The 72,089-nt window shown below is 45.4% G+C and overlaps 2 pseudogenes; both read left to right on the plus strand.

Annotated features, from left to right (window-relative positions):
- Positions 1-17,674: 17,674 nt before the first annotated feature.
- Positions 17,675-20,750, plus strand: LOC141410079 (ubiquitin-conjugating enzyme E2 variant 1-like; annotated as a pseudogene).
- A 2,225-nt stretch (positions 20,751-22,975) lies between these two features.
- LOC135968794 (serine/threonine-protein phosphatase 2A catalytic subunit alpha isoform-like) lies at positions 22,976-25,681 on the plus strand (annotated as a pseudogene).
- Positions 25,682-72,089: the final 46,408 nt, after the last annotated feature.

Genomic DNA, 72,089 nt, shown 5'->3' on the forward strand with positions numbered 1-72,089 from the left:
CCCTTTAACTTTAGCTTATATGTTTACACACAGAATTTTTTAAATTAATGTTTTAAAACTTGTTTAAACCTTCAAAACAAAATTTTTTTAACCTTTTAATGTAGGTAAAAATTTACATTCTTTTGCCTCCTTATAATCCTTTTACCAAAGGTATATTTTGCTTTCCTTATACACCTTGCACATAAACTGTTTTTTTTTTTTTTTTCAATAGTTTTACATTCAGGAGGCCTAGTTACTTTTAAATTATACAACATTTCTTGCATAAATTTTTTTATAACTTTTTTCATGACTTTCGCAGACATTCTTCGACATGCCTCAACTTTCTGACTTACTACAAACATTTCTGTCTTTAAACAACCAGTTAATTTATTTCAGGACAAGAATTTACCATATAACACTCTTTTTACATAAATTCTGCCCTGCCTTTTTTTCCCCCTTTTTTTTTCAAAGATGATAACCATTTTTTTCCAAAGCAAACTTCTTTTGTGTCTGTGGACTAGACTGTCTAAGGCCACAAGATTAGAAATTACTATAATACATGTTACGCTGTTAACTTTTAGCAAATTTTACTTTTGTTGAAAACCTTGTAAGTTTGGGATTTTAATTATCCTTTTCTATTAATAAGACCTTGTTTTGTCCAAATTAACTTAGAATTGGTATAGATGGCTTTTTTTTTTCCCCCCCTTCAATTACCTGGGAGGAACCGCAGATCCTCCTGTCCTGAAGGGAGTTCCTCCTAGGTCTGGTCAGACCTTTGTATGGTAATTAAGATTTAGAACCCCTGTTAGGAAATCTGCTGGGTTAAGGGACTTTTCAGTGGTTAATGTTAAATCATCCTTTGTTTTTTGTTTTGTTTTGTTTTTTCCTTAGGATACTTCTGAACTGGTGAGGTGTGCTCACAATGAGGTTTCCTCTAAAAGTTTTTTTTTTTTGTTTTTTTTTTTAACTTTTTTCTGTTAGCAAAGCAGTTGCCGCTGCAGATTGAATGCATTTAGGCCATCTGCGGGTTACTAGGTTAAGGATTTTTGATAGGAAGGCCTCAGTGCTTTCGGATACACCCTTGTTTACACTGACAGCAAAGTGGTATTGGAGTGTTACAGGGTTATGGAGAATACCTTCAATTATCAATTATAGGTTTTGAATTTATCTTGGCTTTTAAAGGAATAGGGTACACTTTTTTTTTTTAACTACTTGTATATTTCTTTCTTTCTTTCTCTTCTTTGATTTTCTGTCTCTTTTTCTCTTTGACTTTCCTTTTGCCTCTGTCTCTTTCTCTCTCTCTGCCTCTCTTTCTCTCTCTCTTTCCTTGACTCCCTTGTTGTCTCTCTGTCTCTTCCTCTTTCTCTCTCTGCTGGTCTTTCCTTGCCTCTGCCAGCCACTTATGCTGCTATTCTCTCAACCACTGGGGAGGTGAGGGCTGTCTAAAACCAGCTGTAACCAAGTGTCTATGTATGGGAACTGGTCTAGGTGCCCTGGCTTACAGGTTACCTTGTGCCATACCTTTGAAACAAGGGACCTATCCAGGCTTCCTTCTGATGACCAACCCACCTCTAATGCTGGCCAGTCTATCTTACACAAAGCTTTAAGTTTTCCTGGGGTCATAGTACTCCATAGTCTCCTTTAAATCCTTTCTTGAAATTTTTCAACATAGTTCCTAGTGGGGTAGGCTCACCTTGTGCCTGACCCATGCTTCTTCGAGACAAAACACCACGCTCACACCACACACACACCATAAAACAAAGAATGGGTAAAAGGGGCACACACACACACTTTCACAGTTTATGCCAAACTAGAATCAAAACCAAAATCAGAATATCAAGAAATCCAAGCCAGGTCAAAACCAAAACCAAAGTATCAAGCAATCCAAGTCAAGTGAAAAACAAAAACCAAAGTTCCAGTATAGGCATGTCATGGGTGATCAGGCCATGCTTCCACTCAAATGGAGTGGGCAAGTTCCAAAGACCAGTCTTACCAAGTTTCAGATGTCCAGACTCCAAGTGCCAGTTCCTTCCTGGCGTTCAGCCACTGTGTTGATCCTTCATGGGGGCCTGCCACGCACTGCTCTGGCAAGGCGTTCCACCGGGGCAATTGCCTACCCTAGCACGCTCTCAGGATCTGCGTCGCTCAATCCGGAGTCCCCCGCAGGGATGCTCCACAAGGCAGGCCTAAGCCACCTAAGGGGCTGCCTTGACTGTCTATTATAATCACCTCACTTTCCGATCAGGGAACCAAGAAATGTAGCAGGACAAGTCACAGACAAAACCCCTCAGACACGGAGTTAAAGAAGGAAGGGCTTTATTCAGCCGGGAGCTTCAGCAAGACTCATGCCTCCAACAACCAAGCTCCCTGAATGAGCAATTCCCGTCCCTTTTTAGAGCTCACAACTCTAAGGGGGTCCGTGAGAGGGTTGTGATCGATTGAGCAAGCAGCGGGTACGTGATGGGGGGCTGCATGCACTGGTAATTAGAACAGAACAGGACAGGGATTTCTCACAGTGCTTTTCTATACAATGTCTGTAATCTATAGATAACATAACCAATTAGGTCAGAGGTCGATCTTTAATTACCAGGCTCAGGGTGTGGTGCCAGGCTGTCTGCTTGTGGATTTCATTTCTGCCTTTTAGTTTTTACTTCTTCTTTCTTTGGAAGCAGAAATTGGGCATAAGACAATATGAGGGGTGGTCTCCTCCCTTAAAGGCAGGCAGATCATTTGAGGTCAGGAGTTCGAGACCAGCCTGGCCAACATGGCAAAATCCTGTCTCTACTAAAAATACATAAATTAGCCAGACGTGGTGGCACACGCCTGTAATCCCAGCTACTCAGGAGGCTGAGGCTGGAGAATCGCTTGAACCTGGGAGGCAGAGGTTGCAGTGAGCTGAGATCATGCCACTACACTCCAGCCTGGGTGACAGAGCGAGACTCTGTCTTGAAATAAATAAAATAAAATAAAATAATGAAGGGAAAACACGCCTGGGAGAAGTCCAGGAGAAGTCCAGGAGAAACCAGGCTCAAGGTTCTCACTGTCTTCCAGTGGAGCCACATAGATAGCACCTAATTCTCCCAGCAATTATATTTGAAACATGGACAAAGCATTGCCCACCAGGGAATCTCACCTAGCTTTGGTGTCTAGGATTTTTACTTACGTATTTTTATTTTTTATTTTTGAGATGGAGTCTTGCTCTGTCTCCCAGGCTGGAGTGCAGTGGCATGATCTTGGCTCACTGCAACCTCTGCCTCCCTGGTCAAGTGATTCTCCTGCCTCAGCTTCCTGAGTAATTGGGATTACAGGCATGTGCCACCATGCCTGGCTAATTTTTTGTACTTTTAGGAGAGATGGGGTTTCATCATGTTGGCCAGGCTGGTCTTGAACCCCTGACCTCAAGTGATTCACCCGCCTTGGCCTCCCAAAGTGCTGGGATTACAGGTGTGAGCCACCACACTCCACTGTGTTTTTAATTAAGTGTCAGTCACACAGGGATGCAGAATCTGCAGGGCTGATCTTAGCTCCTCAGTTTCCAGCCCCCAGAGGTCAAATTGATACAGTGTTGTTCAAGGTCTCAGCATTCAAAAACACTCTTATGGGGTAGGATATTCCAAGGGCTCACAGGTGATCTTCCAGGAGCTGGCCAACAGATGGGTCCTGAAGACCTTTGGCATGTGTAAGGTTTGCGAACCCCAGGCAGTTAACCTTTTTTGCAAAAATAGACTTTCATATGATTTTAAACTTTTGATTAGGATCATTCAGAGCGTCAAAAATGTCAATTAAGTATGTCAAATTTTGAAGCCAATTACTATCTTTCAAAGAAATTGCAAAGTAGGTTGGGTGTGGTGGCTCACACCTATAATCCCAGCACTGTAGGAGGCCAAGGTGGGAGGATCGCTTGAAGCTGGGAGTTTGAGACCATCCAGGGCAACATAGGGAGCCCTCATCTCTACAAAAAGTAAAAATTAGTCTGGCATGGTGGTGTGCACCTGTAGTGCCAGCTACTCCAGAGGCTGAAATGGGAGGATCACTTCAGCCTGGGAGATCAGTAAGCCATGATCATACTACTATCACCCAGCCTAGGATGACAGAACAAGACCCTGTCTCAAAACAAAAAAACACTGCAAAGTGAGAGTGACTCACAATTTTTAAATTTTATTTTTATTGTTTTTTAAGCTCATAACTCCTTTTTTTAAAATTATTATTTCTTAAACTCATACACTCTTAACAAAACTGTTCCTTTGGAGGATCAACCCATTTCTGTATGAAACAACAGATAATAATTTTATTTTCTTATTTCTTCACACAAGGTTGAAAACATACAGGGCTGAGAGGCTTGGATTTTAATTCACCATTTTTTATCACATCATCTATTGTGGAATTCAGATCTTTTAGGAAACCTTTATGATAGCATGTCTGTGAATAAAAGAATGTGTGGTGAGGTTTGGGCTTCTGGTTAAATTTTTTTAAAAAAGAATATATTGCGGCTGGACACAGGGGCTCACACCTGTAATACCAGCACTTTGGGAGGCCAAGGCGGGCAAATCATCTGAGGTCAGGAGTTTGAGACCAGCCTGGCCAACGTGGTGAAACCCCATGTCATGCGTGTCCGTGTGAAGAGAGTCCACCAACAGGCTTTGTGTGAGCAACAAGGCTGTTTATTTCACCTGGGCTAAGTCCGATAAAAGAGTCAGCAAAGGGTGGGATTATCATTAGTTCTTACAGGTTTGGGATAGGCGGTGGAGTTAGGAGCAATTTTTTGTGGGCAGGGGGTGGATCTTATAAAGTACATTCTCCAGGGCTGGGAGAATGTTACAAAGTACCTTCTTAAGGGGGCAGGGGAATATCACAAAGTACATTATCACAAGGGCGGGGAGGGTGTATTGTCATAAGGTCACTTGATCAGTTAGGGTGGGGCAGGAACAGCTCACAATGGTGGAATGTCATCTTTTGTGGTTCTTCGGTTGCTTCAGGCCATCTAGATGTATACGGGCAGGTCACAGGGGATATGATGGCTTAGCTTGGGCTCAGAGGCTTGACATCCCATATCTACTAAAATACAAATTAGTCAGGGTGGTGGCGTGCACCTGCAATCCCAGCTACTCGGGAGGCTGAGGCAGGAGAACTGCTAGAGCCTGGGAAGTGGAGGTTGCAGTGAGCTGAGATTGCACCACTGCACTCCAGCCTGGGTGACACAGCAAGACTCCATCTCAAAAAAAAAAAAAAAAAAAAAAAAAGAGAATGTATTACTTCAATCGCAGGATTTTTGAAATGATCTTGTGAAACCTTGATACCTTGTTGTAGCCACTGGCTGCAAACACAGACTCATCCAGTGTAGACACAGATCTTAGTCTATTCAAAATGCTCATTTAGGCCAGGTGCAGTGCCTCACACCTGCAATCCCAACACTTTGTGAGGCCGAGGAGGGAGGATTGCTTGAGGCTAGGAGTTTGAAACCAGCCTAGGCAACATAGCAAGACCCCATCTCTATTTTATAGACTTTTGTTTTTTAATGCTAAAACGAAAAAGCACCAGATTCAAACAGAGACAATTTCCATCCTTCCACAACGTGACTTAACTTCTTCACTTGTAACCATTGATCTGACTTTTATCACTGTGGGTTAGATTTGTCTGTTCTAGGACTTTGAATCAATGGAATCATACAGTACTTACTCTTTTTTTGGCTTTTTTCTCTCAATATCATGTTTGAGAAATCCATCTTTGTTGTTGTTTAAGGCTAAAGTTTATTTCTTTTTATTGTTAAATAGTATTCCATTGTATGGATATACCACAATTTCTTTATTCATTCACCTGTTGAACATTTGGGCTGTTTCTAGTTTGGGGCAATAATGAATAAAACTGCTACACACATGCTTGCACATATCTTTTTGTGGGCATATGCACCTGTTGCTATTGAATGAATAGTTGGAACTAGAAACACTGGGTCAGAGTAGGTATATGTTAACTTTAGAAACCTTTTTTTTTTTTTTTTTTTGAAGCAGGGTTTCATTCCCATTGCCCAGGTTGGAGTGCAGTGGTGCAATCACAGCTTACTGCAGCCCCAACTTTCCAGGCTGAAGTGATCTCCCCGCCTCAGCCTCCTGAGGAGCTGGGACTACAGGGACGCACCATCACACCTGGCTAATTTTTGTATTTTTTGCTGGAGACAGGGTTTCACCATGTTGCCCAGGCTAGTCTCCAACTCCTAGGCTCAAGTGATCTGCCCACCTCAGCTTTCCAAAGTGCTGGGATTACAGGTGTGAGCCACCGCAACTGGCCCATTTTTCCATTTTTAATAGCAAACAATAACTCATCCTGAAATTCCATCAAGAATCAAACTGTAGGCGGCTGGGTGTGGTGGCTCACACCTGTAATCCCAGCACTTTGAGGAGGCCAAGGTGGGCAGATCACTTGAGGTTAGAAGTTCAAGACTAGCCTGGCCAACATGGCCAAAACCTGACTCTACTAAAAATACAAAAATGAGCCAGGTATTTTGGTGCGTGCCTGTAATCCCAGCTACTTGAGAGGCTGAGGCAGGAGAATCCCTTGAACCTGGGAGGTGGAGGTTGCAGTGAGCTGAGATCATGCCACTGCACTCCAGCTGGGGCGACAGAGTGAGACTCCGTCTCAAACAAACAAACAAACAAACAAAACCCAAATACATACAGACACAGAAAGAAAACAAGATAGGATTTGTCACATGGAAGACTGGCAAACTGGGAAAAGCTTTATGACACCCAGTGCATTTGAGTGGGAACAGGAATAGGTGCTCTCACAGAATGTGGGAGGCTGTGTAGATCTATAACTCTTTGGAGGGAGTGTTGGTTACGGATGATGCCCACTGGCATGTAACAGAAAGCCAGACTTCATCAAATAGGGATTTATTAACTTTCAAAAAAAGATGCTAAGTCTAGAGACAGGCATCCCAGGCTAGTGCAGCCTCTCTGCGACATCACCAGGGTCTCAGGCCCCTCCACCATGCTTAGTACGAAGCTTTTACTCTCACATTTGCCTCATTGTGACCTCATCGTTACAAGATGACTGCTTTACCCCCAGCGTCGGGTTCACATTCCAGGCAAAAAGAAGGAAGTGGCGAGGAGAAAAATGTGGTGCCTCTATCAGGAAATCAATGCTTTCTCAGATGCCTCCAGCTGACTTTTATTGACATCTGAGTGTGTGGAACTGCATCCACCCCTAGATGCAAGGAGAGCTGTAGATTTTTTAGCTCAGCACATTGCCTATTTGAGTGAAATCAGATATTGGTTTACCTGATCTGGCCTCAGCTGACTATCTCTTCTCTTATGATTCTACTCTAACTTCTGTTCTTCAACCTCACTGACTTTCACAGGTACTGTTAGCATTTTACCCAGATCCTTTTAAGATCCCCTTTTCCTCCATGTTGTGTGTGCCCCCAACTTTGCTAAGCTTTTTCTCTTAACACTTAGTACTTAGTACCCAACACCTAGTACCTAGTACCTATGGCTCTTTGGATAGGGCCCTACTGGAGCCCACTTTGCCCAGAGGAAGTGCCTGAGAATTTACTTGAAAAAGCTCCCCGGGATGACCCTAGCCAGGTGTTGATGGGAGGAGAGTTTGAAAGTCTCAGCAACCTTGCCTTAGGTTGGAACAAACACTGAGGTGTAACTTATGTGCCAGCACTCCCCTTCCTACCCCACTCTACCTTACCCCGCTCCGCCCCTCCCCCGTAGGATCAGGCTGAGACTACCTTCCTCTGGATTTTGCATGAAATCACACGCTTGCTTGGTCTCCTCCTCTTCCCTGCCCTGCTTCTCCTACGCCCTTGCTGGTTATTCCCCACCCTACCCCTAAGGGAGCACTAATGAATCACTTATACAGGAATCCTCTCAGAGTCTGCTTCCGGATCCCCTGACCTAAAACACCAGCCAACTTGCAGTTTCTAGAGCATGCTAAGCACGTTCCTATCACAGGGCCTTTGCACGCTGCAGGAATACCTCCCCCCAGACACACGCACGGTTCACATCTGCACTTTGTGTCTTTGCTCAAATGCTACCTCATCAGTGAGTATTTTCTTTTTTCCCTTTTTTTTTTTTTAGACGAATCTTGATCTGTTGCCCAGGCTGGAGTGCAGTGATGCTATCCCGGTTCACTGCAACCTCCACCTCCTGGGTTCATGCGATTCTCCTGCCTCAGCCTCCTGAGTAGCTGGGATTACAGGTGTGTGCCACCATGCCCAGCTTATTTTTGTATTTTTAGTAGAGAAGGGGTTTCACCATGTTGCCCAGGCTGGTCCCAAACTCTTGACCTCATGATTCACCCGCCTCAGCCTCCCAAAGTGCTGGGATGATAGGCGTGAGCCACCACGTCCGGCCATCAGTGTGTATTTTCTTAACCACACTGCCTGAAATAGAACCACTCCATCAACTTCTATCCTTTACCCTGCTTAATTTCTCTATGCCATTTAGCATGGCTTAACAGTATTTAATACACAGTGTTTTGTTTATTGTCATTCTCTCTTACCATAAGGTAAGCTCAGAGGCCAGGAACTTCATCTTGTTTTATTTTCCTCTGTATCCCCCTCACTGGGATTGACTAATGCCTTCCAGAAGAAAGGCCTTGACTAGGTGTGGTGGCTCACACCTGTAATCCCAACACTTTGGGAGGCCCACCTAGGTGGGCGGATCACCTGAGGTCAGGAGTTTGAGACCAGCCTGACCAACATAGAGAAACCCTGTCTCTACTAAAAATACAAAATTAGCCGGGCATGGTGGCACATGCCTGTAATCCCAGCTACTCGGGAGGCTGAGGCAGGAGAATCGCTTGAACCCGGGAGGTGGAGGTTGCGGTGAGCTGAGATCATGCCACTGCTCTCCAGCCTGGGCTCAAAACTCTATCAAAAAAGTAAAAAAAAGAAAAAAGAAAAAAGAAAAGCCTCAGGTATATTTGCTGGTTGAATAAATTATTGAATATCTAAGGAGCTATGCAGACTTAGGTAGTAGACAGTGGGTTTTAGCTTTGAAGAAGGAAAACAGCTTTGTAGATTCCAGCATTTATTGATACACCAAAGCTGAGTCAGGAGCCCGAGGGAGCTCATGGTCTCAAGGAGGACCCAGACCCCACTCCATAGTGGCCTGTGCACTAGGCTATACAGACACAAAGGAAGAAACAATCACTTTTGCCTAGGAGAATCCAGGAAGGCTTCATGGAAGAGGCCATATTTGACATTAAAAAGGATCAGTTTCTCCGGAGGAGAAGGTGGGGTTGCAGTCCTGTTAGCAATAGCTTCTAGGAAGGCATAAAGTCCATGACCTGTCTGGTATGGACAAATTAAACAGTGCCTGAGGAGAGCCACAGGATACTGCAGGACAGAAAGCGGAGAGTCACCAGAGGACAGCCAAGGACCTTGAATACTGAGGTTTGTCCAGAGGGCAGTGGAGAGCCAAGTGCGGGGCTTAAGCTGGGAGAGGGGCAAAGGCAAGTAGGGTCAGAGCTGGGTTTTAGCAAATTACTCCTGATGGTGACATGGACGAGGTTGAGAGGGGAAAACCAGGGGCTGGGAGGTCGGTTGAGGTCTCCCTTGATGTCACCCGTCCAATTTCAGCTCCAGGTGCAGAGCTGAGATGTTGGCACCAGAGGGCACTCTGACCCAGAGCATGGCCCTCCTGCCATTCCCGGACTGCTCCCGCTGGGCATTCACATGGCCCTCTCAGAGACAGTTCACACCTCCAGCCCGGGTGCGACCTGTGGGCTCAGCACACAGGCCTTGGGAAATCTTGTACATTACGTCTTGTTATTTGACTTTGTCTTTCCATGTAATGGCTGAGACTGTGAGGTGCTGCTGGAGGTGCAGTGGGGAACAAATAGGCAAGATCCCTGCTGTCCTAGAGCATGTGGTCTAAGCCAGTGGTTCAAAGTGTGTTCCCCGGGCCAGGAGGCCTGGCATCTCCTGTGAATGTGTAGAAGCACACATTCTCAGGACCCACTGCAGACCTGCTGAATCAGACACTCTGGGGCCCGTGGCCAGCAATCTCTGTTCTAACAAGCCCCTGTGGTGATTCTGATGATGTCAAGGGTGAGAGTTGCTGGTCTAAGAAAGCACTGCACACTATAGCAAGTGCCTTCAAAGGACTGATCCAGCAAGCTGTGGAAAGGCACTGACTCAAGGGAGTCAAGGGCCAAGCACAGAAGGCTTCCTGGAGGCAGTGTCTAGGAGTCAACCAGATAAAAAAGGGAGAGAAAGTCATTCCAAAAAGACAGAACAGTCTGGGTGCAGTGGCTCACACCTGCAATCCCAGCACTTTGGAAGGCCAAGGTGGGAGGATCGCTTGAACCCAGAAGTTTGAGACCAGAATGGGCAACATGGCAAGGCCCTGACTCTTAAAAAAAAAAAAAAAAAAAAAAAAAAAAAAAAAATTTTTTTTTTTTTTTTTTTTAATTAGCCTGGCATGGTGGCTGGCATCTGTGGTCCCAGCTACTCTGGAGGCTCAGTTGGGAGGATTGCTTGAGCTCAGGAAGTTGAGGCTGCAGTGAATCATATTCTTGCCACTGCACTCCAACCTGGGCTAACAGAGTGAGATCCTGTCTCAATCAGTCAATCAAGCAGTTCAAAAAGAGAGAACTGCGCCAAGACCCAGAAGGAGAGCTTAGTCTCTTATTGAACTCCAGCTCGAAGGGGCCTGACACAGAGGGGCTCAGTGTTTGTCCCACAAAGTTCGCTCTTGTGACTTCTAAGTATGGTCTCACGTTTTCTTCTTTTTAGATTTTTTATTTGTTGTTTTTAGTTGACCTTAAATACTCTCCTATCCAAGAGGTCTCATGTTTTAAAAGATGTTGCTAGCCTGGGCAATCTAGTGAGACCCTGTCTCTATAAAAAACAAAAATTAAAAAAAAAAATTAGCTGGGCATGGTGGCTTGCACTTGTACACCAGATACTCAGAAGGCTGAGGTGGGAGGATTGCTTGAGCTCAGGAGGTCGAGGCTGCAGCCTGGGCAACAGAGCGAGACTCCATCCCTATTTGAAAAAAGACATCATCTTCCAAACAAGCTGCCTTAAATAATTAATCATTCACTTATTTCCTACTATTTATGAATCTATATATATATATATAGCTCCTATCAGAGTTTTTGATTAGCATGAGATGTTCAGACTCCCTCTTCTGCATTAATCATTATAGCAACTACCATTTGCGGAGGGCTGACTCTGGGCCAGCCTCCGTGCCAAGTGCTTTACATGTACTAGCTCATTCAATCACCACTAGAAACCTCTGAGTAGGGTCTTATCACCCCCATTTTACTTAGGAGAAAACCGACACTCAAAAGAGGTTAAGTCACTTGCTTAAAGGCACATGACTGACTGTGGTCTAACCCTGGCCCGTCTTCCTGTAGAGTGGACTTGATTCAAACGCTTCCCTGTTCCTTGGGAGTGATGGAGTTCCAGCCCGATAGAAAGATACCTGGCCTGTCAGCACATACAGTTTTATCCTAAGTAAATGCTTATGCATTCTTGTTATGCATTTAGAAGTCCTAATATAGTTCATGGTACCCATTCTATCTTGAGAATTCTCTAGGGTTCTGGGACTCCAGGTCAGAATCGCTAAGCTAGTCCAACCTTTTATCTCTCCTTTTGCCATACTCAATATACAGATAAGAATGTGGAAGCCCAAGGAGGGGCAGTGAAGTGGAGGCAGCCTTCCAGGAACCCCCTCAAAGGATCCCCTCATGTCATAAAACTAGGAAAGACCTTCCTCAGCCAGACACGGTGGCTCATGCCTATAATGCCAGCATTTTGGGAGGCCAAGACAAGAGGATTGCTTGAGCTCAGGAGTTCAAGACCAGCTTGAGCAACATAGTGAGACCCTGTTTCTACAAAAGATTTCTTCTTTTCTTTTCTTTTTTTTTAAACAAATTTCCAACACTTATTTTAAGTTCAGGGATACATGTGCAGCATGTGCAGATTTGTTATGTAGGTAAACGTGTGCCACAGTGGTTTGCTGCACAGATCATCCCATCACTCATGTATTAAGTCCAACATCCATTAGCTATTCTTCCCGATGCTCTCCCTTCTTCCACCTCCTACCCTCCGACAGGTCCTAGTGTGTGCTGTTGTCCCCCTACCATGTGTTTATGTGTTAACATAATTCAGTTCCCACTTGTAAGTGAGAACATACAGTATTTGGTTTGCTGTTTCTGCATTAGTTTGCTGAGGATAATGGCTTTGAGTTCCATCCATGTCCATGCAAAGGACATGATTTTATTATTTATTTATTTTTTTTTTGAGATGGAGTCTCACTTTTCGCCTAGGCTGGAGTGCAGTGGCATGATCTCAGCTCACTGCAACCTCTGCCTCCCAGGTTAAAGTGATTCTCCTGCCTCAGCCTCCCAAGTAGCTGGGATTACAGGAGCCTGCCACTACACCCAGCTAATTTCCCATATTTTTGGTAGTGACAGGGTTTCACCATATTGGCTAGGCTGGTCTCGAACTCCTGACTTTGTGATTTGCCTGCCTTGGCCTCCCAAAGTGCTGGGAGTACAGGCATGAGCCACCATACCCAGCTGATCTCATTCTTTTTTATGGCTGCATAGTATTCCACGGTTCTACAAAATTATTTTTTAAAAATTAGCTGGGTGTGGTGGCACACACCTGTAGTTCTAGTTACTTGGGAGGCTGAGGCAGCAGGATTGCTTGAACCCAGGAGGTAGAGGCTGCTATGAGCCATGATCACACCACTAAACTCCAGCCTAGGTGACAGAGCAAGACCCTGTCTCAAAAAAGAAAGAAAGAAAGAAAGAAAGAAAGAAAGAAAGAAAAAGAAAGAAAGAAAGAAAGAAAGAAAGAAAGAAAGAAAGAAAGAAAGAAAGAAAGAAAGAAAGAAAGAAAGAAAGAAAGAGAAAGAAAGAAAGAAAGGAAGGAAGGAAGGAAGGAAGGAAAAAAGAGAAAGAAAGGAAGGAAGGAAGGAAGGAAGGAAGGAAGGAAAAAAAGAGAAAGAAAGGAAGGAAGGAAGGAAGGAAGGAAGGAAGGAAGGAAGGAAGGAGCTCCTTGGTCCTTCTGTCATTTTCCCTATCTCCTCCCTTTATCCTCCCTCCTTACCTCACTCCCTGAATTCCTTCCTTCTCAAGCTTCTAGTGAGCCCCTGCTCTGTGCCAGGCCCCTGGTGCTGGGGACACAGGGTCGAACAAGAACTTCTTGCCATTCTTTCCATTTCTTCTGGGCTGTAGCACAGTGCCGCACATGCTACATTATTAAGTTATCTCCACCACAAACGCCGTTTCCACCAGATGCCATCAGTGGCAACACGATCTACAGTCTCACTCACTGGCGTTGCAGGATAGAATACAGCATAGCCCGCACCCACCTCCCTACCCCTCCATCCCTACCTACCTCTGCCCTCCTTCCTAAAAAGGGCAGACGCCATTTCCATTAGCCCTGTAGGGGGCACTGTCTGCCTCCTCCCTTTTTTAAAAGGGACCAGCTGGTAGACAGACTTTGTGTATCTGCCTTTTCTCCTTCATGCTTTCCTGCCATTGGTGACTCATGGCTAATCAATTTTCTCTCTTCCTTGTGCCAGTTTTATAGCCAGGCTTTGCCATCTGCCTGGTGGGCGAGTTGTGTTAGTCTGTGTTTGTGTTAATAAATTAGTTCGAGTAACATTATCTGTGCTGGCTCCTAGGAATACAGACAACAGTGAGCCCTGGTGTCTGCCCTAGGGAAGCTCACAGTATGGTGTGGGAAGGCGAGGTTGCTATTCCCGCACTCTGTGAAAAGGCTGCTGGATAGGGTAGCTTCATTGTTAAGCGTGGGCTTGCACTGCATTTAGGGCCTATTTACTACGCCCCAAAGAGCCCTGGGCAACCCAAGGGCCCCTTTGGCTCTCTTGGCTCTGAAAGGAAGTCAGGAGTCTTGGTGGGAAACCTTTAACAGCCAGAGGAGGGAAACGTGGCCCAGGAGAAAACCCTATTTGTTAGCAGTCTGGGAGTCATCTGTCCTTCCAGACTGAATTTTAGTAAGCATAACATCAATTAAAATAATTTTTTTTTTTTTTTTGACACAAAGTCTTGCTCTACTGCTCAGGCTGGAGTGCAGTCGTGGGAGCTTGGTTCACTGCAACTTCTGCCTCCCGGGTTCAAGCAATTCTGCCTCAGCCTCCTGAGTAGCTGGGATTACAGGCGTGCACCACCATGCCCAGCTAATTTTTGTATTTTTAGTAGAGATGGGGTTTCACCATGTTGGCCAGACTGGTCTCAAACTCCTGACCTCAAGTGATCTGCCTGCCTTGACCTTAAAATAATTTTGAATAAAGATGTTCTTTAACACTGTTACAAAAGTAGTAATGTGCTCAATGAAAAAATTTCAGTGATAGAGAAATAAAATGAATTTCAATCTTTGCCTTCAATCTATCTCACTGTCAGCACTTTAGTATGTTAATTTCCAGGTATACATAATACATATTATAATCATATAGATACATATGTGTATGTGTTTTTATATACAAATATATGTGGAAAGAGCTAGAGAGATTATTTTCTTTCTTTTTTTTATTTTTTGAGACAGAGTTTCACTCTTTTCACCCAGGCTGGAGTCCAATGGCGTGATCTCAGCTCACTGCAACCTCCACCTCCCAGGTTCAAACCATTCTCATTCCTCAGCCTCCCGAGTAGCTGGGATTACAGGCGTGTGCCACCATGCCCAGCTAATTTTTGTATTTTTAGTACAGATGGGGTTTTGCCATGTTGGCCAGGCTGGTCTTAGAACTCCTGACCTCAGGTGATCTACCCCCCTTGGCCTCCCAAAGTGCTGGGATTACAGGCATGAGCCATTGCGCCTGGCCAATAGATAATTTTCAAAATATAAGTAAAAATATAATGAAATATTAGGCTGGGAGTGGTGGCTCACACCTGTAATCCCAGTACTTTGGGAGGCTGAGATGGGTGGATCACCTGAGGTCAGGAGTTTGAGACCAGCCTAGCCAACATAGTGAAATGCCATCAAACCCCGTCTCTGCTAAAAATACAAAAAATAAGCTGGGCATGGTATTGGGCGTCTGTAATCCCAGCTACTTGGGAGCCTGAGGCATGAGAATCACTTGAACCTGGGAGATGGAGGTTGCAGTGAGCCGAGATCGTGCCACTACACTCCACCCTGGGGGTTAGAGCAAGACTTTGTCTCAAAATATATACATATATATATATATATATATGTATGTATGTGTAATAATAAACATATAAAAATACCTGTTATAACATGTTATCTATATAATAATACATCTTATAGATATATAATATATGTTATTCAAATTGCTTTGTCTTCCAAACAGAGCACTAAGACGGGCACATCTTTCCACATTGGCAGGTGTAGATGGATATCCCTCATTCTTTTTATCAGCTGTATAGTATGGACATACCATGAAGTACCCAATTCTCTGGTGATACACATGCGATTCCTGTCTTTTGTTATTATAAACAATGATGCAAAGAACCCCTATATATTTATCTTTGCTCACTTTTGCCATTATTTCAATAAAATAAATTCTCAAAGGTGGAATGGATTTGATCAAAGGGCACATGAATATAAAGTTCTGATGAAATAGATGAATTTCTTTCCAAAAATAATGTTGAAATTTGCATTTGCCCCAGGACTGATGAGAGACCAACTGACACTCTCCCCAGCACTGGGTGCCTTTTGATTTTTGCAGAGTCTGATACATACATGAAATATATTATTCCATTGTTGTTTTCATTTGGATTTCTGTAGAGTCAAACATCTCTTCCTGAGTTGATTGGCCATTTGAATGTCATCTTCTATAAAGTGTATTTTCCCATGTCATTTGTCTATTTTTCTTTTCTTTTTTTGAGACAGTCTCACTCTATTGCCCAGGCTGGAGTGCAGTGGTGTGATCTTGGCTTACTGCAACTTCCTCCTCCCAGGGTCAAGCGATTCCCCTGCCTCAGCCTCCCAAGCAGCTGGAACTACAGGCGCCCACCACCATGCCTGGCTAATTTTTGTATTTTTGGTAGAGACAGGGTTTCACCATGTTGCCTATGCTGGTCTTGAACTACTGACCTCTATTGATCTGCCTGCCTAGGCCTCTGTAAGTGTTGGGATTACAGGTGTGAGCCACCACGCTGGTCGTATTTTTCTTACTCATGGTTTTCTTCCTTCCTTTGTACTTTTTAAATTTTTAAATATAATTAATTATTATTATTATTATTATTATTTTGAGGCAGAGTCTCACCCTGTTGCCCAGCCTGGAGTACAATGGCGCGATCTCGGCTCACTGCAACCTCCACCTCCCAGGTCAAGTGATTCTCCTGCCTCACCCTTCCAAGTAGCTGCGGTCACAGATGCATGCCACCACACCCGGCTAATTTTTTGTATCTTCAGTAGAGACAAGGTTTCACCATATTGGCCAGGCTGGTCTCGAACTCCTGACCTTGTGATCTGCGTGCCTTGGCCTCCCAAAGTGCTGGGATTACAAGCGTCAGCAACTGTTCCTGGCCTGTACTTTTTTTTTTTTTAAGTTGATTTGTAGGAAGTCTTTGCATATCATCTGCCATGTGGAAAGCAAATCAATACTTTTTATAGTTTAGTGTTTGTCATTTGCCTTGCATATGTTTTTTCCCCCTACATAAGTTTTAAAATATTTATGTAGTAAGATCTGTCCATCTTCTTTTTTTTTTTTTTTTTTTTGAGATGGAGTTTCACTCGTGTTGCCCAGACTAGAGTGTAATGGCGCGATCTCTGCTCACTGCAACTTCCGCCTCCCTGGTTCAAGGGATTCTCCTGCCTGCCTCAGCCTCCTGAGTAGCTGGGATGACAGGCATGTACCACCACACCCGGCTAATTTTTGTATTTTTAGTAGAAACAGGGTTTCTCCATGTTGGTCAGGCTGGTCTCGAACTCCCGAACTCAGGTGATCCACTAGCCTCAGCCTCCCAAAGTGCTGGGATTACAGACGTGAGCTACCACGCCCAGCCTGACCATCTTTTCCTTGAAAACTTCTGGGATTTGTGTCATATTTTAGAAAGATTTTCTCCACTCCATGATTAGGAAAACATTCTCTGATATTTTCTTCTAGCATGTTTATGGTTTTGTTTTTTACCTATGCATACTTAATCCATCTGGAATTTATTTCAGTGCATGCAGTAAGTTAGAGATTCAGTTGGGCTTTTTTCCAGAAGGCTCATCAACATGTAGTTTCCTCCTACATATGTGAAATGCCACCCTTATCGTACACCAGATTTTCTTATGTGTTTAGGTCTATTTGTGAATTCAATTCCACTCTACTTCTTTGTCTTCAGTTTCTGAGCTAACACGCTTTAATTATTGTAACTTTTAAGATGCTCACACTCTTTTCCAAACCTTTCTTACTATAATAGCAACAAATCTCCTGAGAAGCTGCACACCCTTTCTTTGGCTCTGTTAATGTCTCTACAATGAGGTCAAACCGTCTCCTCAAGGTGACTGTAAATCTTTCTGCCCACTTTCCTTTGTTTATTCCACACTGAGCACCTGCTCTGTGTCTTGGCTGTGTGGGATCTGCAGAGACAGAGGGAGCAACACAGACGCAGACCCAGCTTTACATGCTGACTTCAGTGATTAACCCTCAAGGCCACCGTAATTTCCATGATGACAAGTTCAGGGACACTTCACTGTTGCTCCCAGGGACTCTCCTGGAAACCATGCCCAGATCTCATTGCTTTCGGATGCCCTCGAGCCATGGCTCAGCCAAGGCCAGTGGTAACAGAGCCAAAAGAAGTTAAATTTTAAATAAACCTGACTTCCTCTCCAACATTGTTAGAGAAACCCTGATCCAGTTCATTCTGTTCCCATTAGATAAGAAAAAGCCAAAAAAGATGCAGTCATTGGGAACTGTGGTATGCTGTGAGCTTTTGGAAATAGACCTCTTTCTTTCTCTCTCTTTCTTTCTTTCTTTCTTTCTTTCTTTCTTTCTTTCTTTCTTTCTTTCTTTCTTTCTTTCTTTCTCTTTCTTTCTTTCTTTCTTTCTTTCTTTCTTTCTTTCTTTCTTTCATCTTTCTTTCATCTTTCTTTCTTTCTCTTTCTCTTTCATCTTCTTTCTTTCTTTCTTTCTTTCTTTCTTTCTTTCTTTCTTTCTTTCTTTCTTTCTTTCTTTCTTTCTTTCTGTCCTTTGTTTTTTTCTGGAAGGGAAGAAAATGGAAGAAAGACTCTGAGAAGCTAACTTATCTGGAAATGGTCTTTGAAGCTCAGCAGTGAGAAGACAGCATGGAATGGGTCTGGTCCTGTGACCTTGAGCACGTCATTGAACGTCTCTGGGCCCCATTTCACAAACATGCAGGTGCAACAAACAGGCGCTGTGCCAGAAGCTTTATTTACGTACAGTCTTATTGGATCCTCAGAACATTCTTATGAGGTAGAATCATTATTCCCCGGTTTACGCACAAGAATACCAAGATTCAAAAGGGAAATAGACAGTATGCCCGAGGCCACTTATTTGGAAGGAGCAGAGCCAGCACAGGGTGCTTCTCTGTGTTACTGGGCAGAGTAGCGGGGGTGGGGTGGGGCGGGGTTCCTCATCCCTGCCAGGAATCAGGACTCACGATGAAGCTACAGCCATTAAGACAGCATGGTATCCACACAGGGACAGACACGTTAACCCCTGAGAAAGAGTAGAGAGACCAGAATCAGTTCCACATATATATGGTATGTATATGCGGCAGGGGCGGCACATCACAGTGAAGAAAGGGAGGATGGGCCAATAAACAGAGCTGGAAAAATTACTTCACAGCATAAACAAAGATCCGCACTAGTTGGTTAAGGACCTAAATTTCAGAAATAAAACTTTAAAACTCTTAGTAGAAAATATAAGTGGTGTGCCTGTGGTCCCAGCAACTCGGGAGGCTGAGGTGGGAGGATCACCTGAGCCCAGGGAGGTTGAGGCTACAGTGAGCCACGATCGTACCACTGCACTCTAGTCTAGGGGACACAGCAAGTCCCTTAAAAAAACAAAGCAAAACAAAACTTCTACAATTCAGTAAGAAAGAAAAGTGGACACAAAAGGTATAAGCAGGCGTTTTTTGTTTGTTTTTTGTTTTGAGACAGAGTTTCGCTCTTGTTGCCCAGGCTGGAGTGCAATGGCATGATCTCGGCTCACCGCAACCTCCATCTCTGGGGTTCAAGTGATTCTCCTGCCTCAACCTCCCGAGTAGCTGGGATTACAGACATGTGCCACCACGCCTGGCTAAGTTTTTGTATTTTTAGTAGAGACGGAGTTTCTTCATGTTGGTCAGGCTGATCTCGAGCTCCCGACCTCAGTGATCTGCCTCCCTCAGCCTCCCAAAGTACTGGGATTACAGGTGTCAGCCACCGCGCCCAGCCGAGCAGGCATTTAAGAGAAGAAGAAACACATACAGCCAGTAAGTTTAAAGAGATGTCAAACATTGTTAGTGATCAGGAAAACGCAAACCGAGGCTCAGTGAAACACCATTTTACATCCCTTCAATTTGCAACAGTTTAAAGTTTGATAATATGGAGTGTTGGAAGGATGTAGAGCTCCAGGATCTCTTGCATGTTGCTGGTGGGAATTTAAATTGGTGATACCATTATGGAAAAGTCTGGCATAGTCTTCTAAAACCAAACATTCTTATAGCTTATGACCCAGCAGTTTTACCCTAGCTACGCTGTCCATGCAGTAAAACTGGAAACCACCGGGGATTCGTTGCATTTGCTCATAATTATTAATTCCCTCTTCACCTTGCTAGGCCTCTTTGTTGGAAAAAGACCTTTTCCTAGCAGAGCTGCAGCTGACTCTTGGCCTTACAGAATAAGAACTAGAAATAAATGTTTGGTACAATAAGCCATTGAAGTATTGGGGTTGTTTTTTTTCTATAGGAAGGGATGAAAACACACCCTATGGCAAATGCGATGGGAGAGTGATGAATAGACCTTGATACGCTCATGTATGGTACACAATAGACAGCAATCAAGATGAATGAACTACAGAGACATGCCTCAGATATGAATTAATCTTGCCAATCTGATAGTAAGCAAGAAAAGTAGATCTCAAAAGATTATAGGCCAGGCACAGTGGCTCATGCCTGTAATCCCAGCACTTGGGAGGCTGAGGTGGGCGGATCACAAGGTGAGGAGTTGGAGACCAGCCTGGACAACATAGTGAAGCCCCATCTCTACTAAAAATACGAAAAATTAGCCAGGCACGGTGGTGGGCACCTGTAATCCCAGCTACTCGGGAGGCTGAGGCAGGAGAATTGCTCGAATCTGGGAGGCGGAGGTTCCAGTGAGCCAAGATCGTGCCACTGCACTCCAGCCTGGGCGACAGAGAAAGACTGTGTCTCTGACAAAAAAAAAAAAAAAAAAAAGAAAGATTATATTATTTCGTGAAGTTAAAAATGACTAACATTAAAAATACTATTTTGAGCCTTCGAGCAACAGCAACACAAGATGGTAGTCAATTTATGAAAACAGAATATGCAGCTATAACAACAGAATATGGACCTAAATACTCCACAGCACCTCCCTTTGTAAGGCTTGTAACAAAAATTAATAAGAATGGAGTTAGTAGTTCTAATGGAGTGGTGGACCAAGAACCTTATTAGTGCTAGCAAAATGACAGAATCCATGTAACATCAAAGTTATCCTGCAAGAGCTTCAGTGTCTAATGAAGTCTAGTGAAAACATGAAATTCCCTCAGCTGCCTGAAGGACAGCATTACAGCAATTATCCAAAAGAAAAACCACAGGCCCTTTTCCTTCGAGCCCCTGAAGTTTGCTTTAAACGGCTTCATTTTCCACAGTAGTAAATTTTCTAGATACATCTTGTAGACCTCAAAGTACAGGAAAAGAAGCTCATTCAAAGGAAATTTATCTTAAGATACTGTAAATGATACTAATTTTTGTCCATTTGAAACATGTAAGTTGTGCTATAATCAAAAATGTACTCTTAAGGAATATATATCCTTGCAAGAAATTATAACAAGGAAAATGAGAATGGTTAGCGCAGGACCCAGGCTGATGGGGACCTGGCGCCAGGGAAGGAAGGCTGACTCATCCATGAAGCACCATAGGCACCGTGCCTAGGGCCCACAATACTTTTAGGGGTCCATAAGAATGTGTTTTTTGTTTTGTTTTGTTGTGTTTTTTGAGACAGAGTCTCACTCTGTTGCCCAGTTTGGAGTGCAGTCATGTTATCTTAGCTCACTGCAACCTCCACCTCCCAGTTCAAGCGATTCTCGTGCCTCAGCCTCCTGCGTAGCTGGAACTATAGGCATACGCCACCATGCCTGACTAATTTTTAATTTTTGTATTTTTTGTAAAGACGGGGGCCTTGCTGTGTTGCCCAGGCTGGTCTTGAACTCCTGAGCTCATGATCCACCCGCCTCAGCCTCCCAAAGTGCTGGGATTACAGAAGTGAGCCACCGCCCCTGGCCGTTATTATTATCTTTTTAATCAAAAGAAACTAATGAACTTTTTAGGTCAAAGAAAATGTTTTACTATATAACAACATATTCTTTATTACCAATGCAATCATAAAATATACGTATACATATATATTTTTGTACACGTGTGCTATACATATATTTTTTGTGCACGTGTATATGTGTGTTTAGGAAGAGGCCCACAAAAGCAAAATGTCCAGGATCCATGCTGCCCGGATGCATGTACAGTTATTTGAACCTAGAAAGTCAAGGTACTAGCTTTGGTTTGGGGTGAGATGTTACATTATTATTATTTGTTTGTTTTTGAGAAGTGGTCTTGCTCTGTCCCCCAGGCTGGAGAGCAGTGGCACAATCATGGCTCACTGCAGCCTTAACCTCCCAGGCTCAAGCTATCTGGGTCTACAGGCCTGTGACACTACACCCAGCTAATTTTTTCTATTTTTTGTAGAGGTGAGGATCTCTCTGTGTTGCCTGGGCTGGTCTCAAACTCCTCAAGCGATCCTCCCACCTTGGTGTCCCAAAGTCCTGGAATTATAGGCATGAGCCACTACCAGGCCTGGCCTCTTTTTTTTCTTTTCTTTTTTCTTTTTCTTTTTCAGAGACAAAGTGTTTCTAGAGACAGGGTCTCACTTTGTCACCCAGGCTGGAGTGCATTGGCACGACCACAGCTCACTTCAGCCTCGAACTTCTGGGTTTGAACAATCCTTCCATCTGGGCCTCACAAGCAGCCAGGAATATAGGCTCATGCCAACACACCCAACTAATTTGTTTTTATTTTTTGTAGAGACAGGGTCTCCGTATGTTGCCCAGGCTGGTCCTGAACTCCTGGGCTCAAGCCATCCTCCAGCCTCAGCCTCCTAAAGTGTCAGGCTTACAGGCATGAGCCACCATGCTGGCCCTGGACCTGTTATGAACGTGCCATTGCCCAGGTGCGATGACTCATGCCTGTAATCCCAGCACTTTGGGAGGTCGAGGCAGGTGGATCACTTGAGGTCAGGAGCTTGAGAACAGCCTGGCCAACACAGTGAAACCCCATCTCTACTAAAAATACAAAAAAAAAAAATTAGCCAGGCATGGTGGCGTGCGCCTGTAATCCCAGCTACTCGGGAGGCTGAGGCAGGAGAATCACTTGAACCCAGGAGGCAGAGGTTGCAGTGAGCTGAGATCGCACCACTGCACTCCAGCCTGGGTGACATAGTAAAAGACTCTGTCTCAAAAAAGAAGAATATGCCATAAACCAAGAATTATAATCATCTAATTTCATGGGCCTGGGATCCCCTTGAAAAACAATTAGCAAAGATATTAAATGTTGAATTTGTAAATACTTCCAAATAAAATCTTTTCAAAAGTTTTATTTAGAGATCTGAGCTTCCTTCTGTGCACATCATTTTTTAGATTTTGTGTTTGAAACAGCTACACAAAATTCCTGAGCAAAATTTTAAAATGAAATTGAAATTTTAATGAAAGACTCTAACAGTACTTGCTTTTCTGGCGTGAATGAATGAAAATTGCTCGAAATGATGTAAGTGGACTTTGAACTCAATTGAACTTTGTTGTGTCAAGTATTTCGAAATTCTCACCATTTCAGAGAACCAAGCTGTGCAGCCAGAGTGAGTAGGGAAGAGACACAGCAGTTGTTGGCCGAGCACTGTGGAGAGTCTGTGGGCCAGCACCAGCACCCAGCAACTGTCAGTGGCCACAGATGCATGTGGCCCGTGTGCAGCAGCCAGCTCGGACAGGTGGCATCATGGATGAGGTGTTCTCCAAGGAGCTGGACCAGTGGATCAAGCAGCTGAACCAGTGAAAGTAGCTATCCAAGTCCCAGGTCAAGAGCCTCTGCAAGGAGGCTAAAGAAATCCCAACAGAAGAATCCAATGCGCAAGAGGTTTGGTGTCCAGTCACTGTCTCTGGAGATAAGTGTGCGCAATTTCATGATCTCATGGAACTGTTTAGAAAATTACCAGATGGCCAGGCGCAATGGCTCATGCCTGTAATCCTAGCGCTTTGGGAGGCTGAGGCGGGTGGATCGTTTGAGATCAGAGTTGGAGACCAGCCTGGCTAACTCGGTGAAATCCTGTCTCTACAAAAATACAAAAAATTAGCCGGGCGAGGTGGCGGGCGCCTGTAGTCCCAGCTACTCGGGAGGCTGAGGCAGGAGAATGGCGTGAACCCGGGAGGCGGAGCTTGCAGTGAGCTGAGATCGTGCCACTGCCTGGGCGACGAGCGAGACTCTGTCTCAAAAAAAAAAAAAAAAAAAAAAAAAAAAATAGCTTCCCAGCTACTCAGGAGGCTGAGGCAGGTGAATCACTTGAACTGGGAGGCGGAGGTTGCAGTGAGCCTAGAGCGTGCCACTGCACTCCACCCTGGGTGATGGAGTGACACTCCGTCTCAAAAAAAAAAAAAAAAGAAAGAAAGAAAGAAAGAAAAGTAAAAAGAAAATTATCAGATACAGGCTGGACGTGATGGCTCACACCTGTAATCCTAGCACTTTCAGAGGCCAAGGCAGGTGAATTGCTTGAGCCCTGGAGTTGGAGACCAGCCTGGGCAATATAGCGAGACCCTGTCTCAAAAAAAAAATAATAGAAAATTACCAGACACAAATTACTTGTTTACAGGAGATTATATTGACAGAGTATATCATTTAATTGAAATAGTTATGTTGCTCCTAGCCCTTAAGGTTTCTTACCGTGAATGCTTCACCATTCTTCCAAGGGACCATGAGAGCAGGCAGATCACACAAGTTTATTGTTCCTATGATGAGTGTTTAAGAAAATATTGAAATGTTTATAAATATTTTACAGATTTTTTTTTTCAAAGACTGGGTCACCCAGATTGGAGTGCAATGGCACAGACCTGGCTCACTGCAGCTTCAATCTCCCTGGCCCAAGTGAGCCTCCTACTTCAGCCTCCCAGGTAGCTTGGACTACAGGCATGCACCACCATGCCCAGCTAATTTTTTGTATTTTTTTGTAGAGTTGAGTTTTTCACCATGTTGCTTAGGCTGGTCTTGAACTCCTGGGCATAAGTGATCCACCTGCCTTGGTCTCCCAAAGCGCTGGGATTACAGGCATGAGCCACCGTGTCCGGCCTTTACAGGCCATCTTCCTCTCACTGCCTAGGTGGATGGGCAGCTCTTCAGTCTCCATGGTGGACTGTCACCATCTGGAGATACACTGCATCACATCAGAACACTGAATTGCCTACAGAAAATTCCCCCGTGAGAGTCCAGTGGGTGACTTGCTGTACTCAGATCCAGATGACCATGGTGACTGGGGTGTATTTCTTTGAGGAACTGGATACAACTTTTTGCAAGATACTTCTGAGACATTTAATCGTGCCAATGGCCTCAGGTTGGTGTCTAGAGCTCACCAACTGGTGACGGTGGGACATAACTGGTGTCATGACTGGAATGTAGTAGCTATCTTCAGTACTCCAAACTATTGCTATCATTGTGGTAACCACACTGCAATCATGGAACTTGGTAACACTCTAAAATATTCATTTTTGCAGTTTGACCCAGCACCTCACGGAGGCAAGTCACATGTTACTCATTGTACCCCAGATTACTTCCTGTAATGAAATTTTAAGCTGAGCGTGGTGGCTCACACCTGTAATCTCAGCACTTTGGGCGGCCAAGGTGGGAGAATCACCTGAGGTTAGCAGTTCGAGACCAGCCTGGGCAACAAGGGGCCCCATCTCTACTAAAAATATAAAAATTAGCTGGGCATGGTGACATGCGTCTGTAATCGTAGCTACTGGGGAGGCTGAGGCAGGATAATCGCTTGAACCCAGGAGGTGGAGGTTGCAGTGAGCTGAGATCCTGCCATTGTACTCCAGCCTGGGAGACAAGACCAAAAATCCATCTCAAAAAGAAAAAAGAAAAGGAAAAGGAAAAGGAATTTTAAATTTGAACAGGATTGCCGTGAATTGTATATTGACTTAATGGAAATGGGAACTGCAACAGTAACTCCAAAGTGTAAGAAAATAGTTAACATTCAAATAATTTGTTTTCACATGGACCAAAAGCTGTGCCATATAAAAATACAAAGCTTTTTATCACCAAGCCGTGATCACTTTAGAATGAACCAGTTCATTTTGTGCTGGAGCAACATGGTGTTTGCAGTTACTTTTGCTTTCTTTGAGAGACCGCACATAATAAGATGTAAATTCACTTTGTGAATACAATGTAACTTCCATCTAGCTATAGCTTTACTCAGCATGACTGTACATAGGGGTAGCAGAAAACAATCACTGGATCTTAATGAAATTTAAAAAAATAAATGCCAAGCCCTCCTCTCTACTTGAGAGTTTTGAAACCGTTCTGTTTATTTTTCAGGGATACCGTTTAATTTAATTATGACTTGCCTGTGCTCAGTTTGTCCCCTTCTCAAATCTCAGCCCCATGTTATTCTTCGTTATTGTCAGAACCTGGTGAGTAGTTTTGAACAGAGCTGTTTTTGCCCCTTCCTGTAAAATGATGTTTTATTGCACAAGAGCACTGCAGAGTTTTTCATAATAAACTTGCAAACTCAGAAAAAAATACTCATGAAGCTCTTATTTGCAGTGTTTGTTATTAAAGCAGTCACCCTAAAGACTGTAACCAGCAGGGACAGATCCAGGTTTTGTGAAAGCCTGAGGTTTATATAATTTTTTTTTTTTTTGTGTGTGTGTGTGTGTGTGTGTGTGTGTGTGTGTGTGTGTGGTAAGGAGGGCTCCTTATGAAAAAGACTGCAAAATTATAAGTACAAAATTAGGTACTACAGGAGATTGCATTACTGGACCCAATACTTCACCCCTTGTTTTGTCTACATTTTTGCCACATGACTTTGCAGTTTGGGCCACTAAAGAGTATATTTCTTGACTCTGGCCTTGGCTATGTAACTTGCTTTGGCCAATGGAATTGAGTGGAAGTAACAGCATGTTACTTCTGAGTCTGGGTCTTGCTTCCTTGTACCTTGTCATCAACATGAGGGCATTCACTGGTTAGCACAGTGGTCCCAGGAGGAAGATGAGGGGCACAGGGAGCAAAGCCATCCAGCTGACCCAGCCTAGATAGCCTAGCTCCCAACTGCTGTGGCCTAAAGCGGCAGCATTGCATTCCAGCTGATCTGCAGATCTGTGCCAATAAATGCTTGTGAGCCGCTGAGTTTGGGGGCCGTATGTTACACGGCAGTGCTGTACCAGTAACTAACAAATGCAGGTATAAACAGGAAGGTTTCTTTGTAATGGGAAAATAAATCACAGCAGATAAGATTTCAGCAGCTGACAAATAGTTCAAAAGTGACAGAATCCAGAAAAGTACATACATTTTTATTAATTGCCTGTCTGACATACCTCTGTAATATCCTATATGTTGGCTACATTTTCTTTGGTTGCTTCTCCAATATAACAACTTTTAACTTTTAATTTTTTTTTTTTGTAATTTTGTGTTTCTACAGAGAGGAGGGAGAGAGGATTCTCTCTTTCTTCTGGCATGGTTTGTTGAAAAATACTTTTAAATTGGTAATTTAGTAAAGTTTCTTCTAGCATCATAACAGGCTTTGGGTCATGTTGTTTCAATTTTTAAGATTGTTGCCAAAGTTGTGAAAACCTCTGTCAAGTTTCTTTCAGGACGTTTTCAATTTTCTTGTGTAACAACTAATTGTAAATCTTTTAATTGATTCTCATTATCCTGTTTGTCATCAATGTCCTTTTGAAGTGGTATATTATAAATTTTATGCTTTCTTAGTTCAGTAATGTGCGTCAACTCAGCAAAAAATTAACTATTTTTTCCATTGTGTCCATGATCTGCTTCTTATTATTATTTATTATTATTATTATTATTTTGAGACAGAGTTTTGCTCTTGTTGACCTGGCTGGAGCGCAATGGTGCTATCTTGGCTCACCACAACCTCCGTTCCCACGTTCAAGCAATTCTCCTGCCTCAGATTCCTGAGTAGCTGGGATTACAGGCATGCGCCACCACGCTCAGCTAATTTTGTATTTTTAGTAGAGATGGGGTTTCCCCATATTAGTCAGGTTGGTCTCCAACTCCTGAGCTCAGGTGATCTACCAGCCTCGGCCTCCCAAAGTGCTGGGATTACAGGTATGAGCCACCGCGCCTGGCCTATTTTTATTATTTTTAGACAGGGTCTCACTTTGCCACCCAGGCTGGAGTGCAGTGGCACCATCATAGCTCACTGTAACCTCTAACTCCTGGGGTCAAGTGATCCTTCTGCCTCAGCCCCCAGAGTAGCTAGCTGGGACTGCAGGTGCATGCCACCATGCCTGGCTAATTCTTATTTTTTATTGTTTTTGAGAGGGAGTCTTTATGCCATATCTTATGGGCTAGAAATAAATGTATTTAAAAATAAAATAAAGGAGTTGAGGGTCCTTGCTACGTTGCACAGGCTGGTCTCGAACTCCTGGGCTCAAGTGATCCTCTCACCTTGGCCTCCCAAAGTGCTAAGCTTACAGGCATGAGCCACTGTACCCAGCTATTCCTTTTTAGTAATTGGATTACCAAAGACTCCAGAAGGCTATTCATACCTGCTTTGCAAATGTATCTTTTCCTCCTACTGAGTTACTGCTTTTGGAATGATCTGAAATTCTTTTGTTACCATTTTCTTCTGTTACCATTTTCTTCCATCGATTTTCTATTGATTCCTACTGGCTTCATTGTTCATTTTTATGGCCTTTATTTTATGCTCTATTAAGCTTTAAATATTTTATGTCAGCTATTTAATATATAAATTTAAGGATAACAAAAGGAAATGTGTAATTTCTTAACTGTTTTATTGGAAATCAGATGTCTGTCCTTCAGAGAGGCCTTGACCACTCAAATTGTGGAGCTCTTCCCAGCATTTTTCAACCCTTGGTTTGACTTTCTTTTCCTTTATAGCAGTTGATCTGAGGTCAAATTATGTACTCACGTGTTTGTTGTCTGTCTCCTCCAGTTATAAGCTGAGGAATTAGCTCCTTGAGCCCTAGAACATTGACAGATAAATAGATATTTGTACAGTCAATGAATGAATGAGTTCCCTAAGTGACAACCAGTGTCCACACTGTGATTTCTGTCCAGCTGCTTGACCCACTTCTAGGACTGGTAAGAGTCAGTGACTGCTGAGAATCCACTGTGCCCCAAACCCTACTAAAACTCCCCACCCCCATCTCCTTTGTACTAAACTGGGTCTCCATTTGTAACATCTTTTCCATTAAAAAAAATAAAAGTGTGGCCTGGAGTGGTGATCCCAGCAATTTGGGAGGCCAAGGTGGGAGGATCACAGGAGCCCAGGAGTTTGAGATCAGACTGGGCAACATAGTGAGACCCTGTCTCTAAATAAATAAATAAATAAAAATTAAAAAGGGACAGACTCAGCCTTTTTTGATATATTATGCGAGTTATTTCTCTCTCAACCCAAAGTCTCTGTTCAACCTATAGTTACTTTGCCTACTTTTATATTCTTAATATAGCATGATTTGGCTTCCTGTATTATTCTCACTCCCCTTAAATGAGTAACCCCATTTGCAGCCTCCAACTCAGCATATCCTAAACTGAATGCATCACACCTCCCTGCATGTGCGTGGGTTCATCGTCAGTTGCTCAGCCGCTCAGGCCGAGTCCAGATGCATTCTCAGCAGTTCTCTCTTCCAATCGCCGCCCATTCTCCATCAGTCACTTATTTCTATCATTTCTTTGATCTCTTCACCATTTCTCTCATGCTTGCATTTCTCTCCTTCCCCACAGCCAGCACCCCAGTCCAAACCCCTGTCTTCTCTCACCTGGATCAATCTCCTACTGGTATCCTCTATCAATCTCTGAAATGGTTTGTTAAGATGCAGATACGATGTGGTCACTGCTCTGGTTGAAACCTTCAACGGCTTCCCAGTGCTCCTGGGATAAAACCCTCAGTCCTCACATGCCCCGCCAGGGCCTGCACGGTCTGCCCCCCTCTGCAAATTCATCTTCTACCTCTGCCGTCTGGTTCCCTGCACTTTTGCCGCTCTGGCCTTCTCTGAGTTCTTCCAAAATGCCAAATTATTTCCTGACTTAGTATCTTTGCACACACTGTTCCCTCTGCATGGAATGCCCTTCCATCTCCTCTTGGCCTGGCAACTGATGCTTATCCTCAGTCTTAGTTTAAATGGTGCATCCTCCAGGAAGCCTTTCTTGAACCTTGGGACAAGACTGGGCCATCTGTTTTGTACTCCCATTGTGCACTGTACTTTTGCTTCTCAACATGTATCAAAAACATAAACAGGAAAACATAAATAGGGCCAGGCACAGTGACTGATGCCTGCAATCCCAGCACCTGAGGAGGCCTCGGCAGGAGGATTACTTGAAGCCAGGAGTTCGAGACCAGCCTGAACAACACAGTAATAGTCACTATACAAATTTTTAAAAACTTAGCCAGGCATGGTGGCTTAAACCTGTAGTCACAGCTGCTTGGGAGGCTGAGGCAGGAGAATCGCTTGAGCCCAGAAGATTGAGGCTGCAGTGAGCTATGATTGCACCACTGCACTCCAGCCTGGGCTACGGAGCCAGACCTCATCTCTAAAAAATAAATAAATACATACATAAATAGTTACTTGTATAATAGGTTATTCAATGTCTGTCTTTCCTGTTAAACTAAACTCTGTGAGGCAAAGCTGTCTATTACAATAACAATCGCTGACACATCTATAGCTCTTCCTATGTATTTGGGTCTGTTCTAAGCACTTTTTATGTATCATCTTATTGAATCCTCACAGTAACCCTTTAAGACAAATACTTTATCTTTCCCTGTTTTATGAGTGAGAAGACTGAAGCACGAAGAGGTCAAGTAACTTGTTCAGGGATGCATAGCTAGTAAGTGGCAGAACCAGGATTTAGAAGCAAGCTGTCTGTCCCAGAATCCTAGCTTTTTCCTACCTACTTCCCTTATTGCCTTCCAGGTTTGTTGGGTTTCCCATTAGGCCCCCAGCATCCAGCACAGGACACATGATAGGTGTTCAGTAAATATGGTGGAATGTATGTCTAAGCACGCATTTACTGAGCACTTACTAAGTGCAAAGCACTGTGGAGAAACCAAAAATATGGACCTTACCCTTAGCGACCTTTTACTCTAACTAAAATCATGAGGAAAACAGATTTGATTTTTGATTTTTGTTTTTTACCTGACTGAGGAATACAGAAAAGGTTCTCAGAGGAAATGTTTTTTGGTGGTCCCCTGGGGACAGATAGGGCTCAAATGAATCTTGGGAGGGAGCAGGAGAACAAGGGAGGCCAGACGCTGGGGAGGCGAGAGAGTGAGGGCTGGCAGCCCTGCAGGAATGCTCACAGTGCCGGGTTGGGAGAACAAGGGTGGGGCAAAGGACACAGACTGAGGGAGCCCAGGGGAGAGAGTCAGCTCCACCAACTGGAGGAGGGGTCAGCCAATCTGGGCCTCCTGTGATGAGTAAACAGGCGCTGGGGAGGAAGGGCTTTGTGGAAAGAAAGACCGGCCTGTGCAGAGCATGCAGGCAGGAAATTGCAAAGGGTGTTCAGGAAACAAAAGCATGTCCTGTGGGATATTAATGGGATTCTACAGTCAAACTAACTTGGGAAATTCTGCACTGAACAAGAGTACACAAATTTCTTTCCTGCAATGTTTCTTAGAACCCTTAATATGTTAATGTGCATTGGGTCTACAAGGCAGGGGTGTATGAGTGACATTTCCAAGAATGGCTTATTAACTTGACAGCACATTAGTTAGAAAAGGGTGGCACAAAAGCTGGCGGGTCAGACAGCTTGGGGCAGGTGAGGAGGGTCCAGGATGCCAAGCCAGGGAATATTCACATTAGCTTAGAGAGCACTGGAAGAATAAAAGATTTTTTAAGCAGGGTGGTGACGTACGCCCGACTGAGAGCTAGCAAGCTGCCTCCAAAGTCGGTGTGGGGATAGATGTAAGAAAGGAAAGAGACTAACATGTTGATATAGTTTGGATCTATGTCCCCACCCAAATCTCACATTCAATTGTAATCCCCAGTTTTGGAAGTGGAGCCTGGTGGGAGGTGATTAGATCATGGAGGTGGGTTTCTCATGAATGGTTTAGCATCATTCCCTTGGTACTGTCCTCTCAATAGTGAGTGAGTTCTCCTGAGCTCTGGTCATTTTAAAGTGTGATACCTCCCCCCAACCTCTTCCTCCTGCTTCGGTCATGTGACATGCTTGCGCCCCCTTTGCCTTCTGACGTAATTGTAAGTTTCCTGAGGCCTCCCAAGAAGCCAAGGAGATGCCAGCATCATGCTTCCTGTACAACCTACAGAACTGTGAGTCAATTAAACCTCTTTCTTTATAAATTACCCAGTCTCAGGTACTTCTTTTTTTTTTTTTTTTTTTTTTTTTTTTTTTTGAGACGGAGTCTCGCTCTGTCGCCCGAGCTGGAGTGCAGTGGCCGGATCTCAGCTCACTGCAAGCTCCGCCTCCGGGGTTTACGCCATTCCCCTGCCTCAGCCTCCCGAGTAGCTGGGACTACAGGCGCCCGCCATCTCGCCGGGCTAGTTTTTTGTATTTTTTAATAGAGACGGGGTTTCACTGTGTTCACCAGGATGGTCTCGATCTCCTGACCTCGTGATCCACCCGTCTCGGCCTCCCAAAGTGCTGGGATTACAGGCTTGAGCCACCGCGCCCGGCCTCAGGTACTTCTTTATAGCAATGCAAGAATGGACTAATACATGTGTATTGTTGACTTATGCTGTTCAGCTACTGTGCTAGCACTTCATGTATATATGTGCATTTAATCTTCACAACTCTGCAAGGGTAAATGCTATTGTCCCTACTTTAAAAGCTGGGAAAACTGGCCAGGCGTGATGGCTCATGCCTGTAATCCCAACACTTTGGGAGGCTGAGGTGGGCAGATCACATGAGCTCAGGAGTTCAAGACCAGCCCGGCCAACATGGTGAAACCCCATCTCTACTAAAATTACAAAAATTAGCCTGGTGTGGTGGTGGGGACCTATAATCCCAGCTACTCAGGAGGCTGAGGCCAGAGAAGTGAACCCAGAAGGTGGAAGGTGCAGTGAGCTGAGATTGCGCCACTACACTCCAGCCTCAGTGACAGACTAAGACTCCGTCTCAAAAAAAAAAGAAAAAAAATTGAGAAAACTGAGGCTCTGAGAGGCTGCGGGGCCACCTGCCCACCACTTATTGAAATGTGTGTGTTAATTCACTGTGCCTCAGCATCTATCTACTTGGGGAAATGAGCCAGTTCCTGAATCTAGGTCAGCCAGGGAGCAAAAGTGTGGGCCTGGCTAGGGAAGGAGCTCTGGGTGTGGGAAGAAGAACTGGATTCTGAGACCCTGAGCACTGTGGCCCTCTCCAGGACCTAAACCCAGGAACCAGCTGGGGCCTGAGGGAGCTGAGCATGCGGAGCTCCCCAGAGAGGCTGGAGAATTCACCCATGGGTGACACGGGCATCCTCACCCCAACTCCCCAAGAGAACAGAATCAGAGCCCCCATGGGCTGGCAGAAGGGACCTTGGCCTGGAAGAACCCTTTCTTTGGTCCTCTTGCCTGCAATGCACTGCCTGAGAACTGACAGACGGTCATGGTTCCAGCCAGCTCTGCCACCAACCTGCTGGGTGACCTGGCCGGTCACTCCCCTTCCCTAAGCCTTGATTACCTCATGTGTCAACAACATGATCCCTTTTGTTCCTCCCGGCTCTGAATGCCCTCTTCGGAACTCCTGTTCACATAGTTGCCATGTTGTGGAATCCTGGCTCTGGTCCTTCTTTCAGAAATTTTGGGAACTGCCTGTCATGTATCTGACAGATCAGCCTCGCCTCATCTTATCTCTCATAACAACTCCACGGTACATCCATTCAATGAGTATTTACCAACTCCCCACCCTTTGCCAAGTGCTGTTCTGAGAGCTGGTGTTCTGTGCTCACGGAGGTCCATCTTATGAAGCAGATATTGCTATAAATTCCATTTTTCTGATATGTTTGTTTATTTTAGAGATGAGGGGCCTCGCTATCTTGTCAGGCTCATCTCAAATTCCTGGCCTCAAGCCATCCTGCTCTCCAGCCTCCCAAATAGCTGAAATTACAGGCATGAGCCATCGTGCCCAGCTACCCAGTTTTCCAATATGGAGTGTTGCCCAAAGTCTTGCCCTGAGTAAGACTTGAAATCAGGTCCATCTACACCAACATCCCAGCTCCTGACCACTCCGTGTCACTGCCACCCATGTAAGCCCAGGCTCGGGGCTGGAGCCCATGCCTGCCAGAGCAGGGATGGTGAGAGAGAAGGGGGCATGTTATGACCTCGCTGTGCCCGGGGTCATTCTTGGTTCTGCCACCTCCTAGCTGGGTCACATGGGGCAAATCACCTCACCTCCCTAAGTCTCAGTTTTCTCATCTGTGAAATAGCCCTACAGTACTTACCCCAAAGATTTGTTGGGAGAATCAAACGACGTCATGGATATCAAGCTCTTAGTACAGTCAATATTAGTTTTTCCATTTTAAAAATTTAATTTTCCCCAAAATAACCTGCCCCTTCTCATACTCATTTCCAAAGGCTTGCAATGAGTGATCCAGAAACAAATGAATAAATAAAGGGATTTCCTAAATTTCCTAAACTCTGGTATTGGAGATGTGCTGCCTCATGTATCTTTATATGGCCTGCATGACAATGATGACTCACACTTCTTGAGCATATCATATGCTCTAGAAACTTTCCTGGGTGTTTTACACACACAGCTGTTACAGACCAGAGCTAGGTGGTTTGTTGTTGTTGTTGTTGTTGTTTTGAGACAGGATCTTGCTCTGTCACCCACGCTTGAGTGCAGTGGTGCCATCTTGGCTCACTGCAGCCTCAACTTCCTGGGCTCAAGTGATCCTGCCATTTCAGCCTCCTGAGTAGCTGGGACCACAGGCACACACCACCATGCCTGGCTAATTTTTAAAGTTTTTGTAGAGGTGGGGTCTCACTGTGTTGCCCAGGCTGGTCTCAAACTTGTAGGCTCAAGCAATCCTGCCAACTCAGCCTCCCAAAGTGCTGGGATTATAGCAGTGAGCCACTGAGCCCAACCAGAGCCAGGATTTGAACCCACAAAGTCTGACTCCATGGCCTGTGCTCTTAACCACTCTGCTACTTTGTTCAGGAGGTCCAATATAAACTTCTGTGTATTAAACTGTGAGATCTCAGAGTCACAAACCATGCCTTATGTGGGATCCAGCATAGGCCTGGCCCTGAGTGAGTTTCAGAAGATTCTTTCATTCATTCACTCACATTCACTCAACCAGTATTTCTGGAGGACCTTTGCAGGTCAGACTGTTCTAGGAGCTGGGGATACAGCAAGGAAGAAGGTAGCAAAGACCCCCTGTTCCCATGGCAACTATTTCCAGTAGAGATCCAGGGTTGCATGGCATTGAGTGACTGGGTGGCTGCTCTTATTGGGTGGTCAGGATGGCCCTTCCAAGGAAGGGATGTTTAGCTAGGACCTCAGTGATAACAGGGAACCAGCCATCTGAAAATCAGGGGGAAGAGCATCGAGACAGAGGGAACCACAAGTGCAAAGGCCCTGGGGTGAGAAAAAACTGGGCATATTTGAGAAACAGAAAGAAGCCCATTGTGGAGTGTCAGTTGGGGAAGGGAGACAGCAAGGCAGGGGCCACATTATGGGGACTCCATGAGCCACAGGAAGGAGTTTTATTATGTTGTTCAAAGTGCAATAGGAAGCCGTTGGAAAGTTTTAAACAGGAAAATGACAAAATCTGATTTTTAGAAAATTAATAGACTTTATTTTTAGAGTAGTTTTAGGTTTATAGAAAAATTGGGCAGAAAGTACAGAGTTCCCTCTCACCCTCTACTGTGCACACATGCACACATACCACAATTTCCCTTAGTATCAGCATCCTCCATTAGAGTGGCACATTTGTTACAGTTGATGACCCAATACATTATTATTAACTAAAGTCTACAGTTTACATTAGAATCTGCTCTGTATTGAACATGGGTTTTGAATAATGTATGACCTGTATCTCCTATTATAGTAGCATACAGATTAGCTGCACTGTCCTAAAAACCCCCTGTTGCTCCACTGATTCCTCCCTCCTCCCAATGCCTTGGCAACCACTTTTTTTTTTCTTTTGAGACCGAGTCTTACTCTGTTGCCCAGGCTGAAGTGCAGTGGTGTGATCTTGGCTCACTGCAACCTCCACCTCCCAGATCCAAGCGATTGTCATGCCTCAGCCTCCCAAGTAGCTAGGATTACAGACGCGTGCCACCACGCCTGGCTAATTTTTGTATTTTTGGTAGAGATGAGGTTTTGCCACATTGGCCAGGCTGGTCTCGAACTCCTGGCCTCAGGTGGTCTGCCTGCCTCGGCCTCCAAAAGTGCTGGGATTACAGGTGTGAGCCACCACACCTGGCCACAACCACTGATTGTTATACTGTCTCCATAGTTTTTGCATTTCCAAAATATCATATTTGGAATCACATAGTATGTAGCCTTTTCAGACTGGCTTCTTCCACTTGATCTGATTTTTTTTTTTTCTTTTGAGACAACATCTTACTCTGTTGCTCAGGCTGGAGCACAGTGATGCAATCATGGCTCACTGAAGCCTCAACCACCCAGGCTCAAGCAGTCCTCCCACCTCAGCCTCCTGAGTAGCTGGGACTATAGGCACATGCCACCATACCTGGCTAATTTTTAAATATTTTGTAGAGATGGGGTCTCCCTAAGTTGCCTAGGCTAGTCTTGAACTCCTGGGCTCAAGCAATCCTGCTTCCACCACACCCAGCTTGATCTGATGTTTTAAAAGATCAAATTGGCTGTATTGTAGGAACAGATTGGAAGGGGACAAAAATAACAACAGGAAGACCAGTTAGGAGACGAAGCAGTCATCCAGAGGCTCAATGAAGTGGTGGGCCAAGCTGGTGGGGAGAAGTGTGTGGACCCGGGGTGCACAGTGGAGACCCAGCTCTCGGGAGCTGCTTATTGAGTGAGTGCAGGGGAAGGTCAAGGATAGGAATGATTGATGATGACATCACCAGGGTTAAACCAGGTCTGCACAGAGTGGGGTTTTCAAGTTTTCATATATATTGCTGTGGTTTTTAATCCACTTAAATACCCTTGATATTCTCTTAGGAATTGAAGAATCAGGTCCAGAGGGATCTCCTGGATGGCCTAGGATCACAGAGCAAAGCAGAAACCACAGCTGTCTCGGAGGACGGAACTCCAGCTCTTCACCGAGACACAGTCGTTGGATGGTGGCTTCAGGGCCCACTAGGGCCTTTGTTACCAGTTTTCTCTTCCCCGTGGTCCTTTTGTTGCATAATCAATAAACCACTCACAGAAATAACAGGCTTCCAGATTTATACGCTGCTGATTCCCTGCCTGGAAAACCTTCCCCTCTGCCTTCCTTAAAACCTCATGGCTTCTTATTGCACATAGCACCTGGGGGAAAATCCACTTAGAATTTCATCTCAGTGAAACTGCTTGTTAACTTACCCGACCTCTGAGTTAATTCAGCTTATTTTGGTCTCAAGTAACCACCTTAAGGCAAAACAACAACAACAAAACAAACAAACAAAAAACAAAAAACAAACAAAAAAACCTGGGAGGGATTGGTGGGGATGGACATCTTGGGAGCCACTGAGGCACCGCACAGACTGAAGGAAGAGGAGTTGAATCAATGATCCTCTGAAGAACAGGTCTAGCATGTCTCCAGGGATCACTGCAGTAGAAGCCTGCCGCCCTCAGGGTACCAGGCTACCGTGACTCCAGATGCTGCTTCGCTCCACTCTATTCAAGCTCCCAGAAGGCCTTGGATGATTCCGGCTTGTTCAGGAGTGCCCCTCCCCCGCTACTGAGATCAGTTATGTCTTGGTGGGAGCATAGCACCACACGGTACAAATGGAGTGGGATGGGACATTTCCAGGCAAAATCTTCATGAGAAATGAAGCTGTTAATGGCCCCCCAGCCAGTGTTAGTCATTCTGTCCCTGGTAACCCTATAGCTCAATCACAGCACTTCACAGATTGTCTTATAATGATTCGCCCAGGCTGGAGTGCAGTGGTGCAATCATAGTTCACTGCACCCTCTATCTCCCCGGCTCCGGCGATTCTCATGCCTCAGCCTCTGGAGTAGCTGGGATTATAGCACACACCACCATCCCCAGCTAAATAAAAAATTTTTTTTCATGTTGCCCAGGCTTGAACTCCTAGGCTCAAGTGATCTTCCTGCCTCAACCTCCCAAAGCTCTGAGATTACAGGGGTGAGCCACTGCGCCCAGCCAATTTCTTGACAGTGTATGTCACTTTCACTGGGCACTGGGTTCTTACAGGATTGTGGCCTTGACTTACTTAATCTGTTATGCTGCAGCGGTTTCCCTGTTGCTATTCTTCCTTCTTCTATATTAATAGGGACCTATTTTTGGCCGGGCATGGTGGATCACATCTGTAATCCCAGCACTTTGGGAGGCCGAGGCGGGTGGATCACCTGAGCTCAGGAGTTTGAGACCAGCCTTGCCAACATGGCGAAATCCTGTCTCTACTAAAAATACAAAAATTAGCCGGGCGTGGTGGTGCACACCTGTAGTCCCAGTTACTAGGAGGGCTGAGGCAGGAGGATCGCTTGAACCCAGGAGGCAGAGGTTGCAGTGAGCCAAGATCGTGCTACTGCACTCCAGCCTGGTGACAGAGTGAGACTCCGTCTCAAACAAACAAAAATAAATAGGGACCTATTTTTAGCCAGGCTAATGGCATCCCAAAGTCCTGACATGTCTTAGTCTAGCTTGCAGCTAGGGGTGTCCAAGCGACAAGGTTCTGGCCAAGGCATAAGGAGGGAGGTGGTGTAAGCAATTTCGGTGAGACCTTTGCTGGAAGGGGCATGCCCTCCGCTTCCCGTCCTCACCCTGCTGACTGGAACATAGACATGGTGGTGTGCCCCATAGGACCATGTGGAAAAAGGTAACTCCCTAGAAATGCCACAGCCACCCCAGAGAGGGAGCTGCGGTCCCTGACACCCTGAAGCTGCCACATCGACTTTGAACTGCTTCCCCGCTGAATGTTCTGAGAGGCACTAAAACCTCTTTTCTCTTTAAGTCTTCCTGCAGCCTAATACAATCCACACGAATAGCCATACGTGCCTAACATGCTGACCGACACTTAGTAAGTGCTTAATAAATTATGGTTGAGTTATTAAATCAATGACAAAGAGAGAAACCCTCAACGCCAGCATTTAACACATCGACACTTTGCATATTCTCTCTACTCCTCTCTATATACATTTGATATTTTAACAGAGGTATAATTAGAGCAGAAATAGAATTTTACATCCAGCATTTTTCCAGTAATAGTAATTACATAATAAACATTTTCCGTGTCAAGTCATATTATCATCATTCTAAATGAATGTGTCATTTTCTTTTCTTTCTTTCTTTCTTTCTTTCCTTCCTTCCTTCCTTTCTTTTTCTTTCTTTCTTTCTTTCTTTCTTTCTTTCTTTCTTTCTTTCTTTCTTTCTTTCTTTTCCTTCCTTCCTTCCTTCCTTCCTTCCTTCCTTCCTTCCTTCCTTCCTTCCTTCCTTTCTCTCTTTCTCTCTCTCTCTCTCTCTCATCTCACTCTATTGCCCAGGCTGGAGTGCAGTGGTGCGATCTCGGCTCACTGCAACCTCCGCCTCCCGGGTTCAAGCAATCCTCCTGCCTTGGCCTCCTGAGTAGCTGGAATAACAGTCATCCACCACCACACCTGGCTAAGTTTTGCATTTTTAGTAGAGACGGGGTTTCGCCATGTTGGCCAGTCTGGTCTTGAACTCCTGACCTCATGTGATCCACCCACCTTGGCCTCCCAAAGCGCTGGGATTACAGGTATGAGCCACCAATCAACCAAAATTTATGTAATCACTCCCTTATTATTTAGTATATACATTTTCCCCATGTTTCCTAATTACATAGAATGCTGCAAGAAAGTTACTTCTTTTGCCTCTTCCTTTTGACAAGTCCCTTGAGAATGGGATTGTTGCCTTTTCTAATATTTTAGAACACTCTCTACCTTCACCGGCCACTCCTATTTCATAATTGCCAATTAAATTCTGAACAATGGTCATGACGAGAATAACAATTACAGCAACAACAGCTGCTGGTTACTGATCACTGACTATGTAACCATATCATGCTAGGCACTTTTCATCTTTTTGTTTCACGTATCTGCATATAGCTATACATACTTTCTCGTAATCTCTCTCTCTCTCTCTCTCACACACACACACACACACGGGAAGTGGTACTTAAAAGTGCAAATTCCAAGGTCAGACTAAATTCAAATCTTAGTAAAAACGGCTTCTTCACTATGAGACCCTGTGTAAATTACTTAACCTCTCTGTGCCTCCATTTTCTCATCTAAAAAGATAGTAATACTTTTTTCATAGGGTTGCTATGAGGACTAAATGAGATAACACAATAATAGCTGCCTTTTCTTGAGCACCTACTAGGTGCCAAGCACTATGCTAAATAAAGGCTTTACGTTAACGCACTTATTTCTTGCCAGATCATAAGAGCTAAGTATTTTCAGCCTCATTTTGCAGGGAGCTGAGCAATTCTCACCTGGGTCACACTGACCTCACAGCCTCAGGCTCCTCCCAAAAGATTCTTCTCTTTGAGCCAGAGTCTCAAATGCTCAACTTCTCCAGCATAACCTCTCCTTCCGCCAGTACTCCCATCCCACAAGGTGCAGCCTTCTCTCAGGCATCCCCTCCCCACCATCACGATTGCAGCATGGAATGCCACAGAAGCTCAGTTAGAAACAATCCCCATTTATCAAGCACTTCCTCTGGGCCAGACCCTACGCTTGGTGCTTTATGTCATTATCTCATTTAATCCTCAGACAGTCCTGGAACATAAGCACCATTATCCCCGTGTTACAAGTGAGGAAACCCAGGCCCAGAATGCTAGAGCAAACTGCCCAGTGTTGCAGGACTATTGCATTCAGGAGCTGAGACTCCCAGTCAGGCTGAGAAATGCAAGTCTAGCATCTTGCTGCCCTCACCCACAGCTGCCTGCGATGGTGGTTCCCAGGGGATGGGGAAGATCGTGCTGTGATCGTTCCAGATGGCCTGATGGATCCCCCTGCCTGAGGGCAGCCATGCAGAGAGTGCCAGCACAGTGTCCACTAGAATCTCCCGGCCTCTTAAGGCCCAAGGCCCAAGGCAGGGCCGAGATCCAAGGGAGAGCTGTCGGATGAGCTTTCTGTGCCACCCCTGAAATAGCCAGCTCAGCTCCCCAGCTCCTGCTCTGCAACTGCAGGCGGATCCCGGAATAGCTCTTTCCTCCTGCAAGGTGACCTAGTTAGCAGGTTCCTCTTGTCATGTGAGGTTGGCTGAGCAAGACATTTACCTGCCTCTCTGTACCCAGAGAAAGCCTGATCCAACACTTTCCTCTCCTCCTTCTCCCGATGCTGTTCCTGATTCTCTCACTGTTCACTCATTCTAGAAGTTCAGGAAATGGATGATAATGCACTAAGCATGGTGCTTCAGGGCCTCAAACCATGTTTACAGACATTATCATACTTCCTTCTTACACCAGGCTTGGAGGGTGAATCTATTACCAACCCATTTCACAGCTGGGGAAATAAAGGTGCAGAGAGGGTAGGCAACATAAGCAAGGACACACAGCTGGGAGGAGGCAAAGCCAGGACCTGGACCCAGGCTCCTGACACTCAGACCAGTGTCCCTGCAGTGCTTTGAGCTTCCCTGGTTGTATGCACCTCTCTGAGGAGCCCCAGTAACTAAGCCTTCCTCACTTACCCACTGCCTGTGATGGATCTCCTGAACACCTATCTGGTTGTAGAACTGGGTGCAGAGGTTGAGATCAAGGACTTGGAGGTCCACCAGCCTCAGGGTGGAGCTGGGATTTGAGTTTCAGCATTTATCAGCTCTGTGGCCTCAGGCAAGTTGCTTTGCCTACCTGAGACTCAGTTTCTATATCTGTAAAATGGGCATAATAATCAAACCTGTATCCTAGGATTGCTGTAAGGATTAAATAAGATAGTGTACATAAAGTGCCCAGCAGCTTCCTTTCATTTTGTATATTTTTGATAAAATAGCTATTGTTAGCCAGGCATGGTGGTTCATGCAAGTAATCTCAGCACTTTGAGAGGCCCAGGCAGGCAGATGGCTTGAGCCCAGGAGTTTGAGATCAGCCTGGGCAACATGACAAAATCCCATCTCAACAACAATATAAAAATTAGCCGGGTGTGGTGGTGCACAACTGTTTGCCAGCTACTTGGGAGGCGAAGTTGTGAGGATCACTTGAGCCTGGGAGGTTGAGGCTATAGTGAGCAGAGATCACAGCACTCCAGCCTGGGTGACAGAGTGAGCCGTGTCCCGGAAAAAAAAAAAAAAAAAAAAAAAAGCTATTGTTGTTATTATTATTGACATCCTGAATTTAACCCAAAATGGAAAAGCTTAAGATGGGCTGGTGCCAGTGAAGAGTTGCTGTAGTAAAGGCTGTTATGACTATTCCCATGCCATCATGCACAGGCCTGGAAGAAAGAGTCATATTGACAATAACATAACTCTAGCATATAGCAGCTTCTTCTGAAGCGTTGGCCCGTAGTTCCACTGGATGGCTGGTGGCTCCCTGTAGAAACCCACTGCAGGAGAGTAGAGAGGTATGGGCAGCCTTGGCTGTCACCCTAGGGGTGCTCATTCACTCTGCAAGTGCCACATCCCCCTGGCAGGGGGCATAGAGAAGTGCAGGGTGGCTACTCCGGTGATCCCTGGGTGCTGAGGGTCATGCAGAAGTGAAGATGGGGAAGGAGATTAGGGGCGGGTCTGGGGACCCCTGAGGACCATGATCAAATTAGCTAAAGGCAGAAGTGGCTGAGGGCTAGTGAGAACGAAGCTGGACTTGGGGGATCAGATGCTGCATTCAAATCCCGCCTCCACCACTCCTTATATGTGAGCCCACAGATAAGTTGCTTAACCGCTCCAAGCCTCAGTTTACCCATCTGTAAAAGCTGGGCATAATTTACGAACCTCATGGGAAGGTGGCAAGGCTTGGATGAGTTACCTACGTGTGGCACCAGCACAGTGATGGGCATGACGTGGGGGCAGAGTACATGTTTGAGAATTTGAACTTGAAATCCAGTCAAGCCCCAAGACCCAAAGTACCATCTTAGGAATTTGGAAGAAGAGATGAATGTGGTCTGGGGTAAACAAGGAAGGCTTCAGAATGATGGCATGACTGGCCTTGGGTCTTGAAATCTAAGTATAACAAGGATGGTGGAGAGGCTTGGGGAGGTCATTCAGACAAAAGGCCCAGCGGGATGAAGCTGGGAGGAATGGGCATAGCACACAGACAGGACAGTAGCTTTCCATCACACCCCGTGGAAGTTTTTTTTGTTTTTGTTTTTGTTTGTTTTTTTTACTTTTCTTTAGAGAGAGTCTCATTCTGTCACCCAGGCTGGAGTGCAGTGACACAATCTTGGCTCACTGCAGCCTCAACCTCCCAAGCTCAAGGGATCCTCTCACCTCAGCCTCCCAAATAGCTGGGACTACAAGCATGCACCACCACACCTGGCTAATTTATATGTATACACACACACACACACACACACGTATGTGTATATATATATGTAAAAAATACATAAAATGTATAATGTGCGTATGTATACACACACACACACGTATATATATATACACACACACAAAATTGTAGAGACCAGGTTTCGCCATGTTGCCCAGGCTGGTCTCAAACTCCTGGGCTCAAGCAATCCACCCGCCTCAGGCTCCCAAAGTGTTGGACCACGCCTGTCCCTCAGAAAATTCACTCTTCACCATGGCCCTTCCTCTGTGACCTCGATTCCCAGCCCTTCTGGTCACTGTGCTCACTCTACCTCAGTGGCCTCTTCATGGTTCCCACACATCTATATCATGCCTTATTCTCTTGACTTGCGTGATTTTCTTCAGAGCACTTAGCATACTCTGATACTATACAATTTGTCATTTGTGTACATGTTTATTGCCTGTCTGCTCCAAAGAGACTATGAGATCCTTGAGGGAGGGGGCTCCACCTCATTCACTGCAACATCTCCAGTTCCCAGAGCAATGGCAGCACATAATATAGGCTCAATAAACAGGGTTAAAGCAGGTGGATGGATAAGCAGTAGAGAGTCCAGCAGAAGGAGGGGTCACATGGGATGCGGTTGGGCAGGCTGATGCCAAACAGAGGGCTGTGAAGTCCAAATTAAGGAGTTTAAGTGGCTTCCAATAAGAACCAACAGAGCTTATAACCAACCCGGTATTGGGTTGGTCAGGTTCCAGGCCTGGGTGACTGGGAAGGTGGTAGCGCCATTCACAGAAATTGGTTAATTTATTCCTTGAGACTGGGACATGCCCCTCTAGACCTATTTCTGGGTTGGGCACAGGTGTACAGCCTCACCTTGGCAGGCTCCCATTCTAGCAGGGCTCCATGGAACAGTGGGCATTCGAGCAGGACCTTGAAGTGGGTTTTAGCACTGAGAGATCTGGGACTGGACCTCCCATGAGTAATGACCGGGTAACCAGGGTGATGGGCAACAGTGCCCAAGCTCGGGAAAGAGCAGAGAGGAGAAGGGAAAAGGGTGGGATGTGGAGGCCTCCTCCAGGAGCTGGAGTGTTGTTCTGCCCCTGCTTTCCTCTTGGGTCCCTGGGGAAGGAGCCGTGGCCTGCTGCCTCCTACCTGAACTCCTCTCCTGAGGGCAAGGACACGGGGAGGGGGAGGGTGACGTGCTCAACAAAGGGGCATTCTTCTAGCCAAGATGGAGAATCAATAGAGGCTTGTTTACCGTGCTCCCTGGGGAGCAGCCAGGCATGCTGACGGGGGACCTGGGCGGCCCGGGAGGAAAGGAACGCGGAGTCCGGCTGTGCCAGCCTGGAGCATTGTTTTGACCCCAGAGTAGCCACACCTGTGGCTTGGAGTGCTAAGCCCATGGCTGGAGACAGTATGGGGAGGAACTGGGCCACCTTCTTGGTCCCTCTTCCCTACTAGCCCAGCCCATGTTAGAGGAGATAGTCCCCTGCCTAAGGAGTGAATACCACAGAGTACCAGTCCAGCATTTTATTAAAAAGGGAGGGTTGGGACTGAGTTTTAAAAAAAATAAAATAAGGCCGGGCATGGTGCCTTACACCTGTAATCCCAGCACTTTGGGAGGCCAAGGTGGGTAGATCACCTGAGGTCAGGAGTTCAAGACCAGCTTGGCCAACATGGTGAAACCCCATCTCTACTAAAAATACAAAAATTAGCTGGTCCTGGTGGCGCATGTCTGTAATCCCCACTACTCAGGAGGCTGAGGCAGGAGAATTGCTTGAACCTGGGAGGCAGACGTTGCAGTGAGCCGAGATCGTGCCATTGCACTCTAGCCTGAGTGACAGAGTGAGACTCTATCTCAGATAGATAGATAGATAGATAGATAGATAGATAGATAGATAGATAGATAGATAGATAGGGAAGAAGCCTCCAGACGGCATGAAGTTCATCTTCACCTGCAGGCAGAGCTTCTAGGCTCAGGACGGTGATTTGCTCACGATCACTTGACAAGTTTGCTATGGGGCCTAGTTTATCTAGAGCAGCAGCAGCAGCTTGGATTCATTAGAAACATTGATTGGATCAGGAATAAGAGACCTGAGCCCGCCAGGCCTGGTGGCCCACATCTGTAATCCAGTACTTTGGGAAGAGAAGACCCGAGTCCCAACTCTGCAACCTCTTTCAACTCAGTTTCATCATCTGAAAGATGGAAATAATTATACCTTCATCACAAGTAAGAATTGTTGGGTGGGTCCAAAGAGGCTTTTGTGTGCAAAATGCTTTGGAAACTCTAGAGCGTCTGCACGTGTTAGGAAAGCTGGAAAGATAGGCTCCATGGGAGAACTCTGCAGAGAGGGTGACAGCCTCGTCCAAGGCAGCGAGGCGGCCAAGTGGCAGAGTGTGTTCACATGAACATGACCCACGCTGAAAGCCCAGTGCTTTGGGGAAAAGAGTCTCACCTTTAACCTGCTCAGCAAGCTGGGCTTCCTGAGACCTTTGCTTCTAGCACCATCGCCTCTCTTTGCCCCAGTCAGTCTCTGATCAATATTCTTTCCTTCCTACACTGGCTATTTCAGACTGAGATTTCTTCGGGTTGCAAAGAAGCGGCAACAGCTCCTACTACCGAGAGCTCACTGTGCGAAGCAGTGAGGACATGAGCTCAGTGAATCCCACAGCAACCTTAGGAGCTGGGCCCCATCACCATTCCCATCTTACAGGAGACGAAACTGAGGTTCAGACATACGAGTGGACTTGGCTGATGTCATCCGCTAGAGTGTGTCTGAGCCTGAAGTGAAAACACAGATCTGCAGACTCCAAGGTCAACGAATGCAGTTCCTCCCCAACCCAAAATCTGCCCCTTTCTCCCTAACACCTCTTCTCAGCTGCTGCCACATACCCCAGGTAGAGAGGTGGGCTGTCTCCTAGGTCAGCCTGTTTTACTGTTGGATAGCTTTTTTTTTTTTTTCTTTTGAGATGGAGTCTCGCTGTGTCACCCACACTGGAGTGCAGTGGCGCAATCTCGGCTCACTGCAACTTCCACCTCCCGGGTTCATGCCATTCTCCTGTCCCAGCCTCCCAAATAGCTGGGACTACAGGCACCTGCCACCACACCCAGCTAATTTTTTGTATTTTTAGTAGAGACACGGTTTCACTGTCTTAGCCAGGATGGTCTCAATCTCCTGACCTCGTGATCTGCCTGCCTCGGCCTCCCAAAGTGCTGGGATTACAGGCATGAGCCACTGCGCCCGGCCGGATGGCTTTTTTTAAAAATAATTTTTTTAAATGTACTTAAAAAATTTTTTTTTAGAGATGAAGATCTCGCTGTGTTGGCCAGGCTTGTCTCAAACTCCTGGACTCAAGAGATCCTCCTACCTTGGCCTCCCAAAGTGCTGGGGTTACAGGCGTGAGCCACTGTGCCAGCTCTGGACGGCTTTGTTTTAACTCTTTTTTATCTGGAGACATAATCGGCCCCTAGAAAATAGACTTGGGTCAGGTTTGAGGCAGGACACAGGATGGATGAGGGGGCAGGAGGAGGGGAAGGGGTGCAGCTCAGGCTGGCAGGGCCCATGGGAGTGCTGGGAGGGTGCGCTGAAGATGCCCAGGGTGACCTTTGGGTGTCTGGTTGCTACGGAAGCACCCTGCCCAGGTGGTGTCCTCTTCTGCCTCCCTAGACAATGGGGTGCTTCTGGAAAGCCAAAAATGAGAGAGAAGGATGTGAGGTTGGACTCACCCATTCTGTCATATATTACTGTAATTCATGTTTGTGCCCCCAAAGTGGGTCCTGGCATCCTGGCAATGTCATGATAGATCCCTGGCTCAATCACCCTCCCCGGTGACTATTTCCTACCTTCTTTTCCCTCCTCCATCCTCCACCCTCCACCCAGCCTCCCTTGGCTCCCCGGTCTCTGTGAAAACAGCAACTAACAGCATTGGTCCCATGATCAACAACGGGACAAACAGGGAAATGCATTGACTTGGGTTCCCATCTGCTACAATCATTCAGGAGGACTGAGACCAATCACGTGGCTTCCAGAGGCCTCAACTTGATACTTCAGGACTAGGAACGGTCCCAGCTCCCCTCTCAGGTTTTGGGAAGGGATGGCTAGAATAAAAGGCTTTATAATAATGGCGGCAATTGTTACTCTTGTTGACAAAGTGATGACTTTCTCTGATGCCCACAGGAGACCTGCCCTGGGAAGGCTGGGGGCCTCGGTGTTGATGCAAGTTCAGTGGGATCCCCTGGCCACCCTAACCATGTCCCCCATCTCTTCCTAAAGCACTAACTCCAGAAATCAGTTTTCTTCAGGCCCCATGAGCAGAGCAGCTGGCTCAGATTCACTGTATGAATTGCTCATTAAAAGGTAGATTTCTAGGTCTTGACCCAAACTTGCAGAACCCAAATCTCAGGGCATGCCTCAGGAACCTGCCATGTGGGGCCTGGTGAGGCTGAGAACCACTGCCATAAAGCCTTTCCCATCACAATCAGAGACAAGGAGTGGAGCCAAAGTCTGGCAGAAGGAATGAGGATTGAAACTCACATTCAGGTGTAAATGACTGTTCACTGATCCTTTACCCAGACAGGATCTTTTCTTCCCCCACACTACACTGATGTACCAGACAGAATCTTGTTGGATTTGCTGAGGGCAGATGGAAAGGAGACAGAACTTGAGGGAACTAAGAAAAAATGAATCAGGAAGAGAAGAAAGGGTGTAGGAGGTGGTCACAGCCGAAGACTCCTAGTCCTGAAGACTCAGGCAAGGATTTTCTTTCTTCATACTTTCTTGGTGCCTTTATGCCTGTCAACTTACCTGATCCTCATCATAACTTTAGAAGTAGAGAGAAGAGATTATTGTCCCCTTTTTTCTTTTCCTTCTTTCTTTCTTTTCTTTTTTTAATAGAGATGGGGGTCTCTCTATGTTGACCAAGGGGGTCTCGAACTCCTGGCCTCGAGCAATCTTCCCATCTTAGCCTCCCAAGATGCTAGGATTACAGGCATGAGCCATTGCACTCGATCCCCTTTTTTCAAGTGAGGAAACTGTGGCTGAGAAGCAAACCAGCTGGCCTGCCTAAGAGCATTTGTTCATCAAATATTTATGTGCATCTAGTCGGGCACCAGTCCTGGGACACAGAGCTGAATGAGGCCTGGCCCAAAGCTTAACCCAGGTCAGCAGACCAAAACCAAGAACCTACCCCACCAAGGCACCCTGCTGCAGCCCAGTGGTGTCATGTCTATCCCTGCCAGGTCCCACCTGAGATGAGTTCATTCTCCAACCTTGTCTCTTTAGCCATTCTCTTCTGCCTTCAAACCCTGGAGACTCTGTTTTATGTTCGATGAAGTGGGGGTGGGGGTTATGTTTACTAATGTCCAAAAACAGGGCATAGAAAATGAATCTCCATGAGAGGGAAGCATTATTTCTTTCTGTCTCCCACAGGCAAACCCAAGAAAAGTAGAAGCCAAGGTGCCTAAGGACAATGTTTGGTTTGGAGGGAAGGGTGATCGGCCTGAGGTAGGAGGAGCCAGGCGGTCCCTGCATCACTCTGCCCAGGGAGGAGGGGCAATGGGAAGGCATGATGAGAAAGCTGGGCAAAGGTAGGATGAGGGGTAATAGGAGATGGGGGGTTGGCAGCCAAGAAGGAAATTCTGGGGCAAGAGGAGAAAACAGAGGTAGCTAATCAACATTTTTATTAAGTTTTACTCTGCAGTGTGCAATGTAACTCTGTCTTCGCTCTTCTGATGAAATCTTCAGTAAAACTGGCTTTATGGCCTTGAATTAACTGTCGGAGTGTTGGATAATGTGCTAGGCCCTCCTTTAGGATGGGTGTCGGTTGCCAACAGAGGATGTACCTGGGGCTTTCAAAACTGGTTTCCATCTCCAAATAATTTTAAAATGTTTCAGCATAGAGCAGAAACAGAAAGACCTTTTGTCTCGAAACACAATGAATAATGAATGTTCCATGTGTCATATGAGCGATCCTCAAAAGTGATACTGCTTTTCCATAAGACTGGAGCTTTTTGGTGGCAGGTTATTTTTCCTCCTACTTCTGTTTTTCCTGGCTGCCACCTCATCAGTAGAAGTGACTCTCTGTACCCTCTGCTTGCTCAGAGGACCACACCAGCCCAGGCCCTTCCAAATACCCAGATGCTCTGGCTCACTGCACACAAAGGGGCTTTGTGGGTTCCCAAGTGAACTAAGCATGAATGGGTGATGGGGATGAAGAAAAGCTTGGTGATTTGGTGTGCCAAGTCTTGCCAAGTCCCCATTCCAGATGTCGCTGTACCCTGGTGAGGTGATATGGCAGAAGGTCATTGTTACATGCTTCTGCACTGAAAAAGAACTCTCAAAGTACCTTCTTTCTTTCTTTCTTTCTTTCTTTCTTTCTTTCTTTCTTTCTTTCTTTCTTTCTCTTCTTTCTTTCCTTTCTTTCTTTCTTTCTTTCTTTCTTTCTTTCTTTCTTTCTTTCTTTCTTTCTTTCTTTCTTTCTTTCTTTCTTTCCTTCCTTCCTTCTTTCTTTTGTTTCTTTCTCTCTCTCTCTTTTCTATCTCTCTTTCTCTTTTCTTTTTTTTTTTTTTTTTTTTTGAGACAGAGTCTCTGTCATTCAGACTGGAGTGCAGTGGCACGATCTTGGCTCACTGCAACCTCTGCCTCTCCGATTCAAGTGATTCTCATACCTCAGCCTCCTGAGTAGCTGGGATTACAGGCATGTGCCACCACGCCCAGCTAATTTTTGTATTTTTTCAGTAGAGATGGGATTTCACCATGTTGGCCAGGCTAGTCTCAAACTCCTGGCTTCAAGTGATCCTCCTGGCTTTGCCTCCCAAAGTCCTGGGATTACAGGCATGAGCCACTGTGCCTGGCCTCAAAGTACTTAAAAAGATTTCTTTCTTTCTTTCTTTCTTTCTTTCTTTCTTTCTTTCTTTCTTTCTTTCTTTCTTTCTTTCTTTCTTTCTTTCTTTCTTTCTTTCTTTCTTTCTTTCTTTCTTTCTTTCTTTCTTTCTTTCTTTCTTTCTTTTTTTTCTGAGACGGAGTTTTGCTCTTGTTGCCCAGGCTGGAGCGCAGTGGTATGATCTTGGCTCACTGCAACCTCCACCTCAAGCGATTCTTCTGCCTCAGCCTCCCAAGTAGCTGGGATTAAGGCTCCTGCCACAACGCCCAGCTGATTTTTGTATTTTTAGTAGAGACAGGGTTTCACCATGTTAGCCAGGCTGGTCTCAAACTCCTGACCTCAAGTGATTCGCCAAAGTGTTGGGATTACAGGTGTTAGCCACCATGCCTTGCCAAAAATAATGTTTTCATATACATATTTTTAATTGAGACAAGGTCTTTCTATGTTGCCCAGGCTGGTCTTGAACTCCTGGCCTCAGGTGATCCTCCTTCCTTGGTCTCACAAAGTGCTGGGATTACAAGTGTGAGCCACTGCTCCTGGCCTAAAATTGTTCTTATTTGAATTGAATTTAAAGTGTTGAGCAGGGGACTATGACTCACGCCTGTAATCCTAGTGCTTCCAGGGCCAAGGCAGGAGGATCACTTGAGGCTAGGAGTTCAAGACCTGGCTGGGCAACATAGAGAGATCTGTCTCTGCAAAAAGCAAAAAAAATTAGTCGGGTCTGGTTGCACATTCCTGTAGTGCCAGCTACTTGGGAGGCTGAGTTGGGAGAATCACTCGAGCCCAGGAGGTTGAGGCTGCAGTGGGCTGTAGTCATGCCATTGCACTTCAGCCTGGGCGGCAGAGTGAGACTTGTCTCTATTTTATTTATTTATTTATTTTTTAAAAATAGAGACAAGGTTTCACCATGTCGCCCAGGCTGGTCTCAAACTCCTGGACTCAGGTGATCCACCTGCCTCGGTCTCCCAAAGTGTTGGGATTACAGGCATGAACCACTGTGCTCAGCTGAGGGACCTGTCTCTAAATATAATACAATTTAAAAATAAATAAAAAGGCTGGGCGTGGTCGCTCATGCCTGTAGTCCCAGCACTTTGGGAGGCCGAGGTGGGCAGATCACCTGAGGTTGGGAGTTCGAGACCTGCCTGACCAACATGGAGAAACCCTATCTCTTCTAAAAAAAGTACAAAATTAGCCAGGCATGGTGTGCCTGCCTGTATAATCCCAGCTATTCAGGAGGCTGAGGCAGGAGAATTGCTTGAACCTGGGAGGCAGAGGTTGTGGTGAGCCAAGATTGCATCATTGCACTCCAGCCTGGACAACAAGAGCAAAACTCCATCTCAAAAAACAAAACAAAATAAAATAAAATAAATGTGACTTGAGTACCCCCTGGCGAGACTGGCACAAAGTCCAGGATCATCCTTTGTGGGCAGTGCCTCTCCCCCCTCAACACTCTGACAATTCGGGTCATTCAAGAACAGCCAGAACTTCTAAAATCCAAGAGAAGTGAACCTGGTCTTTCGCTCCCAAAAGGGGGAAAAGAGTCTTAAAGCCCATGGGGCAGTCATCTGATGCCACCTTCACTGTCAGGGGGCACGGCTCCAGCTCTCCAGTGTGGTCCTCCTCGCTCTGATGAACTCTCCATCATGCTCTAAGCAGCGAGAGCTGACGGGGCATCAGCCTGGGCACCACGCTGGGTCCTGGCTGGGCCTCTTAGTGTCGCAGGACCCATAGTGTGGAAGTGAGCCTCTCTTTCCCACCTTCAAAGGTGTGAGCAACTCCTCTTCAACAATAGATCCTGAGTTGCCCCTAAGCAGGACCCAGAACTTAGAAACAAAAGGTTCACCTGTGGGGATGGAGGTGGGTCACAGAGGATCCACCTTGCTTCCCGCCTCACCCTTGGCGGGAGAGAAAAGGGGGAGTTTCTGGAACCTTTTATGCTGAACTAGAAAAAAAAAGTTTTTAGCAGATTACTCCCACTTTCATTTTTTATGAAAGAGAAGTCCTGCTTTTTTCTTTTTTATGTATTTATTTTTTCTCTTTTTTAAAAAAGTTTCTTTTTGTAACGGTTTGTTATCTTCAGAATTTTAGGAAGTTTTGCGACATCTAGCAAAGTGGACCAGACAGTAATTCTCAAATGGGAATGTTACAGGAAAGGGGTCCCAATCCAGACCCCAAGAGAGGGTTCTTGGATCTTATGCAAGAAGGAATTCAGGGCAAGTGCACAGTGTAAAGCAAAAGCAAGTTTATTAAGAAAGTACAGTGGCAAAAGGACAGCTACTCCCTAGAGCAGGATGTTCCTGAAAGTAAGAGGAGGAATGCATCCACCTTACGGGCCACGCTTGCATGTATGAGGAGATGTGCTCTGTTATAAGGGTTTGTGATAAATAATTAATTTTTTTAATTACTATGTTTTGCAAGAATCAATTTTATTATCTTTAAAACAAAATTAGGAATGCCTTCATTCTCCAGATATTGGGATATCTGCACACTCCCAAGTCTGGGTCTGCTTTAGTAAATATTGTTAATTCGCTCCCTTAACCTATCTAGAGGCGGGGAATGCCTGATTTTCTGGGAAGGCAGCCCAGCAAGTCTCAGCCTCATTTTCCTCGCCCTCACTCAAAATGGAGTCACTCTGGTTTGAACACCTCTGACAGGGACCTTGAGACAGTGTTTTGGGGGAAAGTATTGTCCAGTGACTATTTCTGAACAGTCGTACCTTGTCAGTCAAGTATCTTAAGATATCCAATGTTTGTTTCTGGGTAACTACATAAATCTGTTTTGTTTTGTTTTTTCTTTTTTTTTTTTTTTTTGATCTGTCTTCCTCTTGCTGTAAAGTTAGAAAAATAACTATCCAACCCTCCTGGTATCAGAATGTTTCATCAAGTAGCCAAAGGCCTCTGTCAGGTCTATATCAGGAGCTCCCAACCTGCAGGCTGTAGAATTCTGGAAGGCTTAGAATTGTTGCAAGGGATTAGAGGGTGCTCTCATGTATTGCATGTTTATTATAGAGGTGCTGACGCCAGGCTGCCTGGGTTTGAATCTCAGCTCCCCCAGCATTGTATCTGTATAATTTTTTTTTTTTTTTTTTTTTTTGACAACGTCTCACTCTGCCACCTGGGCTGGAGTGCAGTGGTGTGGTCTTGGTTCACTGCAACCTCCACCTCCCAGGTTCATGTGATTCTCCTGCCTCAGCCTCCCAAGTAGCCGGGATTACAGGCGTGAGCCACTGAGCCCAGCTGTGTGTGATCTTAAAATGTGTTACTTGAATTCTCTGAGCCTCAAGTTCATTATTTGTAGAGTGTGGGTGATACTAAAGGCATCTAACTCATAGATTTAATGTGAGAATTAAAATAATTAACATATGCAAAATGTTTAGCTCTGAGCCTGACATGGTAACTGGTCAATAAATGTTTATTACTACTATTTTATCATTAATAGCACTACCATTTATCAAATAGCTATTTTTCCCAGGGACTGTGTCAGAAACTTCACATTTATGATCTCAAATCCTCATGACATCTCCATTTTGTATAAAATGAGCTTATGCGACTTGCCCAATGCTAGACTGTTCCAGAACTTGTATTCCATACTAGTTTTCAAAACCTACTCTTACTGGTTCTAAAGACTGCTTTCTCTGAACCAAATCAAACTATGCCTGAACCAAACTGTAGACTGATTATTTAATATGTCTCGTTTTGGCCAGTTGTGGTGGTTCATGCCTGTAATCCCAGTATTTGGGGAGAATGAGGCAGGAGGATTGCTTGAGCCTGGGAGTTCAAGACTGGCCTGGGCAACATAGTGAGATCCTGCATGTACTGAAAAAAAATAAAGCCAGGCATGGTGGCGCATGCCTGTAGTCCTAGCTACTCAAGCGGCTGAGGTGGGAGGATCGCTTAAGCCAGGGAAGTTAAGGCTGCATTGAGTTCTGATCATGTCATGGGACTCCAGCCTGGGTGACAGAGAGAGACCCTGTCTCAAAATAATAATAATAAAGGGCCAAGCATGGTGGCTCACGCCTTTAATCCCAGCACTCTGGGAGGCTGAGGCGGGCGGATCACCTGAAGCTGGGAGTTCGAGATGAGCCTGACCAACATGTAGAAACCCCATCTCTACTAAAAATGCAAAATTAGCTGGGCCTGGTGGCACATGCCTGTAATCCCAGCTACTCGGGAGGCTGAGGCAGGAGAATCGCTTCAGCCCGGGAAGAGGAGTTTGCGGTAAGCCAAGATCACGCCATTGCATTCCAGCCTGGGCAACAAGAGCGAAACTCCATTTCAATAATAATAATAATTAATGTGCCTTGTTTTGTGGATCCCCAAAACTTGGACACTAGTCAAGTAATTAACAACAATTCCAGCACAGGATTGACCATCAGAATGGAGGCTGGCCCAACCCCAAGCTGGGAGTGAGAGGCGGGCAGTATTCTGGTCCTGAGCCAGGTGTGCTGCTTTAGTTACTGGATCCTGGGGAATACACAAAATAGTGCCAAAGCCCATGTCCTCACCTTAATGATATAGGGTGATATGTTCTTTTTCTTGTTCATCTAATAGTAATTATGCTGGCCATTCTCTTTTCTCATAAAGTGTCCCTTCCAGGAGTGGATCTTTGGATTGGCCCACTAGAGACCTTTCCCCTTGCAGCAAGATTGTAATAAAACTCTGACATGTACTTGTGTCGGAAAAAAAAAAACCAAAAAACAAAAAAACGTGTTTTTCTCCTACTCTCACACACCACAACAATCAACACAGAAGACTTCTGTGATCAAATGTGAGGGGAAGTTTTCCTGACACACCAACCAGCGGATAGCAGCTGGATGTCCTCTAGTTAAATTCCAACACTGTCTCTTTGCAGATAGCGTGAGATCCCACGGTTGAGAGCTCAGTCCCCAAGACGGTTCCCCCATCCCTAGATACTAGTTGCAAGTCCGAGCCTCCAAAACTTCTTGAAGTCAGTGGGAGGACTGGCTTCAAGCTGTGGTCCCATGACCCCCTTTTTGGGTTGGATTAATTTGCAGGAGCGACTCACAGAACGCAGGGAAACACGTTAACTGCTTTATTATAAAGGACGTTACAAGGGATACAGACAAAGAGACGTGGAGGGCAAGGTATGGGAGAAGGGACTCAGAGCTTCCAGTCCTCCCTGGGCATGTCACCCTCCAGGAACCTCCACATGTTCAGCTACCCGGAGCTCTCCCAACCCAGTCCTCTTGGGTATTTTTGTTTTTTTAGTTTGTTTGGTTTTTTCTTTTTATTTTCTTTCTTTCTCTTTCTTTCTTTCTCTCTCTCTCTCTCTCTCTTTCTTTCTTTCTCCCCCTACTTTCTCCTTCCTTCTTTCCTTCCCTTCTTTCCCCTTCCCTTTCCTTTCCCTCCCTCCGTCTCGCCCTCCCTTCTCTCTCTTTCTTTCTTTTTTTTTTTTCTCTCTCTCTCTCTCTCTCGACAGAGTCTCACTCTGTTGCCCAAGCTGGAATGCAGTGACGTGATCTCGTCCCACTGCAACCTCTGCCTCCCAGGTTCAAGTGATTCTCCTGCCTCAGCCTGCCGAGTAGCTAGAACTACAGGCACCCACCACCACGCCCAGCTAATTTTTCGTATTTTACTAGAGACGGGGTTTCACCATGTTCAGCAGGCTGGTCTAGAACTCCCGACCTCAGGTGATCCATCTGCCTTGGCCTCCCAAAGTGCTGGGATTACTGGCATGAGCCACCGTGCTCGGCCATGTTTTTTCTTTTTTTGTAGACAAGTTCTTGCTCTGGCCCAGGCTAGAGTGCAGTGGCGTGGATCACAGCTCACTGCAGCCTTGACCTCCTGGGCTCAAGCGATCCTCCTACCTCAGTCACCCAAGTAGCTAGGACTAAAGACTTTTGCCACCATGCTTGGCTAATTTTGTAATTTTTTTTTTTTTTTTTTTTGTAGAGGCCAGATCCCGCTATGTTGCCCAGGCTGCTTTCAAACTCCTGGGCTCAAGCCTCCCACCCCAGCCTTCCAAAGTGCTGGGGTTACAGGTGTAAGCCACCACGCCTGGCCGTTTTGGGTTTTTTTAATAGAAGCTTCATGACGTCAGCATTCCTTCCCTCAGTGTGTACAGGGTCTTAATACCCACAGGCAGAAAGGTGGGAGTAGATTAGAGGCCCACCGTGGGGCAGATGAGAGGAGGGCAGAAGAAAGAGAGATTCTGTTTCCTGAGGCCTGCCCCAAGGCCTAACACGCCCAACCTTATAACAAAAGATTGTAACAAGGACTGTGGGAGTTATGAACCCCGAACTGTGCACAAAAACCAATGCATGTCATAATACCACAGTGCACCCAACAGAAATGTCTAGAAAATTGTTTTTAACTATGGAGTGGTTTCCCAAGAGTTGGGCAGAAATGGGACTTAGAACACAGTAGGGACAGAAGTCTTTCAGTAATTCAAAGCTAATATGGCCACAGGTCCCAGCTCTGAATCAGCCCTGAATACAACACATTTTACATTCATCTAGACCATGTAGATTTTATTGTGGTTAGTACAATGTAAGACCTGATTTCACAATAGCTTGTTGACATTATATATTTTGTCATACAATGGATAATATGACATTAGTTATGTTAAAAAGGCAAGATCCACTTTTGAATGCTAAAAGAGTGAATGAAATGTTAAGGAGCAATAGAACATTTGGATAGCCTCAAAGCATTTTCTTCAAAATATTAATTACCATGGTAGTTTTAACGGATGTCCACAAATTCTTTGATACACCTCCTCCGGGAATTGGGACTTAATTCTTTTCCCCTTTGGTGTGGACTGGACTTAGTGACTTGCTTCTGGAATATGGAAAGAGGAAAAATGGCAACTTCACAATGGAGAAACTTGGCAGACATAACCTTAACCAAGTGATTAAGGTTAACATCACCAGGAACAAGTTACGTTGATCTCATATATCCCCAGATATGATTCAAGGTGAGGGGCGCTTCCCCTCTGTGGCATTCCCCAAAATCCATGACTCCAGTCTAGTGAGAAACATCAGACAAAGCCTCAGGGACATTCTACAAAATTCCCAACCGGTACTCTTCAAAAGTGCCAATGGGACTGGGCGCGGTGGCTCACACCTGTAACCCTAGCACTTTGCGAGGCTAAGATAGTAGATCACTTGAGGTCAGGTGTTTGAGACCAGCCTGGCCAACATGGTGAAACTCCATCTCTACTAAAAGTACAAAAATTAGGTGGGCGTGGTGGCACGTGCCTGTAATTTAAAAAAAAAAATTTTTTTTTTTTAAATTAGCCGGGCACGGTGGCACGCTCCTGTAACCCCAGCTATGTGGGAGGATCCCTTGAGCCCAAGAGTTCTAGGCAACAGTGATCTACGACTGTGCTACTGTACTCCAGCCTGGCTGATAAATTGAGACCCCATCTCTAAGGAAAAAACAAAAACAAAAAAACACCAAAGAAAAGTGCCAAGGTCTTGAAAAATCAAGACCAGGAAATTGTCACAGATTGGAAGAGAGTAAGGAGATATGGTGGTTAAATGCAACATGGTATCCTGGAGGGAATCCTGGAACAGAAAAAGGACATTGATGGAAAAACTGGCAAAATCTAAATAACGTTTGTAGTTGTGTAGTTAATAGTGTTGTGCTAGGCCGGGCGCGGTGGCTCAAGCCTGTAATCCCAGCACTTTGGGAGGCCGAGGCGGGCGGATCACAAGGTCAGGAGATCGAGACCACAGTGAAACCCCGTCTCTACTAAAAATACAAAAAAAATTAGCCGGGCGCGGTGGCGGGCGCCTGTAGTCCTAGCTACTCAGGAGGCTGAGGCAGGAGAATGGCGTGAACCCAGGAGGCGGAGCTTGCAGTGAGCCGAGATCGCGCCACTGCACTCCAGCCTGGGCAACAGCGTGAGACTCCGTCTCAAAAAAAAAAAAAAAAAAAAATAGTGTTGTGCTAATGTCAATTTTTTTTTTAAGACAGTCTCACTCTGTTGCCCAGGCTGGAGCGCAGTGACACAATCATAGCTTACTGCAATCTCGAACTCCTGGTCTCAAATGATCCTCCCGCCTCAGTTTCCCAAAATGCTGGGATTACAGGCGAGGGCCACTATGCCCAGCTGGCAATGTCAGTTTCTTAGTTTTGATTTTCCTGCCATGGCTATGTAACAAAAAGGGAAGATGGGTGAAAGTTATATGGGAACTCTCTGTTCCTTTTTACAACTCTTCTGTAAATCTGAAATTATTTCAAAATAATGGGTTAAAAATACCAACAGGAAACCTGGTGCGGTGGCTCACATCTGTAATCCCAACACTATGGGAGGTTGAGGTAGGCGGATTGCTTGAACCCAGGAGTTTGAGACCAGCCTCGGCAACATACCAAAACTCTGTCTGTACAATAATGATAATAATAATAATAATACAAAAATTAGCTGGATGTGGTGGTGCTCGCCTGAAGTCTCAGCTACTCAGGAGGCTGAGGTGGGAGTATCTCTTGAGCTCAGGAGGCAGAGGTTGCAGTGAGCCGAGATCGCACCACTGCACTCCAGCTTGGGTGACAGAGTGAGAACCTGTCTCAAAGACAAACAAACAAACAAAAACAACAACAAGAATAATAAAATTACAAAGCCTTCAAATTTCCCAATTAAACAAACAAGCAAACGAAATGTTTTCACAAATACTGGGACTGCAGTTTACCCAACATGCAAATAGCTAGATGAAAGGCTCCAACAATAATACTAACAAAAATCAGTACGTCACGCAGATGTTGCCAACCATCCCAATGCATGTGCAGCCGAGTGCAATGGATGTCCTCCTTCTTTTTTCTTGAGACAGGGTCTCACTCTGTCACCCCGGCTGCAGTGCAGTGGCATGATCTCGGCTCACTGCAATTTCTGCCTCCTGGGCTCAAATGATCCTCCCACCTCAGCGTTCTGAATAGCTGGGACTCCAGGTGCTCACTACCATGCCTGGATAATTTTTTTTTTTTTTGTATTTTTTTGTAGGAATGAGGTTTTGCCATGTTGCTCAGGCTGGTCTCAAACTCAAGTGACCCAGTCACCTCAGCCTCCCAAAGTGCTGGGATTCCAAGTGTGAGCCACTGCATCCAGCATGATGGGCTGGCATTATTCACACTCAGAACTGTGATCTAGGGTGAGAGGCCAGCATGGACAAGTCCAAAGCTTGAGGTTTCTCAGTGGGTCAGGGTGGGAAGACGGAAGGTAGGTCTGTGTGTTCCAAAAGGAATGGAGGGAGGCAATGGATTAAAATAATTAAATAAAATAATTAAATTAAAATAATTCACACATGGAAAGTGCTTAGCCCTGTGCCTGGCATAGTAACCAGTCAATAAAAGTTAATTATTATTATTATTATTGTTCTTTTTGAGATGAAGTCTCACTCTGTAGCCCAGGCTAGAGTGCAGTGGTGCGATCTCGGCTCACTGCAACCTCCGCCACCTGGGTTCATGCAATTCTTCTGCCTCAGCCTCCCATGTAACTGGGACTACAGGCATGTGCCACCATGCCTGGCTAATTTCTTGTATTATTAGTAGAGAGAGGGTTTTGCCATGTTGACCAGGCTGGTCTCGAACTCCTGACCTCAGGTGATCCCCCCACCTCAGCCTCCCAAAGTGCTAGGATTACAGGCTTGAACCACTGCGCCCGGCAATAAACATTAATTATTGTTATTATTAGTAGTAGTACCATTTATCAAATACCCATGATTTTCTAGGCACTGTGCCCAAAACTTTACATCCATTATCTCAAATCCTCACGACATCCCTGTTTTACATAAAGTAAACTTACATGACTTGCCTAAGTTAGACTGTTCCAGAACTTGGATTCAATACTGATTGCATAGTGGCCTCCTGGGCCTCAGTTTATCAAAAGGTAAAAGGCCAGAAATGGCCCCAGAAAAGTGGGATAGCCCAGTGGGAAAACTTCGGGCTTTGAAGTCAAAGAGACCTTCCTACCTGCTTCACAGGAATGTTGGAGGGAAAAACAGAGCAATTGCCTCCCTCCTTAACACATCCAAGCACGTAGTACTCAGTTCACAGTAGTAGAGCAGGGTCGTATTTGGAGCTTTTTAATTGAGCATTTTTCTTCCTCACCAACTTTTTTTTTTTTTTTTTTTTTTTTCTGTTTAATAGCCCTTCACCCATTGTCTGAGGAGGCACTGGAGTATAGCCTGAGAGAAAGAAGTCATTGTTCAGCCCTGAAAGTCAAATGGGACTCTTTAAGTCCAAAGCAGAATTATATTAAAGATCCAGGCACTCAACTACAAAGTCAATATATATAGGAGAGACACATTTTTTTCGAAATCTTCTCTTTAGATATCAAGAGATTTATTAACAGACCAAGAAGGATAAAAAGAAAAAGAAAAAAAAAGAGAAAAAAAAATCAAGAGATGAAACTTGGATGACCCAAGGACTGAAAGTTTTCCTGAAGTCATCGAGTAGGTAATTTCTCAGACCAGGCGAGAAACTCCTCCTGGATGGACTGAGAAACACGGAAAAGAGAGCGAGTGCCCGGGATTCGGGTCTCACCTGCTCAGGGTGAATACCCAGTGGAAGTAGTAGAAGACCAAGGAGTTAAGGGGCGTGTGCCTCCTCCCACAGCAGGTGGAATGGTTGTGAGGCCTATTGAGGGAGAGAGAGAAGCAACGCTCCCTCTGGCCCAGCCCCACGCCTCCCCATTCCCTCCACGTACCGGTTCTGAAGTATCAGCCCTTGTCCCCAAACCCAACCTTGTATGTGCCATCTGGTGAAGCTGGGGCTGGCATTGGGGCCCACCCTATTTCTGTTCTGCCAACTGTTTCCAGGATAGGTTCTGCCAATAGGGGACCCTACAGAGTGCAAGGCAGTCCCAGGAAGAAAGGTCTCAGCTTGCCATTCCATCCTGTCACCATCACCTCAGCGATGGCCCTTCATTCACCCTGGCAGAGGAAATTGATTCCAGCAGCAAGGGGTTCTAGTTTCTAGGTTTTCCCCACATTCCCAGAACCAGCCTCACTGTGGCCCCTTGGAGACACCAGCAGCAGTTACAGCCATACCCTCCTCCGAGTCTGGGTCCCAGCTACTAGGTCCTGACACCTAACTTCCTCCCTTGTTCTCCCTTCACTAGCGGTGGTGTCTGTTTCCTGCGGTTACTACCTCCGCGCTCATGCTGTCAGCTTTTCCATCTGTCAATTAATGTTTAGTCAATTCTTTTAAAAAAATTTAAATTTTTTTTTGTTTTTTTTCTTCTCCATCAAAACTCCTGTTGAAATAGGCAATTCTTTCTATTCAATTCCCTCTCTTAAAGCAACCAGTCTGCTTTCTGTGTTCCTGATGAGACTGACTCATACAAACGCCTGACTCCCCTGAGGCCTTTGTGGGACGTGGGTAAGCATCAGAAGTTTCTAGTAGGACACATCTAAGCCCTGAGGAACCTGTGAGAGGCTTGGGGTTAGGATGAGGAGGGCTCAGAGCACACAGCTTTGGCAACAGACACCGTGGCTGGAGGCTTCAGGAGTGACACATGCCCAGGCCCAAAGCCAGAAAGGACCAGTGACACCAGCAGAGAAGCAATGGGGAGAAGCTGGCACCAGACACCACAGAGAGCAAGGCAGCCCATAGGGCCATCAAGCCCGGAAGCCTAGGCCCAAGCCGATGGGTGTTAGGTAAGGCTCCTCTGCCGCCCGATGTAATCCTTGGGCAGAAGGAGAAGGCACTACTGAGAGACAAGCAACCCTAATCGCAAATTCAGATCCTGAGCTGACGATTTTTCCAAACAAGACTAAATATTTCTGTCTAAATTTTTTGGTATTGACATAATTTCAGATTTATAGAAAAGTTGGAAGAGTAATGCAAAGAATTCTGAATCCCTTCATTGAAATTCCCTAAATGTTAACATTTTACTACACCTGCTTTATTCTTCTGTTTGTGTGCACATGTGCATGTGTATTTTTTTCTGAAATGTTTAAAAGTTGTCCACATAGTGCCCTTTTACTCTTAAATACTTCAGTGTGTATTTCCTACAAACAAGGACATAACCCTACATATCCACAGTACAGTTATCAAACTTGGAGAACTGGCCGGACGTGTTGGCTCACACCTCTCTAATCCCAGCACCTTGGGAGGCTGAGGCAGGCCAGGAATTGGAGACCAGCCTGGCCAACATAGTGAGACTCCCTATCTTAAAAAAAAATTTTTTTTAGGCTGGGCGTGGTGGCTCACGCCTGTAATCCCAGCACTTTGGGAGGCTGAGGTGGGCAGATCACCTGAGGTCAGGAGTTCAAGACCAGCCTAACCAACATGGGGAAATCCCGTCTCTACTAAAATACAAAAATTAGCCAGGCATGGTGTGGGTGCCTGTAATCCCAGCTACTTGGGAGACTGAGGCCACAGAATTGCTTGAACCTGGGAGACGGAAGTTGCAGTGAGCCAAGATCACGCCATTGCGCTCCAGCCTGGGCAACAAGAGCAAAACTCCATCTCAAAAAAAATTGTTTTTAATACAAAAATTAAAAATTGGAGAATTAACATTATACAAGACTATTATCTAATCTGTAGACTTATTTCAGATTTTACCAATTGTCCTCAAATGTCCTTTAAAGCAAAAGAAAATGCATGCTCTCCCACTGCATTTAGTTGTCATGAAACAAATACATTTTAACCCAGAAATAAATCAAGGGAAGAGGAGTTGTGATCGAGTTGGGTTCAGTTGTGGAAGGAAAGTTTTATTTCTGCAAATCTGAATCATACAGTATAAATGCTGACCCTGCTATGTTAGCGATTAACAATAGTGTTAATGATAATAGTAATAATAGTTCATGACCCTTTCTGTCCTGGATCTTTATCTGTTTGAGACACATTTGTAGTCATTTGGCATCAGCTAGTTGCTCCATGACAAAAAGGTTTTCTGAGACAATATAGCATACGGCAAACACAGGAGTTGCAGAGTTAGACAGACCTGGGTTGAAAACTGGCTTTGCCTTGCTGGTGGTATGACCTTGGACATGGTTTGAACCTTACTGAACCTCTGTTTCCTTGCCTTTAACATGGAGGAGAGGTAGGATGTGGAGTCCAACAAATCTAGGCTCACATCTTCGCTCTGTGCTTACTAGTTCTGGGCCCCTGGGCAAGTGCTTTCATCGGGTTGCATTTTGGTCTACTCATCTGTAAAATGGGCACCTTACTGGGATAATGGGAACAGAGATGATTTTTGTATGAAATGGACCTGGTTCATAGCAGGTTCCCGGTTCATAGTAGTTCTTAGTGAATGGTTATTTTATTTTTTTGATAGGGTCTAATTCTGTCACTCAGGCTGGAGTGCAGTAGTACAATCATGGCTCACTGTAGCCTCGACCACTGGAGCCCAGGTGATCCTTCTACCTCAGCCTACTGGGTAACTGGGCCATCACACCCAGTTAATTTTTGTATTTTTTGTAGAGTCAGTTTTCACCATGTTGCCCAGGCTGGTCTTGAACTCCTGGGCTCAAGCGATTCACCCACTGAGGCCTCCCAAAATGCTGGGATTACAGCCATGAACCACCACACCTGGCCATTAAAAGTTAATTCTATCAGCCTTTCTGAGTTTGGGCATGTGATTCTTCCTCTGTGAGCCTCAGTTTCTGCATCTGCAAAACAGAGCCAGTGGTACCCATCTCTTGGTGTGAAGAATGAGAAGTGCAGGTAGAAGGGCTTGGTGCTCTGAAAAGCCTGGTGCCTTGTGGCCCTGGCAGAGTGTGTGATTGGTGGGGCAGTGACAAAAACAGAAAGTGCTTTGGAATCCTAGGGCCTGCCAGGAATGTGGGCAAACCTGTTCTATCCACTGCTGCCCCAAGCTCCACACTCTCCCATCCTCTCCCCGACTCAGGTTCCCTCCCCCATCCTTTGGGTGCGTCTTGGCTTGTCCTGCCTGTCTTCTTCTAGGAAGCCACTCAGTCCTGCCTCAAAGAAGGGAGGAAGGATGTCACCTTGTCCTGGGCAAGTTATTGGGCAAGACCGGGCAGCTCCAGTGCTAATTTAATGCTGGGAAGAGAGCCGGGGAACCTGCAGCTCCGGCCAGCTTTCCCCCAAGGAATCCCAGCCCTACCAACCTCCTCCCAGTCTCTGGCACATACCAGTTCACAGCCAGACCAGCAGAGCAGAGGTGCACAATGGGGAGGCTCTGGCCTGGGAAGAGGAAAGCCCCTGAGAGCATTCAAAGGGTCAAGAAAGGACTGAGGCAAGACCTCTTGGGTAAGAGAGCCCCAGAAAGACAGCCAACCCTGGGACCAGCCAAGGGAGGCAAGAGGTGAGTGTGTTTCCAGAGTGGACAGACATCCATTCAACCTCCTACCTCAATGGTGGAGCCATACAATGGGCCAGGCCCTGTGCCGAGCTCTTGACATGATACACATGATACGTTTTGGAACCCTCATACGTCCTAGGATCCCAGGGCACTATCCCCCTTGGATAAAGGAGGAAACTGAGGCCCAGAGAGTGAAGCTTCCAGTTCTAGTTGGTGTCTGCTCAGGGGTTGGAACCTGAATTGGTTCAACTCCAAAGTCCATGTTCAGCAGGTTTGCTGTAGGATGGAGAAGGATCAGGAGCAAGGCCTAGGCTGCCCTTACCTTCAAGGGCTAACACTTTTCTGGATGCAGCCCTGTGACTTTGTCAAGTTATTTATGTATTCCTTCCCCCGGACTGACACATTCTGGGGATCCCGGAGCGGGCAGGGACTGTACACATCATCTAGCCCTTCTTAAACGTATCTGTAATTACAGGCCCTTATGTACCTTCTCCCCACCCCACCTGACTGTGGGTTCTTCCAGGCACTGAATCCAATTAGTCTATTTATCTGTCCACATACCAAGCAAATGCCAGGAATGCATTTGGTGTTTATTGAATGAAGGTACGAATGAGGTGGAGTTAAACCTCCTTGCTTCTCAGAGGAAGTAACTAAGACCCAGCGAAGGAGGGAAGGGGCTTGCCCAAGGTCACTGTCCAACTTCCATCCAGGGTACTTTCCCCTGTATGACTCAGTCCTGGCGTGGGCCCAGGGTTTTGCCAAGAAGGGCTGCCTTTGGGGAGCCCCATGGGAAACCAGAGACCCCATCTGGCCCTTAAAGCTCCTCCTCTCTGTAAGATTAGGAGCAAGGTCGTAGCAACCCAAAGGAGGCTGGGCAACTGGAGTTCAAGATGTTCACCTTAAAAGGTACACTCAGTTGCCCGTGAGTCTGGAGTTTGCTGACCCGGAGAAAGAGAACCGTACGATAAACAATTTGTGTTCCATCTCGTCAAAAGTATAGCGCCTGTGGGGGCTGGGCTGGTGTTTTGTGGGATCTTGATGATTCTCTGACTTGAAGTGCAAGGACTGGGAAATAGTTCCATGTCTGTAAGAAAATGCATCCTGAAGATTCCAGTGTTGTACCCTATCCATTCATTTATTCATTCATTCATCCATTCACCCACTCATTCATCAACATAGTATTTCCCAAATGTCACTCATTCCTGTGCTAATTTCATCATTTTCTACAATCTGTAAGATATTTTTGCTTTGTGTTTTTCTTTATTGGACTATTTTACTTAAATAAATTTAGCCTCAGCCTAAGCAACAGTACAGTTTGTTTAAATATAGCTATTACAATAACACCATGTTTGTCCATGTATCACCTAAAACCCTCTTCTGTGCCTCCTTGGGTATATCTGCATTCACTCATCCTCTCCTCTCTGCATCTCAGGTCCCACAAGCGAGTGGTGGAGGGCATTCGGATGCAATGATCTTTCAGCCCTAATATTCTGGAAGTCTGATTCAAAGAGTCACACCCAGCAAAGGAAAACACAGAGACTAGATGGAATCAGCGAAGAGGTAGCTGGTCAAAAGCAGCAAATGTATCATGTTTTCAAGGCTGAGCAGTGACTCAGGAAGGCAAGACAGGAAGTTCCTTGGGAATGGTCTGTAAACCAGGGCCAGGGACTAAGAAAAACAGGTAGACGAGTCCCCAGGAGCCTTAAATAGCCCCAAAGCATGAGCTACACACACGTCACTACACTCTGTCAGAACCTTTTAGAGCTGGCCAGGCATGGTGGCTAACACCTGTGATCCCAGCACTTTGGGAAGCTGAGGTGGGAGGATAGCTTGAACCCAGGAGTTTGAGACCAGCCTGGGCAACATAGCGAGACCTTCTCTCTACAAAAAATAAAATAAATACATAATTTAAAAATAGGCCAGGAGTGGTGGCTCACACCTGTAATCCCAGCAGGCAGATCACTTGAGGTCAGGAGTTAGAGACCAGCCTGGCCAACATGGTGAAAGCTCATCTCTACTAAAAATACAAAAACTAGTCAGGCAAGGTGGTAGGCATCTGTAATCCCAGCTACTTGGGAGGCTGAGGTGGGAGAATTGCTTGAACCTGGGAAGCGGAGGTTGCAGTAAGCTGAGATGGCGCCACTGCACTCCAGCCTAGGCGACAGAGTAAGACTCCATCTCAAAAAATAAAAATAAAAAAAAAATTTAAAAATTTAAATTAAAAATAACTTTCCAGAGTTTCTAGAGGCACTAAGATACTAAAGTGTCAGAGAAAGCCATTTTACTCCTGAAGAAGTTCAGCACTGGGAAATTACTGGGCAGAAACGTGGCCCACCTGACCTCCTCCTAGTCCCCAGGGCAGGCCAAACTGAAGTAGGTTTCTTCAGTTTTCTTCAGGTTTCTTCAGTAGATACCTGCTCAGCCCACAAGCCCAGGGAGTCTCCTGGGTCCTTGGTTCTTCTATGCAGCCCAGCCTCTTTGTCCAGTTAATTGGGGCAGAAGTGGGCACCTGACTCACAGGGAACCACTCCAGAGGCCAGGCTGGGCCAGTCAGATTCCTGAACTTTGGAATTAGGACAAGGAGAGGCCAGACTGCTCGCCACAGGTCCTGGATGGGTAAGGAAATATATATTTGCCAAGGAGGACTGCTTGGGACACGTGTCTGAGAGAAAGGAAACTGGTGTTTTGAGAGAAGTGGAGGGAAAGGTGGGCATTTCCTCAACACCAGTCCTGAGTGTAAGGTCCTTGTGTGACTTGCCTGCCCTTGAGATCTGTGAGATAGTTCCAACGCCTTATATTGAATTACATTTTTTGCTTAAACTAGCTGGAGTGGGCTTCTATTTCATGTAAACAAATCAATCACTGATATAGTGAGGACTGACCTTCAAAGTTTCCAGAATTAGACTTGGCAAGCCAGCATGATGGTAATGATGCTAATGACACCCCTGATGTTTGATTGGTGTTTTATAATTTAAAAGTCCCTAACATAGGGGTCATCACTCCAGCCTGGGATGACTTGCCCCAGACCTAGCTATGCTCCAGACTTGTTGCAAGGGCTCGCTCTCCCAAGAGCATAGCGGGAAGAGCCCAACTTTGAAGCCAGGCAGACCTGGGTCTACCTTCTCATTTACCCATCACTTACCACCTATATGACCTTGGGTGAGTTATTTGACCTCTCTGAGCCTCACTTCCTCATTTCTGAAAGTTCAAAAGTAGGACAGTGTGGACCCTGAAGCCAGTTCCTGGCTCTGCCACCTGCTGACTGATGATCTTGGGAAATAGCATCACTCCTAAAACTTGCAATGTCTTCATCAATAAAGTGGGGTTAATAAAGCCTGTTTTACATGGTTGTTGCAAGGTTTGAATGTGGTATGCAAAGTATTTAGCACTTTGGCACATTGTAAAAGTGCTCAGTGTGTGGTAACCATAATAGCAATTTATTATGTAAAAGTACCTAGATGAGGCTAGACACATAATTACTAATCAAAAATTATGTAATATAAAGTGCATACTGATCAGTGCAGAGGATCTGACTTGACCAGACTTAACAGGATCACTTGTAAAGCAAGGGGTTTTAGTTGATCACAAGCTTTATGTGAGTCAACAGAAACCATCACAAAGCTAATGTGATCTCAGGCCATATTAAGAAAAGTTTTATCTCTAGAAGATGGGAGATGTTAGTCATGTCCATCTCAGTCCCTATCAGACAACACCTAGGGGTAGGGAGGGGGCAGGCTCTGGGAAGAGGACATGTGACCTCACAACTTTCCAAGAAAAATAAAATTTCTTTCTTGGCAAGTACGCTTGTACATATAGATGCTCAAAAAACATTCCTCTATTTTTTTTTTCCTTTTTCACTTATGCCTTTGTCTTGGAGTAGTTAGAGAAAGCCACTGCAATCAAGACAGTGTGGTATTGTTATAAAGATGAACAAATTTAAAATGCCTGCCCTTTGGAAGACACAAGAGAATGCAAATACGATCTACAGACTGAGGGAAAATATGTGCAAATTATGTATGACACAGTTTGGTTTTGTGTCCCCACCCAAATCCCATCTCAAATTCTAATCCCCACATGTCAGAGAAGGGGCCTGATGGGAGATGATTTGATCATGGGGGCAAATTTTCCCCTTGGTGTTCTTGTGATAGTGAGTTCTCATAAGATCTGATGGTTTTAAAGTGTGGCTGTTTCTTCCCTCACTCTCTCTCTCTGTCTCTCTCCTGTCACCATGTAAGATGTGCCTTGCTTCCCCTTCGCCTTCTGCCACTATTGTAAATTTCATGAGGTCTCCCCCTGTCATGTGAAACTGTGAGTCAATTAAACCTCTTTTCTTTATAAATTACCCAGTCTCAGGTAGTTCTGTATAGCAATGTGAAAATGGACGAATACAGAAAATTGGTACCAGGAGTGGGGTACTGCTGTAAAAATTCCTGAAAATATGGAAGTGACTTTGGAACTGGGTTATAGGCAGAGGTTGGAACAGTTTGGAGAGCTCAGAAGAAGACAGGAAGATGTGGGAAAGTTTGAAACTTTCTAGAGACTTGTTGAATGGTTTTGACAAAAATGCTGATAGTGATATGGACAAGGAAGTCCAGGTTGAAGTGGTCTCACATAGAGATGAAGAACCTTTTGGGAACTGGAGCAAAAGTCACTCTTGCTATGCTTTAGCAAAGACACTGGTGGCATTTTGCCCCTGGCATAGAGATACATGGAACTTTGAACTTGAGATAAATGATTTAGGATATCTAGTGGAAGAAATTTCTAAGCAGCAAAGTGTTCAAAATGTGGCTTGAGTGCTCCTAACAGCATACAGTCATATGCATTCACAAATAGATGGTCTGAAATTGGAACTTATGTTTAAAAGGCAAGCAGAGCAAAAGTTTGGGAAATTTGCAGCCTGACCAAGCAGTAGAAAAGAAAAACCCATTTCCTGAGGAGAAATTCAAGCTGGCTGGATAAATTTGCATAAGCAACAAGGAGCCAAATGTTACTTGCCAAGACAATGGGGAAAATGTCTCCAGGGCATTTCAGAGATCTTCATGGCAATCTCTCCCATCACAGGCCCAGAGGCCTAGAAGAGAAAAATGGTTTCATAGGCCAGGCTCAGGGCCCCTGATGCTCTATGCAGCCTTGGGACATGGCACCCTGTGTCCCAGCCACTGTAGATCCAGCTGTGGCTAAAAAGGGGCCAAGGTATAGCTAAGACTGTGGCTTCAGAAGGTGCAACTTCCAAGCCTTGGTGACTTCCGTGTGGTGTGGTGCCTGCAGGTGTGCAGAAGGCAAGAGTTTAGGAGACTCCGCCTAGATTTCAGAGGAGGTATAGAAACATTTGGATGTCCAGGCAGAAGTCTGCTGCAGGGGCAAAGCCCTCATGGAGAACCTCTGCTAGGGCAGTATGGAGGGGAAATTTGGGGTTGGAGCCCAACATAGAGTCCCTACCAGGGCACTGCCTACTGGAGCTGGGAGAAGAGGGCCATTGTCTTCCAGACCCCAGATACACTGACAGCTTGCACCATGTGTCTGAAAAAGCCACAGGTACTCAATGCCAGCCTTTAAAAGCAGCTGTGGAGGCTATACCCTGTAGAGCCACAGGGGTGGAACTGCCCAAGGCCTTGGAAACTCACTTCTTGCATCAACGTGCCCTTGATGTGAGACATGGAGTCAAAGGAGATTATTTTAGAGCTTTAAGATTTAATGACTGCCCTGCTGGGTTTTGGACTTGCATGGGGCCTGTGGCCCTTTTGCTTTAGTCAGTTTCTCCCATTTGGAACAGAAACATTTAACCAATGCCTGTACCACCATTGATTTTACAAGCTCATAGGCAGAAGGGACTTGCCTTGTCTGTAATGAGACTTTAGACTTGGACTTTTGAGTTAATGTTGCAATGATTTAAGACTTTTGGGGACTGTTGGGAAGGCATAATTAGTTTCGCAATGTGAAAGGACATGAGATTTGGGAGGAGCCATGGGCAGAATGATCTCATTTGGCTCTGTGTCCCCACCCAAATCTCATTTGGAATTATAATTCCCACGTGTTAAAGAAGGGGCCTAGTGGGAGGTGATTGGATCAAGGGGGGCGGGTTCTCCCTTCCTGTTTTCATGATAGTGAGTTAGTTCCCCTGAGATCTGATGGTTTTTAAGTGTGGCAGTTCCCTACCTCACTCTCTCCTCGCCATCATGTAAAATGTGCCCTTGCTTCCCCTTTACCTTCTGCCATGATTTTAAGTTTCCTGAGGCCTCCCCAGCCATGTGGAACTGTAAGCCAATTAAACCTCTTTTCTTGTCTTTTCTTTTTCTTCTTTTTTTTCTTTCTTTTGTTTTGTTTTTGAGATAGAGTCTTGCTCTGTCACCCAGGCTAGAGTGCAATGGCATGGTCTTGGCTTACTGCAATCTCTGCCTCCCGGGTTCAATCGAGTCTCCTGCCTCAGCCTCCTGAGTAGCTGGGATTACAGGCACCTGCCACCACACCTGGCTAATTTTTGTATTTTTAGCAGAGATGGGGTTTCACCATGTTGGCCAGGCAGGTCTCAAATTCCTGACCTTGTGATCCTCCCACTTCGGCCTCTCAAAGTGCTGGGATTATAGGCATGAGCCACTGTACCTGGTCAACCTCTTTTCTTTATAAATTACCCAGTCTCAAGTAGTTCTTTATAGCAGTGTAAAATGGGCTAATACAATATATTTGATAAAAGTCTTGTATCTAAAATATAAAAAGAACTTCCAAATGCAGTAGTTAGAAAATAAGTAATGCAAATAGGGGCAAAATATTTGAACAGATACTTCACCAAAGAACATATCTAGGGACTGGGCATGTTGGCTTACACCTATAATCCCAGTGCTTTGGGAGGCTGAGGTAGGAGGATCACATGAGCCCAGCAGTTCAAGGTTACAGTAAGCTGTGATCATACCACTGCATTTCAGCCTGGACAACAGAGCAAGACTGTCACTGAGAAAAAAAAAAGAGGAGGGGATAAAAAAGGGGGGGCTAAACTAAACAGACCCTAAATCAGACTCTGTTCTTAAGGATCACCCAGGTTGGTGGGGAAGACAGGTGGGTCATCAATCAGTTCATTATGATCCAGAAAACCAAGGGAGAGACAGAAAGTGACAGGACACAGGGTGGAGAGGAAAAAAGCCCAGATCCAGTCTCCAGCCCTGGACTCGGAATTAGTTAGCAAATAATATATGCTGGGTGCTGTACATAATCTGCCTCTTTTAAATCTTACCACAAACCCACATGTCAAGTAGCTGTCTTGAGTCTCATTTTACAGATAACGAAAACTGAGGCTCAGAGAAGCTAAGCAGTCCAGGGTCAGACCATTTGTTAAACCTCAGAATCCGGATTCCAGCTCGTCTGATTCCAAAATCAACCATGCTCTCCTGCCTCCCATTATAAAGTGTTGCACACTATAATTATACTTCTGAACCTTGACTGAGGGAGAAAGTTTATAATTTTTACTCTTTCCTTCCCAAGAGTGATCCTTTTTTAAGTAAAATAGAGACAAGGTCTCACTATGTTGCCCAGGCTGGCCTTGAACACCTGGGTGCAAGCCATCCTCCTGCCTTGGCCTCCCAAAGTGCTGGGATTACAGGTGTGAGCCACCATGCCCAGCCCCAAGTGTTATTATTCTTTAAAAATATGTATACTTTTAGTTTATTATCAGCTTCAATAAAGCCCCCTAAATAAACAATGCATCTCATCCTCCAGAAAGGCTTCTCAGCGTCCCCAGTCCCAGTCCCCCCAGCTTACCCCAACACAGCACCAGCCCACTGTCAGCTACTAATTGCCTGTTGACTGGTCTGATTTCCTGATGTGAGTTCCAAGGGAGCAAAATCCATGTCAGGGGCTAGTAGGTCCCAGTAAGTATAAGTATTTGAGGAAGGGAGGAAGAGAGAACAAATTGAAGGCAGGGAAGAATTTTTTTTTTTTTTTTTTTTTGAGACAGAGTCTCACTCTGTCGCCAAGGCTGGAGTACGGTGGCACAATCTCGGCTCACTGCAACCTCAGCCTCCCAGGTTCAAGTGATTCTCCTGCCTCAGTCTCTCAAGTACCTGGGATTACAGGCGCCCACCGCCATGCCAG

This window comes from Macaca fascicularis, chromosome 1, assembly GCF_037993035.2.
Source record: "Macaca fascicularis isolate 582-1 chromosome 1, T2T-MFA8v1.1".
Lineage (NCBI taxonomy): Eukaryota > Metazoa > Chordata > Mammalia > Primates > Cercopithecidae > Macaca > Macaca fascicularis.